This window comes from Hydra vulgaris, chromosome 05 (genome assembly GCF_038396675.1).
Source record: "Hydra vulgaris chromosome 05, alternate assembly HydraT2T_AEP".
Classification (NCBI taxonomy): Eukaryota; Metazoa; Cnidaria; class Hydrozoa; order Anthoathecata; family Hydridae; genus Hydra; species Hydra vulgaris.
Window position 1 is genome coordinate 1,015,675 of NC_088924.1, and position 72,089 is coordinate 1,087,763.

General features: G+C 28.4%; 4 protein-coding genes and 2 long non-coding RNA genes across 9 annotated transcripts; 3 read left to right on the plus strand and 3 right to left on the minus strand.

The window, feature by feature from the left end:
- Positions 1 to 1,256: 1,256 nt before the first annotated feature.
- On the minus strand, positions 1,257 to 4,430 carry LOC136080435 (uncharacterized). Of its 2 annotated transcripts, XR_010638460.1 has the most exons (3): positions 3,645 to 4,412; positions 3,346 to 3,482; positions 1,257 to 1,374 (listed from the first exon to the last, which is right to left on the minus strand). It is a non-coding gene; the product is annotated as an uncharacterized LOC136080435 (long non-coding RNA). The 2 variants fall into 2 exon arrangements; XR_010638459.1 differs by lacking the exon at positions 3,346 to 3,482 and having other exon boundaries at positions 3,645 to 4,430.
- A 408-nt stretch (positions 4,431 to 4,838) lies between these two features.
- On the minus strand, positions 4,839 to 9,765 carry LOC136080436 (uncharacterized). 3 transcript variants are annotated; one of them, XR_010638463.1, is made up of 7 exons: positions 9,686 to 9,765; positions 9,212 to 9,470; positions 6,370 to 8,966; positions 6,046 to 6,126; positions 5,737 to 5,817; positions 5,486 to 5,563; positions 4,839 to 5,292 (listed from the first exon to the last, which is right to left on the minus strand). It is a non-coding gene; the product is annotated as an uncharacterized LOC136080436 (long non-coding RNA). The 3 variants fall into 3 exon arrangements; XR_010638462.1 differs by having other exon boundaries at positions 4,848 to 5,292; positions 6,370 to 6,970; positions 8,817 to 9,470; XR_010638461.1 differs by having other exon boundaries at positions 6,370 to 9,470.
- Positions 9,766 to 29,336: 19,571 nt separating this feature from the next.
- On the minus strand, positions 29,337 to 31,887 carry LOC136080437 (somatostatin receptor type 5-like). Its single transcript, XM_065797064.1, has 2 exons — positions 31,365 to 31,887; positions 29,337 to 30,738 (listed from the first exon to the last, which is right to left on the minus strand). The coding sequence occupies exon 2, from the start codon at positions 30,578 to 30,580 to the stop codon at positions 29,399 to 29,401; it is 1,182 nt and encodes a 393-aa protein (XP_065653136.1). The 5' UTR covers positions 30,581 to 30,738; positions 31,365 to 31,887; the 3' UTR covers positions 29,337 to 29,398.
- Positions 31,888 to 51,752: 19,865 nt separating this feature from the next.
- Positions 51,753 to 52,802, plus strand: LOC136080085 (histone-lysine N-methyltransferase SETMAR-like; the record flags this gene model as incomplete). The annotated part of the gene is made up of 1 exon (XM_065796693.1): positions 51,753 to 52,802. A coding segment is annotated over one exon (1,050 nt), but the record flags the coding sequence as incomplete, so codon positions are not given.
- A 6,171-nt stretch (positions 52,803 to 58,973) lies between these two features.
- Positions 58,974 to 66,508, plus strand: LOC136080086 (E3 SUMO-protein ligase KIAA1586-like). The gene is made up of 3 exons (XM_065796694.1): positions 58,974 to 60,708; positions 62,323 to 62,593; positions 66,295 to 66,508. The coding sequence occupies exons 1-3, from the start codon at positions 58,974 to 58,976 to the stop codon at positions 66,506 to 66,508; spliced, it is 2,220 nt and encodes a 739-aa protein (XP_065652766.1).
- A 1,003-nt stretch (positions 66,509 to 67,511) lies between these two features.
- Positions 67,512 to 70,266, plus strand: LOC136080087 (golgin subfamily A member 6-like protein 6). The gene is given in 3 exon segments (XM_065796695.1): positions 67,512 to 67,971; positions 69,273 to 69,959; positions 69,962 to 70,266. Coding segments are annotated over 3 exon segments (1,452 nt in total).
- Positions 70,267 to 72,089: the final 1,823 nt, after the last annotated feature.

The following is a 72,089-nucleotide window of genomic DNA, read 5'->3' on the forward strand; positions in this document are numbered from 1 at the left end:
AAACATCTACAACATCATAAGCGGAAATCTAAAATTAACAAACGATAGAATTGACCAGGTACTTAAAGAAGTAACTAAATCTAAAGAAAGGTGCGAAATGCTAGAAAAAGAGAACTGAAAATTAAAAGCTGAATTAAAAAAAAATTAATGAAAAAATAAAAAATTTAGAGCATATTAATAAAGATATTGAAGAAAGTTTAAATGCCACGCAGGAAATTCAAGAAAAAAAAGTAAGTGAACTGGAAAAAAATGATAAAAAGTAAAATTAATAAAGCCATTGATGATGGAGGTCAAAAAAAATTAGGACAGTTAAAGGACTGACTAAGAAGAAATAATCTTCGGATTTATAGAGTTAATGAAAACAAACTTAAAAATTAAAATAATACAGAAAGCAAAGTTCAAAATTTGTTCGAAAATAATCTACGTCTTAACAATAACAACATAGAAAGAGTGCACAGAACAGAAAAAAATGAAGAAAACAAAACCAGAACCATGGTTGTCAAATTATTTCACAAAAGACAAAGTTAGGGTGTTACAGGCAACAAATAAAATTAAAGGATCGGGAATCTATATGAAAGAAGATTTTTCCAGCGAAACATGTGAATTAAGAAAAAATTTACTAACCAAGATGAAAGAACACAGAAAGAATAGTAAGTATTCTGTTATTATTTACGATAAACTTTTTGTGAAAAATTTTAGGAGAAAGCAAACCAGCGCTTAATCACATTTTCTACTTTTAACTTTTAAAATAAATTTTATTAAACTTAATAAAATAACTAGATTATTATTCATTATTATTATTATTATTATTTTTTATTTGATACATTTCCCTGTGTTAAAGCCGATGTCGGGCCGAGCTCGGCTGCCGACATCGGACCGCCATCGTTTTTGTCCGTACGGATCGATATCGGTCCGACATCGGCTAGCCCCCCAAACTATCGCGATGCATAGGCTGGCCGATATTAAGCCGACGCCACACCGCTTATATCATTGGCTAGCCGATCTCGCCCCGACGCGTTTCTGTAAGGAAACGAAGGATGACTGTCTAATGTCAGCAGCTGATCTAGGCCCGAGGATTAAATAAAACAACAAATGCTCGACCAGACGATGAACTATCGTAAACAAATCTTTACACATAAACATAAATCGGAATAATATCAGTAAACAAAATCAGTTTAATGTAAGAGTTAATATATCATGTAAGATAACTACGGAAAAAAGGATAAACCAACTGAAGTATATTTAAAGCACAAATATAAAATAAAATTATATATTCTATTTAAATAAATAAATCTGGATCAGTTGAATCATCAAATAAATTTGATCGGGTGAACTTCCAACATTTTTTGTTTACTGACAATTCACTGTGTGCATCTAAAAAATGGTATAAAATTAAATTTTCACATATCAATAATATATGTAAATGTATTGTAGATATGCGTTATAGTAAAATAATATAATTTACAAAGTAGATTTCAACTTAGAAACGTAGAAATCAAAGTCGTCTCTACTTTCGATTAAAGAGAACAAAGCAATTATTTTATATTTCTAATATAAAAATTAATACATTTCCAATTAAATAAAAAGTTAATTGGGATTTTTGGATCAGGATGAGAATCGTTCAAAATATATCTTTGGCATTGTTTAATTTATTGCGTTCAGCCCCTATAAAAATTAATATATATCTATGTATATATATATCTATGTATATATATATCTATGTATATATATATCTATGTATATATATATATATATATATATATATATATATATATATATATATATATATATATATATATATATATATATATATATATATATATATATATATATATATACACTAGTGGCCATTGAATTAAAGTCACTTGATGATTTTGCTGTAAAATGAAATATGTATAAAAAAGTAAGAACAACGTCATGCCGTTCGGTTTGTTTATATATGACGTCATTATTATTTATGTTATGCATATACACGTGTTTGGCTTAGTATTTAATTAAATTTCATGATTTCTTGCTGAAAAACTATAATGTTGTTATTGCTTATTTTAGTGTGATAATGGGGAAAAAGCCAGATATTAATGATTTTGTCAAGGGGCAATTTGTAACATTGAATGCTGAGCGTTATTCTCAGCGTGATATTGCAAAGAAACTGAAGATTTCTAGAGGTGCCGTTGAAAATGTTTTAAGATCTGGAGGTGTTTCACGACGTTCCAACTGCAAGGGAGTACAAAAAACAAATCATCGTGATGATCGTTATTTGAAGAGCATTGTTGTGTCTAATTTGCATACTTTTTTTGCACGCGTTGCAAGCCTAGCTAGTGACAGGGGTATTCAAGTGAGTGCTAGGACTGTTAGGAGACGTCTGTCAAATGACTTTGGTCTTGTAGCTCGCAGACCAGCGAAGAAACCTCTAATCACGAAACAACAACTCCTCCAGCGACTGAAGTTTTGCCGTGCGATGAAAGACAAGTCAAGGGAGTGGTGGGAGAGAGTCATGTTCATAGATGAAAGTACCTTTCAGCATCTACGAGGCCCTGGATACAATTATGTCAGACGTCCTGCCTCTCAGCGATTCAATCCCAAATACACTATCAAAACTGTCAAACATCCACCAAGCGTCATGATCTGGGGTGGCATCACAGCAAGTGGTCGGTGTGGACTGCACATCTTCGATAAAGGGGAAAAGGTCAATGTCAAAAAGTACTTGGAGGTTCTTGAAAGTAAGCTTCAAATCCACATGAACATCTCAGGAGCAACAATTATGCAACAAGACTCAGCCCCTTGTCACACCGCAAAGATTGTCCAAAAGTGGTTTTCAAACAACAACATTGAACTTTTTTCCAATTGGCCATCAAGTTCACCTGATCTAAATGTGATTGAAAATTGTTGGCAAATTATGAAAAGGAAAGTTGCTGCACATCGTCCTACATCAGAAAAAGACCTGAAAGAGGTTTTGAAGCGTGTGTGGACAACAGAAATAACACCTGAATACTGTAGAACACTTGTTCATAGCATGCCTGATCGCATTAATGCTGTGTCTAAAAATAAAGGATATCCTGTGAATTACTGACTTTTATTCATCGTTTGAGCTAGAACTTTATTCAGTTTATTGTAAGGTTAAAATTGCATTTGATAATATGCCTGCTAGACCTTGTTGCTAGAGTAAACTGTGTGTTTTCCAAAAATTTGCTGCTGGCATTATTTCAATGGCCACTAGTGTATATATATATATATATATATATATATATATATATATATATATATATATATATATATATATGTATATATATATATATATATATATATATATATATATATATATATTACAAACTGTATATTCATTACCAATTTTATTACTTTTAGAAAAAATGCAAGCTTTTAAAATGTTTTGGATCAGGTTGCATCTTTTTTTCCATGGATTTGTGTTTTGAATTATCACATTCAAGACACCTAAATAAGTTGACTTTATGCAGCTTTAATGGCTAAATGATCAAGAATTTATAAAAAATATTGGAAATATTATAACCAAGGATTCTTAAATACAAATACATAAATACATAGGGATATTGTTGTATATAGCATTTTAAAAAATAGTAATGATTTCAAATAAACAATTGAAACAACATTTCACAAAATAATTATACCTTTTGGATCTTTAGAAACTCGCCTTGCAGCCCTGCCTCTTCTCTTTCATTCAAATCCTTAAGTTTTTTTACATTTAAATTAATAACTATTTATAAATAAAAAAATTAGCATATATCCTATTAAAAAAAAATAGTTTAAAAACATTATTACTTCATTAACAAATATTGTTTTACTTAAAAATATAATAATTACAATTGTTTTGAATTATCATGTTCAAAAGCACCTAAATAAATTGGCCTAATGCATCCTTAATTGCTAAATGCACCCATCAAGAATTTACATAAAATATTGGAAATATTCATACCAAGGATTCCTGCATAACTACATAGGGACATTAGTATATAAAGCATTTTAAAAAATAGTTATGACTTTAAATAACAATTAAAACAACATTTCACAAAATGCTTATATGTTTACGATCTTTAGAATTTCGCCTTGCAGTCCTGTCTCTTTCCTTTTATATTTCAAATCCTAAACTTAGGTATTTTTATTAATAACTATTTATAAATAGAAAATTAACATATTACCTATTATAAGAAATAATTTTAAATATTATTACTTTAGTATCATAAAATATTATTACTTAAGTATGAATATCTCCATTGTTTTCTGTTATAAAATATTATTACTTAAGTATGAATATTTCCATTGTTTTCTGTTATAAAATATTATTACTTAAGTATGAATATTTCCATTGTTTTCTGTTATAAAATATTATTACTTAAGTATGAATATTTCCATTGTTTTCTGTTATAAAATATTATTACTTAAGTATGAATATTTCCATTGTTTTCTGTTATAAAATATTATTACTTAAGTATGAATATTTCCATCGTTTTCTGTTATAAAATATTATTACTTAAGTATGAATATTTCCATTGTTTTCTGTTATAAAATATTATTACTTAAGTATGAATATTTCCATTGTTTTCTGTTATAAAATATTATTACTTAAGTATGAATATTTCCATTGTTTTCTGTTATAAAATATTATTACTTAAGTATGAATATTTCCATTGTTTTCTGTTATAAAATATTATTACTTAAGTATGAATATTTCCATTGTTTTCTGTTATAAAATATTATTACTTAAGTATGAATATTTCCATTGTTTTCTGTTATAAAATATTATTACTTAAGTATGAATATTTCCATTGTTTTCTGTTATAAAATATTATTACTTAAGTATGAATATATCCATTGTTTTTTGTTATAAAATATTATTACTTAAGTATGAATATTTCCATTGTTTTCTGTTATAAAATATTATTACTTAAGTATGAATATTTCCATTGTTTTCTGTAATAAAAATCAATTTTAAAACTTATTACTTAAGTAATAACATTTTAAAATTGTTTTTTATAATAGGTAATATGTTAATTTTTTATTTATAAATAGTGACATATTTAAGCAACTGAAATCAGTTTGATGTAAGTTGAAAGTTAAACTTAAGTTAAATTTCGATTTATAAACGTTACCATGTAAGATACGAAAAAAGGATTAGGCAATTAAAATATACACATATAAATCAAAATTAAATATAATTTTAAAATAAATTAATTTGAATCTGTTGAATCATCAAATAAATAAGATTGGCTAAACATCCGATGTTTTCTGGGCATTGGTCTTCGTATTCATGTGCAACATCTAAAAAATAGTATAAAGTTAAATTTTGACATACGAATCATAGCGTAGTTAGGTTACTGATGAACAACTTTTATTAAGGATGACATTGTTATTGATGGTGCAATTAATGAAGCGTATGCACCTCCAGCCGATACAGATTTCCAGCCGGAAGAGTATACCTTATCATATTTTTACTAATTAAATAAAAAGTTACTTTGGCATTTTGGATCAGGATGTGCACTGTTACAATCATTTGTATCCATAGCATTAAATTTCTTGTATTCAACAGTCCCTATAAAAATTTATACATATATTATATATATATATATATATATATATATATATATATATATATATATATATATATATATATATATAAATAGAGAGAGAGAGAGAGAGAGAGAGAGAGAGAGAAAGAGAAAAAGAGAGAAGTCTGAGAGAATCACAACTTAAATAAAAATATACTTTGACATTTTGGATCAGAATATGCACTGTCATAAGCATTTGCATCCTTGGCATTGCTTAACACCTTGCATTTAATAGACCCTATGAAAATTATATATATGTATATATATATATATATATATATATATATATATATATATATATATATATATATACATATATATATATATATATTTATATATATATATATATATATATATATATATATATATATATATATATATATATATATATATATATATATATATATATATATGTATATATATATATATATAAATCAAAAATATTATTTATCTAAAAAAGACTTACTTTTTAAACGTTTTGGATCAGGTTGCATAGCCTCTTTTTTATCCATGGTTGTGTGTTTTGATCCACCACATTTTAAAGTACCTAAATAAATTGTTTTTATATATCTTTAAATGCCATTCCATCACAATTTATAGAAAACATTGGAAAAACTCTAACCAAGAATTCATTCAAACATACATAAATACAAAGACAGTTGCAGATGAAGAGTTTTCAGGGCTTGGGGCAATTTTTAAAGACCCCCTTTGTTACATATAGCTTCTTTTTATTTAAAGTATTGGTTTTAAATTAACAATTGTAAAAACAATTTATCAAAAATACTTATACTTTTGGGATCCTTAGAATTTCGCCTAGCAGCCCTGCCAACATTCTTATCGTTAGCATTATGCAAAAATCGTATGATGCGCAACTCAACAGCATTTCAAGTTTCACTTGGAAATTTAGCCAAAACACAGTCCTTAAGAAATTTCTCCAACTTAACTGGAAATTTTATTTTTCCATTTTACCGTTGTGAAATTAAAGCTAATTTTTGCAAAATGACAGCTTGACTATATCGAACAGCTTGCACTGTGTCAGAATCAATGCCTGCATCATTGCAAAGAACATTAAGCTCATTGAGCACTGCATGAGTACTGTTTGCTCGCACTTTTTTTGGACCAACTGAAGCTGATGCGGACACTTTACCTTTCAAAGGTTTACAAAAATTTGAAATGTTAGGAGGTGAAATTTGTGATTGGTTTTTATCAACATGTTGTTTAGAAGAAATTGGGGTAGATATAGGCATTGGAACTAATGGTGGAGAACAAAGTGGCGGTAGTGGCTCACTAATTTTAACCTTCAGTGGTTTAAGAAACAGTGCTGTAAAGGCATCAGAGTCAGTTCCACTGGTTAGGTTTTCCAACGGCTGCAAAGGTGTGCGTTTATTACTCTAAATAAATTATTAACAGAATTTATTATTACATTTTTTTTAAAAGAAATTTAAAAAATCAGATTTTATAAATATCTGAACTTTATGTACTTCATTAATTTCTGTGCACCAAACTTTTTAACTTTAACTACATGTTTTAAACTGTTTATAGTTTGGTGACAGCTGTCTTCATTTGGAACAACTTGCAGAAGACATGCATATATATATATATATATATATATATATATATATATATATATATATATATATATATATATATATATATATATATATATACATATATATATATACACACACACATATACAGGGTGTTAGTCAGGAATATATTTTATACCTGTATTTTGGGAATATTTATTGTCATTGCTCATAAAATATTGAAATTTTTTATTGATATTGTCCCATTACTAACTAATTACTAATTAATTTTAAACTAATTAGAAATTCAATGGTATAAGGGGTATTTAACATCCTGGTTAACACTCTGACGGGCTTGTTAACACCCAGATTATATTTGTTAATACAATTATTCTCAAATATGTGTTTGTTGCAACAACAACAAAAAACAGTTATTGTCAAAAACAGAAAAAATAAATTTATTATTAATAAATATTAGAGGAAAATACATAATAAGAAATATACCATAATTTAATGTTACATATTAAGACATAGTTTGAATTACAATATGGGATAAATTTTTGCTTATACGGATAACAAATACACTTATTTACAGGAGCTAAATTGTTCACATGTGTTGTAGATTTAAAATAAATACCGATACCAAAAGAAGAAGATTCATAAGGTCCAATTGTTTACAGATTTTTATGTCACTTTAGAATATAACCAGAAACTAAAATAGTTGGGCGACTCAAAGCATTTGTAATCAAAATAATTTCTTGTGATGTAATACAACAATTGTCCGGCGGTTTAGAAAGAAAGAGGCATTGCTCTTTCAGTTATAGAATGACTACGGATATTTCTCATATTACTTAAAAGATGAGAAAATATGCTAGACGTAGCTTTAGTTTTACGTTTTAAAATTGATAAACAATTTTCAATACGAAATGTAGAAAAGTAGTCAAGAGACTGTTGATATAAATTAACAAAATATGTTAAATGTAACAAAACATGAAAATTATATGACATACACTTTGGTGTAAACAATTCTGGACATTTTGTAACAAAATGAGTGATGCACCCTTTAGCGCAATCATTAAATCTGTTGGAACAAAGACAATGCACAGCATAATGTAACAACGAAAAATGTTCATAATAATCTGGCAGCAAAATCTTTTTCAACAAAAATGGCCCTAAATATAATTAAAAAAAACGATATTCTGTAGCTTTTTAATGACACAGTTCTGATAAAGGTCTGATTTTACGATTAAATTCGATAGGAATAGATTTAGAAGAGTTCGTCATAATTTCTAATACTCGCAACATTTGGTTTAAGCTTGATTTACAAGGAAGACATGGATACTGAGAAACTGATGTAAAATAGAAAAAACATAACGTTTTACAAACGCCAAGGCACACCAGATGCTGGTATTGTAATGTAAACTAATACCTGATATTGCAGCTTAAGGTGATAAAATAATTTGAATATTTTCTTTCATATCACAATAACTAAAATCATTACGCATATCACAATTATTTTTTAAATATAAAGTTCGATGTTCAACAGTTTCACCCTCAACTTTACAATATGAACATCCAAGTTTCGCAGTATGGTACTTGATACTTTGGAGCATTGCTCTTGCAGGTGCATCACAAGCAAAAACTATACTATTGATAACAAACGTTACATTTTTATATACAAAACCTTGAGACTTTAATATTGACAACTCACCATACAAATCTGTTATCAGAGTAGACAAATCAGGTTTTACTGTACCACAATAAACGGATACTGGTAATGCAAATTTGCTTTTAAACTGTGGAATATACAAGATTATTGGCCATGCACAAAGCCCAGAGCTTTTAAAAAGTGGCAAACCATCTACATTGAAAATGAAATCTATAGTTGATGAAACATTAGAAATACCTTTGTCAATACAGTACTTCAAATTTTCAACAATTGAAAAATAAAAAAAATTTCCTTAAGCTAATTTTAAATCTCTATTTTTAAAATGTGATTTTTTTGTCAATAAATAGAGTTTGGAACATCAGGCACTCTAAATTTGATCAACAATTTTAAAAGATATAACATTGCACGATGACTAAATATTAAAAGAATTAAAAAACCTAAGCAAATAATCTGCAATTGTTAAGATATTTTCTTTGAAGTCTTTTTTGGGCTCTGAAGCCTGATTATCACTGGAGTCTTTATACATATTTTGCTCAAAATCTTCTGATTCTGAATGCATGCAATCTTCTTCATTTAAATATAAATCACTATCTGAATAATTTAAATTATTTTAATTGTTATCAAAACAAATATCAGATATAGAAAAATCGATAGGGAACAGGTTATCACTGTCATCTTGTGTACTACGATTTTTGTCTAAAAAAAAATTAAATTACACTATAAATAAACAGTATAAAGTAAACAGACAAACTACATATTTTTATATAATCAACCTCAAATGATATCAAACTTTGTTATAACGATATAAAACTTTAATTTTTTGTATATTTATACTAAAGTTTCATATTATTTATATATAAATGATTTGTATTTTTATTGATATTATTAAATAATTATTTAATATTATTTACCAAGAATTGTTGTAAAAAAGGATGACAATTCCGAATTTGACCTTTGCCTATCAGAACGATTTGATGCCATCAATAAAATATAGAGCTAGTTTATATAAATATAAAAAGTACAAATTAAGAAATATAATAACTTATGTTATAATTAAAATATTTTATTTATATATATAATAATTAAATATTATTATAATATATTATATAATAATTTACTAGCATGTGCTATAAAACAGACTATCGAAGTAAAAAAAAGTGGTTTTACTAATTTATTACTGCTCTGTTCTTTAAGAGTATTAAGCAGGATTAGTATTTAATACTGTTAAATTTTAATGGTATTTAATACTATTAAATACCATTAAAATTTAAGAGTATTAAATAATAATATCAATATACTTAGATTTATTTTGACAATAATTCTACATATTAATAGTACTAATAAAATCAAGATTATTATTAACACTCTTTAACTTTAATCATTAAAATCTAAGTGTTATAAATAATCTTGATTTATATACCATCAAGTTAATGGTATATAAACTTTGATTTAAATATCTATTTATATATAAAGAAAAAAAAAATTATTATATATATATACTAACTGATATTATCAAATAAAATTATTTTACAAAGTAAAAGTATCAACTTTTCTATGCATTTAAAAATATTGTTATTTCAGAATTTTTCCATTAAGAACTTTGCCATTCATTGAGGTACTAGCAGTAAGCAACCTGTAATACATACGGTTTATTAGAAATTAAATCATAACAATAAAAACACATTAATAACTTGGTATGAAAAATTAAATACAAATTTATCTATAAATAACATCTTAAGTTTGACTCCCGATCAGCAATGTCATTGCTTATAGTTAACGACATAAAAACTGCATTAACATCAGTTAAGTTCTTTTTAAAATATGTCATAACACAGCAGGTACCAGTAAAGGAAAGTCAAGTAAAGCCTGCAATTACCTAAAAAAAGAAATAAATAAAAATTTACAATTTTTAATTACAAAAGTATTATTTGCATTTTATTGTTAGGAGAATTAGGATAAAATTACAGAAAATATAAAGAACTAAAAAAATAGCTATAACAGCCTATTTCTATCAACACAAAACACAGTAACAATACCGAATAGCATAAGATATTTGTAAGCACACATTATTGTGTCTCCAGAATAATTTAAAAAAAAAATATTATGTAAAGGATAGACTATACAAAGTAATGACACCACAACTTGATAAGATATTTTATTAACTAAAATACTTGAACTAAAAGGATTTCACTTGTTACAATATTTAAACAATCAAGGGACAATTATAGTTATTAATTTGTTATCAATTATATCAGAAAATAGCAACCAACTTGTAAGATATTTCTTATAAATGGTCATTATCAATTGTGATATTAAGAAATATGTAATAAGTTTTATTAATTCTCCCTCTAATCTAAGAGAAAGAGGGAGAGAAAGAAAATGTTTTCAAAGCAGAATGTTAAAAAAAGTAAAAAAACACACAATAGATAATAGTAACTGGTTTATTATGTTACCAGTAAACAAAATTATTTTTACCTTGATTAAAAGATAAACTCCCAGCATTTCTTAATTAAGTTCCGGCTTCTCTCTGACTGTTGACTAATGATTAATAGAGTAAACTTAACATCATATTAAATTTACAAAATTAAAACCATGTTTCAACAGTAAGCAAACTAATCAAGTAATGACAAAGGCAACTTCCAACTCTAATTAATGGTTGCTTGCAGCCTTGTTGGAAGCGAAGATGTTTAAAAAAAAAACTATAATAAAAAACTATATAAAAAAAAAGAACATTTATGTTTGAAATTATAGAAAAACATTAAAATCATTTATTTTATTAACTGTTTGTTTATAAATTGTTGTTATAAATTGTTATTAATCTAAATATTATTATAAATATATATACAATAAATCACTCAATATATTACTATAAATATATAAATAATATTACTATAAATAGAAAAATTCATACTTTGCTTTGTTCTCAAATGTCTAAAGTAAAATGGAATTAACAGACATTAACACTGCTTGACACTGAATTCTCTGCTTGCTGAGCAGCATTTCTTGCATTTCAACAACGATTAATTTTTTCCTACCTAGATCTATCTCTTTTATTTGACAACAACTATTTTTATGTTGCCTATTACCATTTCAATTTCACTACTATCATTAAACATATTACCAATAATATTACTATTGTTACAACTGAATAATAAATAAACATAAAACAATCATAAAAATTGCGATCTTTTCTAATCAAAGACTATTTTTCAACTTAAAATTTATTATAAACCATAGGATCTACGTTAGCTGATATTCTCAATAAAACTTTTAAATGACCTTGTTGGTAAATAACTTCCCTGGAAGCAGGTGAACCATCTCCAATGAGTACAACAGCAACTTCACTAACTATAGTTTGCAACTGAAACATTAAATCATGTAAGCAAAGTTGATTGTGATGTTATTGCATTCTAAAAGTAACTGCTGCTAGTGGGTCAGAGATATACAGTTGATAATGTTGGCGGAATATCTTGATCTGGTCTAAGATTACCTGCACAATGAAAAACTTGACACACATTTTAAAACATGGTGGGCTATGATTTATTAGTTAAACCACATCAGTAAATAAAGCAAAATAAAGACAGGCATAATAAATTCTAATATATTTTAAAAAATTGATATTAGAATTATATATAACTTTCTGTAAATCTTGCAGAAATAGTGAAAATGGAAGCAAAACTACCTTTCTATTATGGCAACATAAAAAATGTGTTTCATCAAGAAAATTCTAAGCGCAGTAATGCTGACAGATCTGGATCATTTCATAATCTAGAATAGTATCACTTCTTGCTATACAATATATTCTGATTGTCTAGCAGCATTTTGTACATTTTGAGAAAGATTAATCTCGCCTAGGCTATCTCTTTCATTTATGTGATAATTACTTTCAACTCATCTAACCATGACGTTCTAATTTAGGTATAAAATAATTTCTTCTTACCAAGCAGCATTTCTTATATTTTGATGACAACTAATATCAGCTTGCCTAGTTCTAATCATTTCACTAAATTATCAATTATTTTTAAGTTGATAGTATTTCTTCTAATAACTTATTTAAGCCTAATATCAACCATCCAAAAAAAAAAGAGAAAAGAAATTAAATAAAAATATCAAAATATTAATAGTCTAAAGTGGTAAACATATCTAGAAAGTGGTAAACATATCTACAAAAAGATAAATAATATAAAAAAGATGAACTTGGTTTCTCATCTATAAAACAATTTTATTTAACTATTTAAAAGAAAAAAAATCAAAATGCCTAATGTTAAGCTATGTATTTTAAAAAAAGAATCTAATGCAATTACTTCAGAATATATATGATATATAAACCTCTACAATTTAACTCATTAGCTTTACCATTGGATCAAAAATTAATAAACATAAATTAAAACAATTGATTACAATTATTATTCAAAATAAAAACCTAAAATTTAATTTAGGATTTATTAATATCCATATTTTTTTGGCAATTTCAGTTAGTATATTTTTATCTAAAGTAAAAAAAAAGATAACACCATTTAAAAACAAATTTAAAAATCTAAATAAATATTCAGACACCTTAAAAAGAAGGACAACACAACATTCTTTTAATAACTTCCAACATAATTTTTTTTATTTTCTACTGCTTTTCTCTATTTTCTATTTTACTATTTTCTATACCTTATATTTTAATCTAAAAGAAAATATACATATAGATACAGAGAAATATAAAATATACTGAAATATTTGGAAATTTATGTAAATACACTTACATGTCCACAATTAACAGTCTTATTTTATTTAAAGAAAAAGAAACAGGCTATAAAAATTAGAAAAATACAAACAATCAACAACAAACATTTATTTTTAATTTTATAGTAAAATTAAACAATGAACAACATCAATTCCTGTTGAAACTAAAAATTTATCAGCTCTAATTGGCTTGCAGACCTTGCTTGAAAGATCGCATGGAGTACTGATCTGCGTGTAGAAAAGCAGTAAAAAACTACTTCTATTAAATTAGTGTATTAATATTTTGATGCTGCCATTTTTAAAATTTAATAGAAATTTTTTTATTTGTATTTTATTGTATTATTGAAATAAAAAACAGAACCAAATCAGCTGTACGTCGGCTAAATGTCTGTTAGCCTATTAGTCGGCGAACAGACATATAACCGACATTCAGCCGATATCGTTTTGTTGAAAACAGTGTAGCCGATGTTGAACAGATGTTACTAACTCGGCCCGAGCTAGGCCCAATGTCGGCCTTAACTCAGGGTTATCTTTAAAATGAGTCAAAATACCATTTTCCAAAACACTGAATTTTAATCAATTTTAAATAAAGAAAAAATATTAAATAAAGATTCTGATCCTGATATAAACTATTATAAAGAACAAATTAGAAATTTTAATCCAATTTTCTATTATATAGAATCTGAAAACCTTATAGAGGGTTTGGATTTTAATTTGTTCTCACTTTTGCACTTTTTTTTGTTTTTTGTTTTTTGTTATTCACCTCCTCAAGGCTGAGAAGGCCACTACAGATAAGGAGGCTACTTAATAGTGGTTATAACCCTCTCTCAACTCTACAACTCCGAAACACGAACCTTGACGAACAAGGCCGCTGCGCGGAGAAATAAGTTGAGGGCGGTACTAACAGGGACGTGGTGGGGATCGAACTCGGAACCTCTCGCTTTAAAAGCGAGCGCTTTACCACTACACCACTACCGCATACTACTTAAACATAAGAAGCTTACAAAAAATTTTTGAATTATTCAAGCAGTTTTTGTATTAAAAAAATGGAACTTAAAGTTATTTGTCTTAGCGAAACTTGGTGTCACGATGTTAATATTGAGAATGATTCAAATGAGTTTCAAAATTATAAAGCAATTCATTAGTTTAGGAACTCTGAGAATTCAGGTGGGGGATTATGTATTTTTATAAACGCAGTGGCTACAGTAACGGCTGCTGGATCTCTAACGCCACCAGCTAGAGTACCGGCTGGTACCTGGTTTTCTTTAAAATAATGATCAAGTTTAAATAAAAAGGTTTTTTTACTCTTCAAAATAAACATTAAATATATTGAAAGTCATATAATGAAAGTAGATTTTTTAATTTGCTTCTAATATACGGTCAAAGTTTTGTATTAATCACTCCATCACCGCTAGCTGAAATTGCTCTAGCTAAAATTGCCAAATCAATTAAAAAGCTAATTAGATCAAAAGTATTTTGAATGTATTTTGGTTACTTTGTGAGGTTATCTCATTTCTAAAACAAGGCTTTTAATGTAATCTAGTTGATGATGATGATGGTGATGATGATGATATCAGTTTTTCAGACAAATAACTAGAAGGGTTGTCTTATTTTATCTTTGAACTCATTAATCATTTATGTATTAAAAGTTGTTCAAAGTTTGATTGATATTTATTTTATGTATTTTTTTAGATATGTTTTGTGCATGTTTTTTTTGTTAAAAGCTTTTGAATGAAATCTATAACTTCTTTCAAAAAAAATCTATAATTTTGATATGGTTAATTACTGACCTATTTCATTATTATTTAATGTATTGAAATTATTTGTGTGCTATATATTATTGAAATTGATGGATATGAAAAGATACATTTTTTGATACTTATATTTATAAATTGCAATATCGATTTGATAAACATTTAATACCTATGATAACCATTTAACTACCTATGTTTGTAGCTGGCTTAAAATCTTAAACCTCATTTAAACCATAAACTCCAATTCAAGTCAATTAAAAATATCCACTAAACACAATTATTTAATAAAGTAATCCCTCAAGGATCTATCCATGAGTCTTTGCTTTTTGTGGCATACAATAATAAATTAAACACATGCATTTATAATGTTTAATTATTTTTTGAGAAAATTAAATTTTGCAATAGTTATATATTTTTTGCTTATTGCGCTCTTATCAGTGGAAACTTTTTAGACATGAAAGAATATTTATTGGTTTCAGTACATGCATCCAATATCCTATAGCCTGCTGCCACATAGGAGTGCCTCAACATCGACTGAGGGTTTGTTAGCAATAATCCTTTCCAACAAGCTGATAAATAGTATTTATACCAGGGTTGCAAAAAAACAGGTTTTTTTAAAAAAAACCAAAAACCATAGGTTTTTTTAAAAAAATTAGGTTTTTATTAAATAATACCGTATTTAGTTATCCTTTGAAATTAAAAAAAAGTTTAATGCATTTTATTTGAGTAAACTATATTCTTTATCAATATTACTGCAATATTTCCTCAAAACATCAATACATCATTGTTTAATGTTCTATATATAAATACAAGCTTTGCTGCTTTTTCTACCCCCAATTGGCTTCTTAACTTAGTATGAACAAGGGCAAAAGTTGAAAAAATTCTTTCGATTCCAGCACTAGGAGCTGGTGCATTTAATAAACCTTAATTATCCATTATGTTACAATCGACAATTTTTAGAGATTTCCACCATTCTATTGGTGATACATTTTTTAAAACAAATTCACTATACAAATAGCTTTTATCAAATGGAGCAGATTTGGCTTTTAGTTTGAACTGGTAACAAATTCTTAAACTCTTTATCTGCGAAAGTCATGGCAGCTTCATTTTCATTTTCAGAAAGATTACATCCAAAATATCTAGGATCTCTTGTGTTTGCCAGGAAATGAGTATCACTAATAGTCTGAAGGTATCTAGATTCAATTTGTTTTATTTCGTTTGTTAAAAATGATAAACTGTTTATCAAATCTTTAAAAATTTCAACTGTGTCACTTATTTTTGTTTGATCTCTTTGCAACTTATCTAGAGCTACTGCAATTGGTTTTAATATTTTTAATAAATCTTCTGTATATCACTATTTATCTGTATATCACTTACTTTTTTACCAGTCATGGGATCTAAGTCTTTATTTTTTTTCAAACATTGTGAAAATGATGCTCTAGTTGTTGACATATTTTTCAAGTGAATCACATACAGAATTCCATTTAATTTATAAATTGCTCCAGCTTTATGATTATTTCTTATATATTTTATTATTTGTGTATCATTTGCTCACATTTTCAATGTTAAGATCATTTGCTAAAAGATTCAGCATATGAGCAGCACACCCATAAGTTATGATAATGTCTCTTTCAGATGACAGTACTTGTCTCATTGATTTCATATTAGCTGCATTGTCAGTCACAAAGCTTTTTACTGTGCATCCAAATTTACATCTTACAGAATCTATTGCTTCTCTTGCTAATTGTGTAAGATATTCACCAGTATGTGAAAGACTAGAAGTGTTGATTGTTTCTACTAAAATGTTAATTTTATCTGTAATTACAGAGATACTAACTATAGGTTCATTACTCCAGCCATCTAAATACATGGCTACAATTTTCCCATTCAATACACTACATTTTTCAATTTCTTCTGCATAAACCCTATCTAATATTTCTCCTCCAATTTGAGTTCTATTAGGTAGAGTGTATCCTGGATAAAGCATATTGATAAATTTTTTATTTTTTATATATAAATTCTTTGTGTTCAACTGTTCTGAAGCTAGAGTTTGTACTGTATATAAATCTACCAAGTTGCTTTATTTGATTTACCAAGATCAAATAAATCTTTCTCTTTGAGGCTTGTTTGTGTGAAAAACTTATCAATTTTCAAATATTTATCAGCTGATGTTGAATTGGGCTGAGACCTTTTCAATTGTTGTTGTGATGTTGTTGAGATCGTGAGTTTAAAATGAAATTGCAGTTTATTGAATTATTCAAAGTTAATATGTCTATACGTGATAATTTAAATATATGTTTAAAAAGAGAAAGTTTAAAATTTAAAATGGCAATACAGTAATTTAACTACCTTCAAGAAGTTGTTGATCTTCCATTGACTCCATAATTTCATGGGGTTGTGATTGCTTGAACTTTTTTATATGTTCATGCATCCTTTGAATTTTACCTTCCATTTCTTGGGTGTAGAGCATTACAAACTGCTCTACACCCTTTTCTTTCTGGAACAGTCACTTGTGTATATTTTAACTAAATCATATCACATTTGTGCCCAGTTTTTGAGACATTTTTTGTGGTATCAATAAATTATGTTAGAACTACTTATAGTTTTGCTAAACATTTAAATATATATATATATATATATATATATATATATATATATATATATATATATATATATATATATATATATATATATATATATACACACACACACTCACACACACATATATATATATACATATACATATATCGTTAAGAAAACTTCCTGATGAAATAAATTCATCAGGAAGCAATGCTTCTTGATGAACCTAATGAAGGAGAAAAAGCCTGTGGAAGAAAACAGATAAGTGTTGTTACTAATTTATTACTGCTCTGTTCTATAAGAACACTGAGGACTCTATTGTATGAAAAAACAGAAACAAAAATCATGAATTAAAAAAAAATTTCTATATTGAAGATTGTTTTTTTTTTTTATATTTGTTAACATAACCCTGTTTTAGTTTTCTGTTGTAAGTTCAAATCTTTTTTAGAAAAATATTAATTTGGTTTAAACCAACATTTTTTTAATTGGTTTAAACCAATGGTTTAAACCATTTGGTTAAAACCATGCAACCCTGACTACAACATCTTATTATTACATTGAATTGCTTGAGGCCAGTTATAGAGGAAATAAACAAGCAATGACCTACCTCAGGTACAAAAAACATGAAGTTTCTTCATGAAAATGCTAGATCTCAAGCCACAAAAGCAGTGAAAACTTTCCACGATCAAACGGATTCAATATAATTTGCCACCCACCTTACTCGCCAGACTTAGCTCCATCAGATTTTTGGCTATTTGACCGCATCAAGACAATCATACCGGCTATTTGACCGCATCTTGACAATTGTACGGTGTTGAAAGTCACAAAAGACAAATTACGAAGATATTTTTAGGCATACCTATTGAAATCTAAAAAAAAATATTTGAGAAGTGGTTAGAAAGGATACAACTATGCATAAATAATAATGGCGAATATTAAAACATTTAATAAAATAAAATGAATAAAATACATCTATTCTTTAATATTTTTTGGGGGGTTGCGCAAACTTTCCTGATGCTCTAAGTAATTAATGACATGGGTGCTAATACAATGTAACTCCACATTTTATTGATTTCAGGTTTTAATGAATTGCTAGTATATAAAAGAATTTCTATCAGTTAGTATAAAAATGACATAGCATCAGCCGAGCACCAAGAGGCACTATGTCCATTTTCGTGTTTCCGAGGAAATAAAGTTTTAAGATTGTTAAGGCTTTCTGCCAGAAAATCCGACTAATTTTTCAAGTTCTTTTAAAAGTTGTACCATTCTTAAGAATAGATTTATTTGACGCATAGTCCATTAATTGTTGATTATTTATTGATAATAATCAGAAAAAACATAAAATGTGGTTTTTCTCTTCTCTTCTTTTCTCTTCCTCTTTGTTCTTGGCTGACCGAGGGAGATTATAAGTAATTATTTATGACATTTGCAGTGCACAGTAATGATCGCTTTGAGTTTAATAAATCTTGTAGCACAATTTCCCAGTTTTTGACTGGTAGATTTCTTGATTTGAGAGCTAGTGTTGCTGTTTTCAATATTATCCCATTAAAGAGCTCTGCCTGTCTGTAATGTCTGTAGGATTATGACGTTGTTCTACTAGTTGCAACACCTCGAGTATGTAGAAAATTATGAAGTTCCTCTGATACTAGAGAGCTGCTTCTGTCAGAATGAACATAAACAGGGGTGCCATACAAGGAGAACAAGTACTGGAAACACTTTAACTTCGAAGAAGAGGAAGTATCAGGACAAGGAAAAGCAAATGGAAATCGCAAGTATTCGTCAATAATTGTAAAGATTTAACAAACTTTAGTTGATGTTGGAAGTGGGCCTTTAAAATCTACATTAAGTCGTTTAAATGTTTGTGTTGCTTTATGAGATGAACATTAGGTGGTTTGTAAAATCGAAGTTTAAGTTTACAGCAGGTGATGGTTTACGACACTTTTGATTTCTTCTGAGGAGTATGGCAAATTCCGACTGCAGACAAAATGGTTCATTCTTGTGACACAGAGCATTATGGAGCTTTGCTGCCTTTAATTTGTTATTACATATATAGGGACATGTCGAATTTGTGTTTTTATTATTAAGTAATTTTTGATTTAATAGGACGAAGCATAAGGAACGTATTAAATAGTCTGTTACTGGGTTATATTTACGTGGTTGATATTGTATGTCGCAGCTGTAGCAACAAGTTCAGTACGCTAACGCGTAATTTTGTCGTTTTTAATTTTTTCAAAGATATTTTTCTATACGGATAATTTACACGTTTTAACTTTTGAAACGCTTTAATTTTTTTCTTGTTTTTTTTTATAGAAGTATATGATAGATAAATCGAATTATTAATATCTAAGGTTTTACTTGTCGTATGTAAATTATATAATAGAAAATATTAATATTAGTTAATCGTAATTCCCTAAGGGACATATGCATATAAAGTAGCAACTATATACACAAGTTATAAAACAACACAACTCCCCAAGTAAGATTATAAATAATTATTTATGACAGATCCTGCTACTAATAACAGTTTACAAAATAAAAAAGATACTTAAAGTCACTAGTAAGATGATTATTTTCGTTGTCATTTCGTAACATGCTTTAATGATTCGTTTTGAAAGCCTCGATCTGATACCTGCCAGAGTTGAGAGCAATTAGATAAACTTATTGCTGTTGAAGGGGACACTGAGGTTAGGAAGGTATTTTGTACTGAGAAAGATATACATGAAATAAAAGCCTGTTTCTTCTACACACAAATAAAAGCAGACATTGTTAAAGTAAAGAAAAGTAATAATAAAACAGAGTTGCTAACATTTGATTATCAGCAAAATATGCCCCTCCCTTACTTGATATTTAAATAAAATTTAAATAGAATATTTTATTTTTTAACTTACCTTTGATTTAAACGAATACCTTTTGATCTTGATTTCAACTGACGCCCACCATGATAACAACAATATGTTAGATAATAATATTTTAATTTTTTATTGATATAGCGCTTTAATCCTTTTTTGATTGCTAAATCAATGGTTCGACTGTCTCGAACATATAATGATCTAAAACAAGATAGTTCATGCTCTTTAATTGCCTGCTTAAGCTCGTTGAAACTATTAAATACACTAACAACATCAATTCTTGATACAAATATGATATGTTATAAAAAATATTTTTAGCCCTAACAATTTTCAATTGCGGATATCTGGAAAAATAATAAATAGTTACGTACTTAGCTAGAATTCAGACTTGCCGGTACTCTAGCAACTAGCGCTAGAAATCCATCAGCCGGTACGGTACCTACTGCCTTTTATAAATAACTTATTGCCTTATTAATGTAAATAAGATTTATGCTCAACCACAAGCAACAATGGGTCGTTGCGCATTGAAATTACAAACAAAGCCTTAAACTATATTATTATCTAAGTTATATACAGGCCACCAATTCGTGGGCAATTTTAACCTTAACTTTGTTGAGTATGACGCAAATAAATAAAATTTCTTTCTTGAGTATGACGCAAATAAATAAAAAAGTAAAAAACTTTTTCAACTATATTTTTTAAAGTGGTTATATTCCACTAATTAATAAACCCACTCGAATTACCAAGGAAAGTGCTACTGCAGTTGATCAAATAATCACTAATGAGTTCTTAAATACCAAAATTAAAACAGGGATATTTAAATCTGACATTTCTGACCACTTTCCAGTGTTTATAGTGTCACAAAAGTGCGATAGTATTAGTGCCCATGCCTCAAAAACGAAATGAACAACTAGAGTAATGAAACTAACTACGAAATTTGTCAAAACAAAAACACTGTTATACCTTTTTATGCCTTTGGAAAACAAAGGATATTCCAGAGTGGTCCGAAAAAAAACGGTTTTATGATAAATTTATCAAAAAAAGAAAACTTGAAAATGAAACCAAATATAAAAACTAAAGGCGTCTTTTTGAATCAATTTTAAAACGTTCTAAAAAATATTATAATTCTGAACAGTTAAGTAAACACAAAAATGAAACGCAAAAGATCTGGAACATAATTAAATAAGTAACTGAAAAAAAAAATCTTGATTAAAATAGCCTTCCAATCAATCTTAAAACAAATAATGAATTTATTACAGATAAACCTTTAATTGCAGAAGAATTTAATGAGTATTTTGTTAATGTAAGTTTTAACTTAGCATCAAAAATAGAATCCTCAGAAGTAAAATTCGAATCTTTTTTAAGTACTCCTAATGCAAATGTAATGGACAATAGTGAACATACGGAAAGAGAACTGTTGGATGCAATGTTTTTGTTAAAACCTATATAAAGTTTAGGATATGATGATATCAGTAGTCGCGTCATTACAAAATCAATAAAATATATAACTATTCCACTATTGCACATTTTTAATCTATCTTTAAAACAAGGCGTTTGTCCTGGAGAACTTAAAATTGCAAAAGTTGTTCTAATTTTCAAATCTGGTGATGTTTTAAACGTTGTAGACTATAGCCCGTTTCAATTCTTCCTTGTTTCTCAAAAATACTAGAAAGAGTTATGTACAGTAGACTTTATTCCTTTCTAAATAGAAATAATGTTATTTACAACAAACAATTCGGATTTAAGTCAAGACATTCCACTGACCATGCCATTACTCACCTTTACTCATGGCATACTTAAAGCATTTGATGAAAAAAAATATACTGTAGGAGTTTTCATAGATCTCAGCAAAACGTTTGACACAGTTGATCATAACATTCTTCCAGCTAAACTAAAACATAATGGCATAAAAAACTCAAACATTGATTGGTTTAAAAGTTACTTAACAAATAGAAAACGATATATATCGTATAACGAAGCAAAATCAAAATATATGACTGTCACATTCGGTGTTCCTCAAGGATCAATACTCGGACGACTACTCTTTCTTGTTTATATAAACAATTTACATAATTTTTCTAATATTTTTACTTCAATTTTATTTGTTGATGACACAAACTTGTTTTACGTTTATATCAACATCGACTTCTTATTTGAAACAGTCAATAAAGAACTAACAAGTTTAACTGAATGGTTCAAGTCGAATAAACTATCCTAAAATATAAGTAAAACCAAATATACTCTTTTTTATAGACTCCACGAAAAAAAAAATTAAAACTTTTTTAAAATCCATTAAAACTTCCGTATCTTTGTATTGATAATTCTAATATAAAAAGAGAGCACTCACGCGCGTTCTTAGGAGTATTTCTCGACGAGAATCTTCCATGACGCGAACACATAAGTATAATAAAATATAATGTAAGAAAATAAGATATCAAAAATTATTTGTTTATTATATAAAGTTAAAAAGTTTTTAAACCAAAACTTTTTAAAAAACATATACTTTTCTTTTATGCACAGCTACCTTAGTTATGGGAATATTGCTTGGTGCAGCACAAACGCAACCAAAATAAAAAAGTTACTCAGTAGACAAAAAAATGCTGTATGAATTATTTCAAACATAAATAGTTTAACTATTTACGTTTGAAAAAAGGCCTTCAAAAGGTTTATTTAATAAACTAAATACACTCAACGTTTATCAACTAAACAGTTATCAGATACTTACTTTTATGTACAAAATTGATAACATAATGACACCTGTAATATTTAATACCTTTTTAACATAATAAATCATTTTTACTCTACTAGATTTTCAAATCAGAACATTCAACCCAAAACCTACATTCAACCCAAAACCTATTATACATTCAACCCAAAACCTATTATACATTCAACCCAAAACCTATTATACGGCCACCAAATACTCTATTGCAAATAGAGGACCAAATTATGTAAAAAATTATGGAATTCTAAACTTAACATCGACATCATTACAACTACTTTTTTTCGTTCATTTAAAATAAAACTTAAACAAAAACTTTTGACCATTGACAATGAATTAAGTTATTTCTAAATATCTTAGATAATCTATTTTATTTATTTACTTAATTATTTTATTGTTTATGTTATTATATATTTTTTATACATACATGTTTTCTTTTTTTTTTTTTTTTTTAAATTCATTTTTATCTTATTTTATATTATTTTTTTGGTTGTTTTTTTTTTTTTAATTTTTTTTTTTTCCCTATGCGAACAAGCCGCCTGGTTTGCTTTTTTCTGTTCTTGCTATTATTAAGTTTTTCTTTTCTTGTTATCATTAAAACTGTGTAAAAATAACTCTTAAACCTATTAATATTCAAATCAACTCTTATACTTAATTTTTTTTTAGTCCATCTTGAGGTTTTCATTGTCTTTTATTAAGTTGTGCCATATTTTTTTGTTTTTGTGTTTTTGTTTTTAGGCTTTTGTTAATTAAATAAAAAGTATATATTTCAATTATTTTTGAACGGTATTATAAAAAATTTATCTAATAAAATAATTGCTTGTAATGTAAAAATACGATGTGAACTATGGGGTTTAGTGATAAGACTACTGTTGTCTTATTTTTGCCCCGGCCATGTAAATATTTATTTATACATATATCGTAAAAAATAAAAATAAAATTGGCTGCTTGGATACCGTCGCCACAAAAAATGGTAACCAAGACGGAAATAGAAGCGCTAATCAAGAGAATATCTGTTCTTGAAACAGCGATTGTTGTGAAAGATAATCAAATTGTGGAATTAGAGAAAAGAGTTAAAACGCTGGAGGACAAAACAAAAAATGCTGTGACTTCAACAGTGAACATTGGAAATGACTGGGTTAATGTGGTGTCGCGAAACGCAAAAAAACCGAAAGAACAACTAGTTGTGGTTAACGCAGCAATTAATGAGCAGAAGGAGCGAAAAAAACGCGAAAAGAACGTCATCATATATGGAATTAAAGAGTCGAGCAAAACTGAGGGCAAAGATAAAAATAAAGAAGACAAGAAAGCAATTGAGGACTTACTAAAAACAATAGGAAAAAAAAATGTTAAACCGATACATTTAAGGAGATTCAAATCAAAAAATGCTGCAAAACCAGGCCCGATTCTACTCGAATTATCCGAAGGCGAAAGAAATCCTCTTTTACTCGCGTCAAAAACGCTAAGAGAAAAGCAAGATTTTAAACAAGTCTATATATGCCCAGACTTGACAGTGGCCGAGAGACTACATGACTTTGAGTTGAGGAAGAAACGAAACGACTTAAATTCGTAGCTTGACGCCAACTCGCCCTTTCGATATGCGATTCGTGGAAACGAGATTGTGCGATTTAAAAAATAACCATAAAGTAAAAAAAATGAAAGCGAAAAAAAGCGATAATTTATCGTATTTATCCTGTATATATTTGAACGCCACTTCACTAAACAACAAGTTTGAGGAATTTAAAGTATTGTGTCACCTGAATGAACCAAACATAATCGGAGTAACGGAAACATGGTTTAGTGAAACTTCAATTACGTGTGTGGAAAATTTTTGCTTATATCGTAGCGACAGAAAAGAGTTTGTATTTACGTGAATAGCGAAATAACGTCTTATGAAGTAAATGAAAAATGGCTATTGACGACTGACTTAGAACAAATCTGGACTGTACTAGTTTTCGGGAACGACAAATATTTGGTAGGATGCATATACCGACCAAACGATGTGGTAGATATGGAAATGTTCAGAAATGTTTTCAGAACTGCAAGAGAATATGTGGACAAACGGGGTTTTAAAGATCTTCTAATAATGGGTGACTTTAATTTTCCGAAAATTGAATGGTCAGATGGAGCAGTTCATGCAATAAATTCCAGTGAACAATCGATAGAACATCATTTCTCGGAAATAATAAACGACGAATTTCTAATTCAGCACGTCGCAATACCTACTTTTCAACTAAACGAATCAATGTACGAGAATACATTGGATTTACTGTTCAGATTATTTCAAGTTGAGACAAATGCGGTATTAGGGAATATAAGCAAAGGACATCTTGTAATTTGCTTTAAGTATGCACTCAATCACCATGAGACAAAAACTGTGGCTAGCAATCGGAAATATATTTTAAAAAAAGTTGACTTCGCAGGAATTAAAATTTTTTTTACAAATACAGACTGGGTAAACATTTTTGATGCAATTAATGTCCAGGAGATGCACGACACGCTCATTTTTTATGTTAACGAAGCTTGTCAAAAATATATACCGTGTCACAGCTCGAAAAACAGGACTCGTAAAACAGGACTTGTGAAGAACAAAAGACGAATGAGACATTTAAACTGTTGCACAAATTTGAAAAACAAAAATATGGTAAACGAATACAAAGCATTGTGTAAAACAGTTAAAATTGAAACGAGAAAAGCCAGAAAAAAATACGAACGCGAACTGGTCTACAAATCGATTAGAAACAAGAAGATACTATTTAAATATGTGAACGATCAACAAAATGTGAAGAGCTCAATTAAAGTGATAAAAAACGTCGAAGGAAATGTTACAAATACGACTAGTGAGATTGTTGACATTTTAAACGAAAATTTTCAAAACTCTTTCACTAGAGAGGGCGACCAAGTATTACCAGAATTCGGATCGAGATGTGGGGGTAAATATTTAGATTTTGACGAGAGTGCAATTAATTACAGTGACGTAGTAACAAGATTAAGCAAATTATCCATTGAGAAATCATGTGGAGTTGATCAATTGAGTACTATCATTTTAAAAAATTGCGCTGAAGGACTAGCAATGCCAATCACATTGATATTTATGTCTTCGATTGATAAGAGCGAACTACCTAAGCAATGGAAATTTGCGAACATTACCCCAATCTTTAGGAACAAAGGCAGTAAGCTAGAAGCGAATAATTATCGACCAGTATCACTGACTTCTGTGCCGTATAAAATTCTGGAGAGCATAATAAAAGACTCACTTTTGGCACATTTTACGAACAATAAATTTTTATCGAAGTGTCAACATGGATTTGTTAAATCTAGATCATGCACGACAAATCTCATGGAAACTGTGGATTATTTAACAAAAAATATCGCAATGAATCGTCCGGTAGATGTGGTTTATTTAGACTTTGCGAAAGCTTTCGACACAGTGCCGCACAAAAGACTCGTTTTAAAATTAAAAGCGTATGGAATGCTAAAGTGGTTAGAGGAATTTTTAAAAGATAGAAAGCAACGCGTAGTCAACGGTGATACTGTTTCGAGCTGGCGCGATATCTACAGCGGAGTTCCGCAGGGATCGGTAATTGGCCCGATATTGTTTGTTTTGTTCATAAATGACCTGCCGGATAGAATACAAAATGTAGCCAAGCTCTATGCAGATGACACCAAAATAATGATCGATGTGAACTCAATAGAGAAAATAAACAGTCTTCAACGAGATATAAACAGTGCTTGGGACTGGTCTAAAGAATGGTTAGTGAAATTCAATAAAGAAAAATGCGAAATAATACATTATGGAAGTAACAATCCAAAACACGATTATTCTATGGATAATGTTGTCCTAGGGCAAACTACTATTCAAAAAGATCTAGGCATATTATTCTCAGCAAACATGAAATGAAGACAGCAGATTATATCTTGCAGCTCAAAGGCAAATAAAATGCTGGGAATGATTAAAAACACATTTGTGAAACTGGATGTGCAGACTCTTAAAGTCTTATACGTGACGTTTGTTCGCCCAATAATTGAATTCGCGGTTCCAGTGTGGTCCCCTTAGCTTAAAGGAGAAATAGAACTGCTCGAGAAAGTTCAACACAGGGCTACGAGACTCAATCCGACTCTGGCACAAATGAAATACGAGGAAAGACTGGAGACTCTTGGCCTCAGCCCATTATGTGAACGCAGACTTCGTGGAGATTTGATCCAGACTTATAAGTTATTAAATAAAATTGAAAATGTGGACTTTTTAAACGGTTTCAAGCCTAATGATTTTCAATTATCTAGAGAAAACGGTGTCAGGTTTGAACGCGAAAAAACAAAGTGCAACTTAAGACACTCATTCTTTACTAACAGAATAACAAAACCATGGAATAAACTACCTAAAGATGTAGTTAATGCAAAATCAGTAAACAGTTTTAAAGCACAAGTAGACAATTGGCTCCTTTTAAATAAAATTAATACTGATAATGCTGTCTAAGAGTGTACACTTACACACACTCGTCGTCGTCGGGCGGCTACAGCATCTACTACTTCTACTACTACTACATATTGGCATTGTAGCAATATTTATACGGCGAATTATATATATATATATATATATATATATATATATATATATATATATATATATATATATATATATATATATATAAAAGCATTATTTACGCGAAAATCTCCATCTTTAGACCTCCCGCCTTCTCCTCTGTGGCACCTTGTACATTTTAATCCCCCCCCCCCCTCCTTCCCTTTCCTTCCGTACATATGCTTAATGGTCTTACTCTCCTCTTCCCAACTATAGTTACTATTATAGTGAGTTTAATCAGCTGCGAACATCGAAAATTAGTCAGCAATGTCAACATCTCAAGCTTGTGTTGAGAGATTGTTTTCTGATTTCACTTTACTACTGTCACCTTACCATGCTTCTATGAACTCAGTTTTGGTGAAAACCATTTTATTTTTACGAATGAACAAGATCTTCAAATGATTGATTGAAGTAAATAATATACAATGTTCTAACATAAAAGAAAGTTTAGAAAATGATAATTTATATATTGTCATACGATAAAATTAGCAAATAACATAAAAATTATACAAAATTAACAAAAATTAAATTTTAATTTAGTTTTTTTTTAAGGTGACGATTAACGTAATTTAACGTGTTATATATATATATATATATATATATATATATATATATATATATATATTACATATATATATATATATATATATATATACATATATATACACAATGTATATATATATATATATATATATATATATATATATATATACATATATATATATATGTTGTATATATATATATATATATATATATATATATATATATTATATATATATATATACATATATATATATATATATGTTGTATATATATATACACAATGTATATATATATATATATATATATATATATATATATATACATATACTTATATACATATATATATATATGCATATATATATATATATATATACATACTTAACAAATATATATATATATATATATATATATATATATATATATATATATATATATATATATATATATATACTTAACAAATATATATATATATATATATATATATATATATATATATATATATATATATATATATATATATATAAAGAATATTACATAATAAACATTATAAAAAAACTAAATGTTATATTATAACTAAATGCAACAACATAAATTGCAGACAACATAGCAACAAATAGTAACAACATAAATTCCAGACAACAAAGCAACAAGAAAATAAGATGATTACTTTCTGCATGATCTTTTCAAAATTTTAAAATTTATTTTTTATTTTTACAAGAACATTGTAGAATTACTTGTTCATTGACGAAATAAGTATATTAAATCAAAAAAAAGTCTTGAAGGTAGTCAATAAATACTTTTATTACTAATTTTAAAGATCATTAAAATATATTTATAGAATTGTTTAATTTTTTTTCTTCACATTATGATACCATGTTTTGAAAACACTTTATGATTACTTGTTTTTGGTTATTTTTTTTATTGGTAGTTGGAAAAAGTAATTTTTTGACGCCTTTTTTAATTTCATCATTTAATGTGCCATATATAACTGGATTAATAGAGCTGTTTGCGATCATAAAAAAATTTGCTGTTACAAAAATGTAGTTTATAAACTCTTTTTTAGTTACATTTGGAGAAATTGTTGAAACTACAAATACTGTATGTTGTGGTAAAACGCATATAAAGTAAACGATTACCAATACAACAATCATTTTGAGAATTTTATTTAACTGTTTTTTCCGTCGAATAATGTCCCTGCAGTTTGCTCTCTTTTTTCGTTCTCTTTTAAGTACTTTCAATTCTGTGTTGGTATAGACCGCTATAATATCGCTTAAAAAACGAACTTGAAGTTTTTTATTACAAGTAACTTTTGTGTGAACCGTACTGTTTGCGCTGCTAAAGGACAAGTTTTGAAATTGTATATGGTAAATAATAAGAATGTAGGTCAACACAATAAATATTAGCGGAATAACAAATTGAATGGCAAATATAGTGAACCAGTAAACACGTGATAGGTGAATGTTAGGCCAGTGCTCATTACAATACATAGTTGATGCATTTACAACAAACATTAATGGCATGCTCAATAAGAAAGCAAATATCCATATACCAATTATCCATCGAACAACAGAAGATGCTTTTCTTTTGATTGCGGTCATCGGTTGCTTAATCGCAATATACCTGTCTCTAGTAATAACGACTAGTGTATATATTGAGGCGTTTACGGTGCATGAGTTTACAGGGTATAAAATTTGACATAAAACAGTTCCAAGACCCCATACCCACTGGGTATGAATTTGATAAGCTTCCATAGGCAAGTATACAAGTAAAACAATTAAATCGGATACAGCTAAGTTTAATGTAAGAATATGAATTATTTTCTTGTTTTTCTTTCGATGAATAACTAAACATACTAAAAGATTTCCAAAAAAACCAATTAGAAATGTTATCACGTATGCAAAGTAAATTAGTGTTGTAAACCATTTTGATAGATCTGCGTTTGACCCTAGATGAGCTTTTGTCAAATTAAAAACCAAACTACTGTTCACAAAAATAGCCTTTGGAATTGAAGAATTTTCAGTTTTGTTTTTATTTAATAAAATCATTTCAAATAACAATTAGTATTAAACAGGTTGTAACAATTAATAAATAAGTCGTAACTACAAGATACACCGTAACAACGAGCTGCAATACAAATGGATTACATTGGACTAATTGTATTGAAAATGGATACATCAAAGTTCAACAGCTTATAATTAGGAGTCTAAAAAAAAAATATTTTTTAAAATGCTTTTTTTAATATTATCTCATTAATGTTTTTGTAATGTATTATCTCATTAATGTTTTCATTAATGTCTTTGAAATTATCTCCTTAAACCAAGTGTTTAAAAATCAAAAATTATTTGTGAATGAAATTGTTAATAATAACTACCAAATAAATATTAAGATAATAAAACAAATATTAATAATTACCAATGGGCACTTGAAAAAAATTTTTTGAGCTTAACACTCTAAATTTGCAATTTCCTTTTTATAAAATTTGTTTTGGTAAGTTTGATATCTAATATTACTTTCTTTAAATACTATTTTATAAAAACTTTTATATAAGTTTATTCATTTTAAATAAAAATTAAACTCTCTCACCCTTTTTTAAATTTTTGGTTTGAGAATTACATATGTTAAAAAAGTCTTTTTCTCAACACGTCATTTTGGGTTTTAAAGAATAATTTAACAGCTTGCGTGTGGAATGGGTGGAATTGGGTGTTGAATCTAAAATTACTTACTTGATTGCACAGTAACGTTATGAGCTTTTAGTGTTATATTATTTGTTATTACATTGAAGTTTATAACTTTAGTTCAATAAATATTTTTTTTTTTTTATGTTCATACCTGGATTTGCTTTTTTCTATTTGAGAAAGGAAAGCCATTGAGTTTTCAATAAGTGAAAGTTATTAAGAAGCAATTCTACAATCTTTTGTAAGCACTTTGTTTTAAATAGTGTTGAATCATAAAATGGTTAATCGGAAACACACACAAGAAGAATTATAATTTACTAGAAGCAATTGTGAATTCTTTTTATTAATTTTCAAAACGAATTTTAAAGAATCTGATAGCTAAATAAAAATAAATGCTTGTAGAAGTAAACTTCCAAAAAATCTGTTTGCGAAAAAATGAAACAAAAGCTTCGATAAACTGCATTAAACTGAAATAATTCGATTAGGATATACATGCACCCTAGGTCTTTGTGAAGTAAATTATGAAGTTTTTTATTCAATAAAAAGAATGCTCAATGCCATTCAAAGATTTAGCAATAAGAAAATGTTGTCTGAAGAATACAGAGGTTGCAAAGGTAGCCAGAATGTAGCAAATTTGAAAGGAAAAAAACAGTATTAAACCATAGCATTTTAGTTTTGTTGAAAAATAACTTTTAAATTTATCAAGTAGAGGCTCGTCAAATAAAGATTTTTTCCTTAAACATTGCGCTGTTTGTTTTTCATTTTAATGATATTTTCCTATAAAAACTTCGACAATTCACTTTCTCATAGAAGTAAAATCACACGTTCAAAGTTTGTTGAATAAATTTTACGAATATGTTTCTTTGCGAAAACATAAAATGTTATAAGAATTATTTATTGCTTTTAGTAAATATTTTTAAAATGTTTTTAAAAATATTTACAAAAATGTTTTTAAAAATAATTTCAATAATGTTTTCAAAAATATTTACCATAATGTTTTTAAAAATATTTACAAAAATGTTTTTAAAAGAATACACAAAAATGTAAACCATTTTTTAAAAACAAACTTTGGTGAATGTTTGTTATAAAAATATTTACAAAAATATCTTTAAATCGGACGCTAAATAACAATTATTAGGTTGTTAATGTTGTTGTTGTTGTTGTTGTTGATTTTTTTGAAAAAAAATATTACTAATGAAATGGCTGAATAAACATAACATAAAAATAAAAACACAAAGTGTTAAACACTCTGAAACCATGTGTTTCAATTTTATGTTTTAAACAACACCCTGAAACCATATGTTTCAAAATAATATCATATATAATTTACTATATATTATTATAAATATTTATTATAAAGTGTTGAAAATGTTAAACACTTATAAAACAAAATCAAAACATTTATATTTTGGTTTCTATATTTTATGAACAAAAAACTAAAATAAACGGTTGTCGAACTAAAAGTTTTTAAAAATTAGTTAATTAATGAAACACCAAGCGAATAGAAAAAATAACAAACATATAAAAAATAAATATAATAATTGAATGTAAAAAAAAAGAAAGAGCTTAAATTTTTTGATAAAACAATAAATTGAAAAATATTATATAAAAAAAAAATTATGTTTAATAGTTATAATCAAGGTTTACTATTCAATACTTTTGGGGTTTTAAATTTTACATATAGTTTTTACACAATAATATTTTTCAACAAAAGTTATTTAGGCGAATGATGTCTACTTTTGTTGGTATTTTTGTTTTCTGGCATAAATCAGCGCAGTTTTTTCAAAACGTTCTCATGTGAGATAAGCATGAAAATACACATGATTAGGATTTAGAGCTTACCTGAACCAAGCAAAAAAGGAACACCAAAATGTTCTAGGAATACTAAAGTTTCATGACTATATTACATGCAGCCATGCTACATCATTGCTAATATATTTAATGTTGTTTTTTATTGAAAAGTATCGGACTATAATGAACAACATTTTAAATTTTAATTAGGTGTAGATAAGTGTTTCGATAAGTGTTTCGATAAGTGTTTCGAATGATATAGACAAGGATCATCTTTTTAAAATTAGGCATTAGATTTAAATGGGATTGGGATTGAATTCTATTTTATTTTTATTGAAACATAAATGCGACGTACATACTAGAAGGCATACATAGGGTGTACATACTTTAAGTAGCCGTACACATTAATTAAAGTTTTTTACCCAAACAAATAGTTATATATTAGCACGTAAAATTTTTTACAAGAGTGTATTATAAATATATATAAATAAGTTTAGACGTCACCATTAATCCATTTTTTTTTTTAATTTTATGGTTCAAATTAAGTTTAATTGCAGATACAAAATTAATAACAAATATTGTACACTAGGGTTATGACTTTTTTTCAACCCCACACTCCTGTACTGTAGTTTGATGAAATTTTACCTAAAAAGCACAAAATAAACTATTATTTGCATATCTTTTAAAAAAAGTTTACCCCGCCATTAAAAAATCAATTTTGACATAAGTTCTACTATGTATTCAAATGTATTTAGAATGTCATAGTCAATAAATTTTTAATCCAACAATGACTCAGACCGTTGACCTTGCTCTTGCTTGTTGTATTGAAGGAATAGAAGGTGCAATTTGTTTTTATTTTTGCTTCATGAATACATTTCCTTTATTACTTTGATTGCGCGCTCTGCGCATTGATTACTTCTGGGGATCTGTAGTATGGATGGCTCTTGCTTTCAGTAATTTTTCAAAGAGCCTAAAGCCTTTTTGTATAGATTCAGTACTTCAGCCAAGTTATTAAAGTTGTTTTTGTTGTACAGTTGGTATGTAAACCAATGGTCTGCCCAGCCAAACGAAATAATTTGACATACTCTCTGTAGAACTGCCCTTGTTGAAGGAATTAAAATGAAGGCCAGGATTTCTAGTACTCTGGAACTCCACCTCGCATTGCTGATTTTAGGTAATTTCTGAAACCTGATCAATGAAAAATGTCCCTTTTTATCAAAAAATTGGAACACTCGAGTAAGATTAAATAAAAATTTCATATCATCTCTCCAGTCTGATGTTTCAAGAACTACTTCTATTCCGTTATCAAACTGTGTTTTCAGTTGTTTGTATTCCTTCAACAGTTGAAATATAAATGGATATTCGATGTTCGGCAATTGTGTTTTACTTCCAAGTTCTTCATCCATCACCAAACGGAGGATTTTATCTAATGCATAGTGTTGACAACTGATAAACTGAGGTTTGTTGATTTGTTTATCTTTGAACATTCGTTGTAATATTTCAACTACACCATTCTATTTCCAGTGTTAACGCTGGTGGTAACTGCAACAATCATCTGTATTGAATTCCATTGGTGAAATTCATCGAGGATTTTAGAAAGCAATAGTTTTCCCCCAGCCATCAACCAAGTTCAGGACATCCAATATGATTGCTCTTTTTTCATTTTTAAGGACGACCACTTGATAATCGATTCCGTTGATGTGCTTGCCATCAAAGTGTAAGGACCAACTTTCCACATGCAACTTTTAAATTATTTCTTTTTTCAGCTTTTATGCCTCTTTGATTGTTGACTTGTAAATAGCTAATTGATATGGAGTTGGGATGTCAATGCCTTCACGAGCCAATTGCTTGCATATGTTAGCAGCTTTGTGTGTTGATACTCTTGTGTAGGTTACCAAGTTGACTGGAATTTTGGTTTTATGATGTTTTCTGCTTGGTCTAGTAGTCTCATCTTCTTCTTCATCGTTTTCATAGTTACTGTCGTCAGTATCACTCAGAATTACAAGTCAGAATCACAAGTCAGAATTACTAAAATCAGGGTAGTAAGTTGATGAGTTGGATAACCTATTAGAAAGTTTTTGTCTTTTAGAGGGATGGATTTCTTTACTGGCCGCTTGGCCTATAGAGTATACCACGATTCCTTTGCTTTCCACTTGGAGATGGTACAATTGCTTGTCATCGGAAGATAACCATATTCCATCTACTTTAGTTATATCAAAAATTTCATCAAGGGGTTCGTAGGTTTCCCGCTTGACACATTCATCATAACATTTTAGTATTTTATCAAGCTTTGCTCGTATAACTTGATCAGATACATGAGGAAAATTCGGTTTTTTCTTCCACGATTTGGTGGCTTCTTTGGAAATTTCCACTATTCGCTCCTTTTTTCCTTTGATTTTTGGTCCTAGAAAATGGTAGCTTCCGATATATTAATTTTGGAGAGGCATTCTGCACTTTTCTTCTAGTGAATATTCATCCAAAGGGACCATTCTTTTTCTTTTATGAGAGTCTTCAAATTTTACCAGATTATTGGTTCAGACATCCCTGTTCTTCTGTACCTAACCATAACCCTAACCCTATATTCTTCTGAATGCTACTATTGCTAAGCTTATACGTCATGTGTTGCTTCTTTGTTCTTTCCATGTGTTGCTTCTTTGTTCTTTCCATGTGTTGCTTCTGTAATAACTATAAAATTAGATAAGCAGCTATATATACACAGTTTAAATTGTTTTAAAATATTCTAAATTCCTCCAGAATGTTCTAAAGTCGTCTAAAATATTTTGGAATTTTCCAAAATTTTCTTAAGCTCTAAACATTTTTAATCTATACAAATTTTAAATAATTTTTTAGCAAAACTACACGAACTAGTAGTAGCAGTAACAAGATTAAATAAATGACGATTAGAAATTTTAATTGAGGGTGACCTATTTTTACAACCTAGAGGAATTAAACATTTTTTCAATGTTTTCTTACAAAAGTTCATCAATTTATGACACAGGAAGTTTTTTTTTTTTTTTTTAAATTCAAAAAACCACAACCCTACTGTACACAGATAACAATATGAAATAACATGTTTCTGTGAGGGAAAATGAATTTTCAAAATACTCAGGCTTATATTAGATCAGAGTTTAATTAAACTAAAAGTTCCTCAAAAATTGTTAGGGCGTTTAAGAATTATAGCTAAATTAACCTCCTCTTTTTTTATCAAAATATTTTTACTACACAAATGGTTTGGAGCTCAGGGTTTCTAGCTTCCAATAATAGTTTTCTTTAGTATAAGTATGCCAAAATACGGTGTTTACAACATTCCTATGAGTTACCTTGACTAACGTAAAAAAAAAACACTTATGACTATTGTAAATATAATGACCATACATGGTCATACATTAGTACACATATTTCTTACTTTGAAAGCACAATATCAAAAAGTATTTGTAATTAAATTATAAAAAAATATCGCAATATTTACTAAATAAGCATCATTTAAAACTAATTTCAGTTTTATACAAAGTTTCTTCAACAAACCAATCTTCGCCTTGGTTAAAACTTCCAAAGGTAAACTAGAAACACTTGATCGATAACAGACACAAGCTTTAACAAAAATATATTTGTAAATTAAAAACAAACTTGCAAAACCATTTTTTGATATAATGAATATTATCACGTTAGACAAGTTAAAAATATAAAGTATTTTATGTCTCATATAGAAAAGTAAACTTCAACAATGCCCCTCAATTTTTTATGATCTTTATGAAATAAAACCTAATTTTAAATATGCTTCATGCACAACAGGCTCTTTATATGAACCTTTATGGAAAACTAAACAGGAATGATTTAAAATTACGTATCGCGCTCGTGATTTATGGAATAAAATCTTGGCTAAATCATTTAATTATTTTTTTAAGTCAAAACTTTAAGTAGCTTTCAAAAACCAATTTAAAAAAAAAATTTAATTAAAAAAAAACTAACTTTAAATTTTAGAGTATACAAATCTTATAAACGGTCTCTTTTAAATTACATACTTTTTTATTTGATTACAACTTTGATTGCAACTTTGAGATTTTTTTCTTTTTTTACCTAAAAATCTTCTTTTATATTGTGATTATTTTTGTTCTTGTTTTAAATTATTGAAATTTAATATTGCAAAAACATGAATGCCACAGCGGTTCGTGTTCAGATTACCTAATAGTTCTGCAAGTTTCACGCTTTTTTTTTCAAACACTTTTACAATATTCTTAAATGAACACTTTTTTATATTTTACTTTTATACTTTACAATAAAAAGCCCAAATAAATTCCGATTATTTATATTTGTTTTAAAAAACACGTCAATCTTTTAAAAAAGGTATTATAAGCTTTATTACTATTTATAAAGATCTAAAGTTTGGGGAACACATTAAACATTTATCTAATAAAGCAAAATATAAATGCTTTGCTCATTCACGAATTAGAAAATTTTTTAACCCGTGATGAAACTACCCTATTTTTTAACGCCTTTATCATGTTTAATGTTTCATAATGTCTTCTAATTTGGATGTTTTTTTTATTAGTACATAAGAACTCATAAAAATATCTTTGTTCATTCTACTAAAGGTTTGATTTGTAACCGGATAAATTGGCAATTAATTATCATAATTCGAGGATCCATTTAGGAAGTTTGCGACACCTTATTATAAATGTTTTTCAACTAATTATTTGCCAAAGGGGTTGTCCATAAATTACGTCACGCTTTAAAGGGGTTGTGGTTTTACGACGTCTCATACAAAACTTGCTATTTAAGTGTTACGATTTTGTGAGGAGGGGGAGGGGAAGGTCAAAAACGGTGAAAAGTTACGTGATGTAATTTACGGACAACCCCAAACCCGAAAATTTAAATTAAAATCTATTTACCATAAAAATTTTGAATGAAAACTATGCAAAATAATGTTTTTCTCTCCGCAATAATCATGCGAATTTGCAAGCCGTTTTAGAAAATAAAGCAAAAAAATTAAGTGCTAACCAATGAAGAACTGTCTGATGTAGAACTCTCAGAAGAAATTAGACTTTTATTTAAAAATTTAGAGTTAAATATTCAAAGCATAATCGTAATTTTAAAAGATTAAATAAACAAGAAATGCCCTGGTTAGAGGGTGAGTTGTTTTAGAATCAAAATACTAAACTTAATTCAACTTCAAAAACTGGACAACCAGAAAAAGAATGGATAGAGTGTTCATTAAGAACAAAAAGGAGGAAAATTTCAAGGTAGTTTCTAATTTTGAGTTATTATTTTTGTTTTTAAAAGCCACCGGTAAAAACATAAGTTTTAATACACATATATATATATATATATATATATATATATATATATATATATATATATATATATATATATATATATATATATTTATATATATATATATATATATATATATATATATATATATATATATATATATATACATATATATATATATACATATATATATATATACATATATATATATATATATATATATATATATATATATATATATATATATATATATATATATATATATACATATATACACATATATATATATATAAAACAGGGCAGGTGAGAAACCTTGTGTCTGGTGCAGTTGTGGTGGAGCAGGAAAACTCTTATATAAAATAAGAGGTTAGAGGAGCTCTTAAACCTTAAATGGTAATGCCACAATAAAAATACTCAATCCTGTTCTAGAACTCTATTTTCTATTATAATAATGTAAAGAGGTCATCAGACACAGTTTTTTGTTGTTGAAAATTTACGTCCACAGTCCCACACTTTTGTGGTTTAGGCAGTTTTCCATAGTATCATTTTTTTACATTATTATAACGGAAATAGTTTATCAAATAATGATGTTATTTTAGTTTGGCTAAAACTCATACAACTGAAGAATTAGCAGAAGCTGCTGTTGTATGTGTAAAATCAAGCCCTGGAAAATCTGATTTGGGAGAAAATATTAAAATCTTTTCTAAAGATCTATCAGGCCAAACTTACCAATCTGATAATTATCAGCCAACTATGATGTCTGAAGATCAAGCTTTATCACTTAAAATTCAATGTGATTTGAGTGATTTACAATACCAGATTATTCGAAACTCATCTCTGATGCAAAATGCTGACATTTATCCCCCATAAAAAGCAATTATAAAATCAAAAGCAGATTGTTATTCAGAGGGTTTGCATATTACGAAAACGTCTGCAAAGTGTAGTTTGCAGAACATGGTTAACAATACCTTGCTTTTAATTTTGAAACTTATTTCTGAGCAGCTTCAAAATTTAGATTAAACAGTTACACACCGAGTATTTAATTTGAAATGCGGCATAAATGTTTTCTTTCACAAAGTATTTATAATCAAAGGTTTCATGATACTGATCTTACAACTGGAGTGCAGAATGAAAAGTCAGTATTTTAAACTGCAATATTTCCTTTAAAATTAAAAATTGGGGATTCAAACATCTGGAATAATCCTAAACCATCCAGCCCTCATCTTTGTAGATCTCTTGAGCTACAACACCTAAAGGAAACAAATGAAATCATTGCAGCAGAAGAAATAAATCTTAGAAAACAAATCGAAAATCTGCAAGACTATATTTTAGATCTAGATCTTCTCAGTAATAAAAAGCACTGTTCCGTAAAAATTAAAATTGTTGTTGACTTGACTATTGTTGGATGTTGGATGGCAAGTCAGTAAATGCTATCATGTTTTCGAATTCATCACAATCGTGCAATGTTTGTTTTACAAAACCAAGTGAAATGTACAATCTAGTAAAAAGTCAGAATGTTTACTCTAAATAAAAAACCTCTTACTATGGGACTATCTACTTTACATTGTTGGATTAGACTTTTTGAGTATGTACTACACTAAGGATATAAAATGAAAGTTAAAAAATATCAGGCAAGATCAAATGAATATAATCTTTCTGTTATTGAGCAAAAAATGAAATTCAGAAGCAGTTTAGAAGCGAGCTCAGCCTTGTTGTTGATTTGCCAAAGCAAAATATGGTTCCTCAAACACAGGTAACACAGCCAGAAGAGCATTTGACAATGCAGATACTTTTGCAGACATTACAGGAGTTGATGTTAAGATAATTGTTAGATTAAGAAATATAATGAAAGCTGTGTGCAGTGGATACCACCTTGATTTGGGGGCTTTCAAAAAATATTGTTTAGCTACTTCTGAAATAATAATTGAAAATTATAACTGGTACATAATGCCACCTACAGTACACAAGCTATTAGAGCATGATTATCAAATTTCTGATTGCTTTGAACTCCCAGTAGGTATATATTCAGAAGAGGCACAGGAAGCACAAAATAAATACATTCGAAATGCAAGACTAAACCATACATGTAAAATTTCAAGAAAAAATGCAATGGAAAACCAATATCATTATCTGCTGTTACGTAGTGATCCAATAGTATCATTATTCATCTTCAAAATAACTAAATCTATTGGTCCTCAAATCTATTGGTCCTGTTAACTTAGATTCTGAAGTTTTAAACCTTTTGCTTGATGAACAATAAATATTTTCTAAATAATAATTTGTACTATATTACTAAACATTGCAAACATTGGTTTATACATATATATATATATATATATATATATATATATATATATATATATATATATATATATATATATATATATATATATATATATATATATATATATATATATATATATATATATATATATATATATATATATATATATATATGTATATATATATATATATATATATATATATATATAAACTTTAAAAGATCTCAAGTTATAAAAATGCTGAAATGAGGTCTTGCATTTGTTGTTTTCACCCCCCGGGCCTTTTTTAATGTCATTTTCTGAAACAATTGATATAAAACTAAAATGGAGCAAATTCGAGCAGCTAAAAAATGATTTGTTTTATACCCAATAAAATAATACATTCATAATAATGTGGTTGAAATTTAGGAGAGGTGAGAAGTGGACATTTTAAGCTTTATCACTTTTTGTGAACGTGAAAACACATATTTTAAAAATTTTACTTCTTTCTTCAAAAACCCAAAATCGAAAGCTAAATAATCAAGTTATTACTTTTTTTTGATTAAAACAATATTAACAATAATATTAGAAAATGAAATTTAAAAAAAGTTGACAAATGTTGTATGACAATATAAAAATTATCTTATTTAAAAAAAAATACAAAATTCGTGAATTATTCTGGGAACTTTTATTTTATTTTTTAAGCGCGATAGATCACTCCCAAAACTTATAAAGGGCGTATTAAAAATTCTTCAAAATATTTCTTTCAGCAATTGGGTATATATACTTTCTAAATTGCAAAAAATATAAATATATAGGAATACTTTTGAAAAGCAACTTTTGGCCTCATTTTCATGATTTGGATTCATAGTGCAACGGTTTACAAACAGCGTTAAAGAAAAAAAGCTATTTGTTTTGTACTTTTGTAGCTAATTTTTAATTTAGTTTTTTAATTTATTTCGTTACGTTCTTTATCCTTTTATGTATAAATAGACAGAAAAGTACAAAACTAATTACTAAACCTTAAAAAACTTGAAAAACTCAACTATTCCCAGAAACATTGATTTTCACAGAGTATAATGCAGTAGCATATAATGAGGTAATTTCCTTCTTCATTAATGTCGCTTTGATGACTAGGCGGGTACCAAATTTCAAGCTTTCAGTTTAATCTGAGTAATATAACCACTTTGTCACGGAAACTTATAAATAAATAAAGATATTCATTTATTCATATTGAGTTTCTTTTTAAACTCCTATTCCAACGAACTCCTATTCTCTTCTCAAACTTCTATTTCGAAGTTGAGTGTCCTTCACGTCCGCTGACTCGGATTTAAGGATAGATACAGAGAAATCTACATTTATCAACTGACTTAAATAGCAATAGATGCAGTGTGTGAATACGTATCAACTGAGAGTTTATCCTTGGAAAGATATTCTTGCCAGAAAGAATATTTTTTTGTGTTTACGGACATTAAAGATACCTTCTGAACAGGACATTTACAAGCAGCCGTGGTGCAGTGGTCAGAGCGCTTGCTTTAAAAGCAATAAATCCAGGGAAGCTAACTCTGAGCATATTTTGCACCATCAATAAAGAAAAAAGCATAAACTTCCCAATTAAATGATTTTCCGCGGTGCTCTGCGACAAGACCGTTATGTCTTTGTGGGGTACTTAAAACAAAATTATATATTAAAAAAGAGAGCTAACCAACTTAGAAACGCGTTTTTTGCAGATTTCAATTAGTCAGTTATCATTAGTCTACCTTACTGAAACTAAATAAGACAAATATTGCAAACAACTTTTCATGAGAGACACACAACTTGTAACGGGTGATGCGGAAGTTATCGGACAAATCCTAATTTCATTATTTGAGCATAAAATTAGTTTTAGTGGTTTTATGCGTAGGCATAAACGTTCTATAAAAGATAAACTTTATTACTTGAAACACAATTATTTAAAATGAGGTTAAATGCAGCTGAACTAGAATCTTTTCGAAAGCGACTAAAAATGTTTTTTGTAAATAAACCTAATCATTAAAAATTAAAAACAAAAAAAATCGTAAATCATTTTGAAAAGGAAGGATTTGCTCGAAGTACAATATATGATAACCTGAAACTGTTCAATCGTTTTCTGGTCGTCCGACATCCTGGAATAGAGAAAAGAAAGCCGAATTAACGAGACTTGTCAACAATCGAAAAGGGGTCAGTCAGAGAAAAATAGGTATTAAATTCGGTGTAAATCAATCGACAATTGGTCGTCAGTTAAAAAAAATGAATATTAAATATAAAAAACGTGAAAAGACTCCAAAATACACTATAGAACAACAAATAAAGGCAAAGAAAAGAAGCAGGAAACTAGTTACCAACTCTATAACACAAAATCGCTTCTAGTCATCGATGACGAAAAATACTTTTGTTTTGCAGGGGACAACATGCCTGGAAATTCTGGATACTACACAAACAACAAAAAGTCATGCCCAGAAAGTGTTCGTTTTATAGGAAAAGAGAAATTTCCAAAAAAATTATTAATGTGGATAGCCATATCTGACCGTGGTATGTCCGAGCCATTGTTTCGCACTTCCAAGGCTGTAGTGATCAATTCATCAATCTATATAAATGAATGTTTAGAAAAACGACCTTTTCCATTTATTCACAAGTGTCATGGAGACTTTAACTATTTATTTTGGCCAGATTTAGCAAGTTCTCAATATTCTAAAGATTCTCTAAATTGGATGGCCCAATATGTCTATTACGTTGATAAAGAATCCAATCCCCCAAACGTGCCTCAAGCACGACCAATTTAAAATTTTTGGGGACATTTGGCACAAAAGGTTTACGTGGGAGATTGGCAATTCAACAGAGCAAGTTTTGATTGATCGCATTAAACTAAAACTACAAGAAATTGATTTAAACTTTTTACAGTCGCATATGAAAGGCGTCAGAGCAAAATTGAGATCAATTGCAGATGGTGGTGTTTTTTCATATAAAAAAAATAATATATTTTTATTAAAAGATAAATGGTTTATTTAAAAAAAATCTAATAGTAGTTTCTTTTTTTATTTATAAATAAGTTATTGACATTTTTATTTTGTCCGATAACTTCCGCATCACCCGTTAACTAAATTAAAAACAGTTTGGCGCATCAAAAATAGAAGTTTTGAAACCTTAAGCAAGAAAATAATTTAAACGTCAATAAAAGCTTATTTCATTTTGCTTCATTTTGCATATTAAACCATGTTGTTCTAAAAAATTAAGTTCTCTACTTTCTTGGCAAATCATTGAGTTTTTTCTCAATTTTTTTATTAACTCCTCGTCTCTGTTTATCTGTTAGCATCAAATCTTGTAATCAATTTTTTAGTCACTTCCTGATGATAGATTTTCTTGATATTTTGCATACATACTCTTGCTTGATGACAATACAAGATTTAATAGATAGTTTTGCAATAAGTCAATTAATTTAGTTAATTTTAAGTAAGGTTATTTTTTATATAGAAATAAGAATAATAGTTTTATAAAATAAGTATATTATTTATTTCCTACTTTTATTTCCTACGTTTATTTCTACTTACTTTTATTTCTGTGTCCTACGTTTATTTTTTATATGGAAATAAGAATAAGAATTTTTAAAATATTATTTGTTTCTTACAAATAATGTTTTAAGACCGTTTAACTTATTTGGATAAGATATTGACTTTATGAACGGAATGTCTGAGGTTCGAGACCCGCCTCACCCTGAATTCGTTTATTTACACAGGCATACAGCCGGAGGTTAATAAAATAAAATAGTAATATCAGAAAAAATTGATCGCAAAATTTGTGTTTTTATAACATATAAAAGCCCTGGGTTTTGAAAGTTGGTTCTTTATTTTACTTGATACTTTCTTGGCAAATTATTGAAAACAATTACAAACATTTTACAAAACGACTTTTTATTTTTGGTTTATTTTTTCACAACTATATATTGATTACACTTTTGTTACCCTAAATTTATAAAAATATACACTTCTGTGAAAGTCTAATATCAGTCTTATGATCTCGAATATTTTTCACAAAATAAACAAAAACATTCTCATACGCGTATATGTAAATTGTTATCGTTAACTTTTTTTTTACTTTCTATTTTTTTGGGCTAATATTGTGTATTACTAATAATAATATGTATTATTAATAACAATAAACTTTAATTTTTATGTTTTAATAATAGTATCGTTTTTTGTTTTTTTTATTTAAAATACATTTTCATTTTTCATTTTTACTTTACTTTTCTGTTAAAATTTAGTACTAAAAACAAAAAAAATTCCGTGTAGTTTTCTATGCTAAAAACGAATATTTTTGAATTCAGTTTAGAAAAATTATTATTGTCTGGAAGGGTAATTCGGGCGTGTTTCAAAACTAATTTGTTGTATAAATTGAGGCCGCAATAAGATACAGAACTTTTTTTTTTTTCTTTTTATCTTTTGTGATACGTTAAATTTACCCGTTATAAAAGTTGCTCTAAGGCAATGATGTATCATATAAACTAGATGTCTAACTTGGGGGATTTTTTTAGACAAAAAATGAAGCCGCTTTTTTTTTGTTTACAACAATAGTCCGCCATTTGTAAAAAGGACGAAAGCTAAAGCCGATGAGTGGAATAAAAGTTGAAAATGTAAGTCAAAAGTTCCCAATAAATTGAAGTTAATTCAAGAACAAGTTTTAATAGGTATAAAATACTTATAAAAGACTTTTTTATTAGCGTCAGATCTGGTAACTAATATTAACGTGATGGGACATTTTTTTAAAGCACAATAATTATTTATGTATTGAACTCGTTGTTTTTTTAGTCTTATTATTTTCTAAATAATGAAGTGGTATTGCAGCTCGTATTTGTGTTTCAACAACTTTAGATCTAAAAAAAATGAGGGAAACCATATAAAAGTTTATCGATTACCGAGATGTGAAAATATTCAGAAACTCTTCATAAAGCTTTTTAAAACTTCTGAAATGAATTGGCAAAAATGACATATATGTTTTGCCCATTGGAGTAGGAACACTAGAGATAACACCGACCAATTACCAGATATTATTTTTCCTCCAGATCAGTTAGAAAAGCTTAAAAATAAAGTCATAAATTCAAAAAAAAAGCTATATTAACGCAACTTCGACAACAAATTAAGCAATGAAATTGTTAGTATTTAAAAATGCTGCAAGAAGATATAAAACTGCTTTATTAATAGTCCAAAATATAAACAGTTTTAAAAATAGACGAACCATGGTAGTTTGTACTAAACAAACAATTAAAAAAACTAGAGAATGTTCAAAAACTGAGTTGAAAAAAGCAACTTGAAAAATCCTTAAAAACAATTGAATTATTGCAAACTGTTATCAAAGAAAAAGATAATTTCATAACCAAATTTAAAAATAAAATACTTGAGCAAAGTGTAAAAATTCAAGAGTTAGAAGTTGAAGTTATGCATCTCAATGGTAGCATAGTTAATCGCAGAACAAAACAATTCGCCTATGAAAATATTAAATCTAATAAACAAATATTTCAATATTTATGTGGGGTACCAAAGGAAAATTTTGATATGCTTTTTGAATGTGTTCAACCTTATTTGCATCTTATACCATACTCAGATTGTCCAAAAACAGGTGAAAGAACAGTTAATAATGAAACACAGTTCTTTAGTGTTCTGACTGTGTGTCGTCATGGACTAGATATAAAATTTATGTCATTTTTGCTTGAAAAGTCTTATACAACTGTACATAGAACTCTACATGCCCCTCATGGAATGGGCCTTTTTTTTCAGTGAAATTTATCCAGGCTCTATTTCAGACTCTGAAATTACAGAGAAGTCGGATATACTATCACTTATACGAGAAGATCACGAAGTGATGTCCGATAAAGGATTTGCAGTAACAGAACTTTGCTTTTCCAAAAGTATATACTTAAATCGACCAAAACAAAAAGAAGGGCACCAATTTTCAGAATATGAAATAAAATAAAACTTTAATATTGCTTCCACCCGTATTTATGTTGAACGTTGTATTGGGTGAGTACGTAATTGGAAAATCTTAAACAATGTCTGGCCTTTAAATCAAATGGATTTACTAGGATCAACTTGGCAAATGTTGTCCCATATTACAAATATAACATTAACTCCTATAGGACTAAAGAATAAATTATATAATTGATAAAAAATATTTAAAAAATAAGAAATATAATTATAAGTAAAAATATATTATGTTTGAATTGTAAAGTCAATATCCTCTTCAAAGTTTTATAAAACAATTGATTTTGTGTATTTCTTGACAATATTTCGAACCGGTTTCAGGTTTTCAAAGTTTAGTTCTTTAGCGAGCAATTTTTCTCTGAGCAAACAAAATTCTTTGTTTTTATAATAGTTCCATTCTAAACATTTTGAATCTGATAAAATATTGTCACAAATGTCTAATAATATATTAATTAGTAGAATATTTCAACTTGTTTCTCCGCGCAGCGGTCTTGTTCGTAAAGGTTCGTGTTTCGGAATTATAGAGTTGAGAGAGGGTTATGACCACTATTAAGTAGCCTCCTCATCTGTAGTGGCCTTCTCGGCCTTGAGGAGGTGATTAAGAAAAAAAAAAATTATTTCAATTAAAAAAAATATCCCACTCTTAGACTCTGGATAATAAGATAATAAAATACAAAATTCAGCATCAGCGCAAAGCATTTGCAATTAGCATTGTATAAAATAATGTGAAAATTGATCTAGTGATTGAAGGAGTCTATCATAGTTCTCTGCTCTTGTTTTAACCTCTATAACGAAGCCACCAGCAGCAAGAGCATCTGGGCTTGCTCCGTAGCGTATTTTTGTAGGGTGTGTAAAAAAACCATACTTAATTTTTTTGATTAAGAAACTTTTTTAAAATAAGAAATAGCAGTTTTTTCAAACTTAACTCCTCTTTTAATATTTTTAATGGCTCAAAGTTTGTCATCTTCCCTTTTACCAGTTTTTACAGTACTCCAGCATTCCATTAATTTATTTTTTCCTGAAGTTCAAGAAAAAGAGGCAATCGAGTTCCAGTATTTTTAATTCTATGTAACTGATACCACTCTTCAGTATTTTGCGTTATATCTATATAATTGGCTACTTGTGGTTTTGATGAGTTTAAAAGTCTTGTCTATATAAACGTTTGCTTTTGGGTTAATTAGTAATTGTTTCTTTATACTGTTCTTAATATTTAGTGTATTATTATCTTTTTTAGTATAAGTACACTTTATTACTTCAATAGGTAAAATATCTTGTGTCAAAATTTCTTTAGAGCTTGCAATACTAATTTGTATATTTGAAGCAGAATTGTCGAAATTTGTTATTATCGTGTTAATTCTTTGTAACTTTATCGTAAGATAATATTGTTTTATCAAATAAAATTGCTTTGGTATAATCATGATCAGCAAGGCAAAGTGCTTGTTTTTTTTTCAAAGATAAAAGTTAAATGCTCTCCTAAAGAAGATTTTCTACCACTATCATATTTAGAATGAACTGAACAAAAATGTTCAGTTACAGGTTTCTGATTTGCGAGCTTTTCCTTTAGTACACAAGATATGTTAGAAACATCACGTTCAAAATATGAAGCGTGAGGGTCAGCAGCAGAACATACAATAGTGCTATTTTTTATTTTTGCTGATTATACTTTAATGTCTTTAAGAGCCACCATAGGAATAGAATCTTTCGCAATTCTTTTGTGCCATTTTTGAAGTGTTTGTGTACAAGTAGGCTTAAGTATTTTTTCTTTTGTAGATGTGTAATGTTGTAAAAACAAAAGTAAACATAAAACGTGGCAACATAAACCACTTTAAATGGCACATGGACAATGTGGTTTAAATGGCACTCCATTAACGAATAAAATAACAGCAGGTCTGCCATTTTGTTCATATGATTTTTTCACCATTGCTTTTACAAAAGTGTTACTCAAATTAGTTTGAAAATCTTTAATATTTACTATTTTTTGGTTTGAAGCATACGTGAAGCTTTTTCTTGTTGGCCAATTCTTCTCTCGTTTTTATTCAACAAATATTTTTTAAATATCTTTTGGTTTACAAATAGCATTTTAGAGTCTTCTATTTCCCATTTTGCAGAATTTGGTTGTATTATAAAAGGATCTAAATTGCATTCAAATTTGAAATTTTGATCAACCCTGCTCTTAATTTTGTTGAGCAAATTCGGATAGCGATTAAACTTTTTAATTCGATTTAGAAGTACATCCTTTGTGCCTAAAGTTGGCAGTTGCAGTTTTTTTAACCACGTAGTAGCTTCTTCTAATGTGAACTGATCAATATTACAAGCCTTTTCCATTATATAAGAAAGTTATTACCAATTATTCGATATATATTGTTTATATAGTTGTTTGGACATTAGCTGCGCTTGAAAAAAAAAAAAAGTAAATATTAGTTTACAGGTCTGACGCGATTTGAAAAAAGGCTAATGAGCCTATCTTTATTAAATGTATTTTTATTCATAATAATGCTTCAAAAGTGTCTGACGTTTTACTTTTCTATTCAAAACTTTATTCTCTTTTTAATGAAAAATAAATTAAGTAATCATAAATTATTATTTTACAAGTATTTTAATTTCCGTCTAACACTTTTACATAAATAGCATTTAAATTTAAAATACTTCTTTTATATAATTTCTTCATTTAAGAAAAGAAAAGTTGAAAATATTTGTTTGCAAATTTATTCCGCCATTTGTAAAAAGGGCAAAATGCGGCTTTACTTTTTGGATCGAAGTTAGACATCTAGTTATATAATATATCATTGCTCTAGGCTTATATTTATTAGGCAAGATGGCTAACTCAACCAAAAATTTAAAAATGGGCGGAAAAGAAACTGTTTTTATATTTTGGATTTTAAAAGATAAAATCCGTTTTTGGTTATTTTGGTTATTGCTAATGGATTGTGTCTTTCAGGTGTATTTTTTTTAGGGATATGTTTTTGCCATGCGTATTTATTTTGTGATTTGTTAGAGTGGCTAGTAGTTTTAAAATTTTATAAAATTAGAGACGACACTCTGGGATAAGTTTTTACAACCATATCACAGAGCATCGTGGAAGAGGATTTAACTAAGAAGTCATGCCTCCTCTTTACCATGTTCCCTAGAGGGCTAGAACCGACATCGAACTTTGGCTCTCTTGGTTCTTAACCAGAACTGCGTCATGGCTGCACTAACGCACTTTACGGAAGTACATTTTATCATTGTTTTGAGTGAAACAAAATATATTCAGTTTTTATGCGTTTAATATTAACTTATAAGCGTTTAACTAAGTTTTCAATTTTTCAGCTTAAATTTAATCGGAAAGATCAATGATAGATCGAGATGAATGAAACATATAAGTTTCATCGGCAAACAATGTCAAATATTGTGGAGGTTTAAGCAAGATTGTCAATATAAATAACGAATATCATAAATAATAATAATATAAATAATAAAAATAACGATAATATAAATAATAGGCGCTCGAATTGATCCCTTGGGAAACTACATATTATTTGTATTAGTTTTTATTATTGTTCTCTTTGACCGTCACTCATTTTTGTCCATGAATGCTTGTAAATCATATAATATTTTTGTCCACTATCTAAATAACTTATAAACAATATTATATTTTTGTGCACAATCTAAATAACTAGTAAACCATATAATATTTTTTATTACGGTATCGAAAGCTTTTTTACGTAAAGACTTCCCGTTACAAACTTTTTTTTATCAAATGATGCACTAATGTTGTTCAGGTTTAAGATGTTCAACTAAATGATCTTATTCTAAATTGTATTGATCAAAAGATTTTATAGTCTGTTAAGTATTTGTAAAGTATGTTGTAGATTATTTTTTAGGAGTTTAAAAAATACTAAAAAAATTGAAATATAAATAACTTTTTTATATCGCTAAGCAATGACGTGTCTCTAGTTTTAAATATAGGTAAAATCTTTGCTATTTTTATCTGTCTGGAACAACTCCTGTTCTAATTGACAAGTTAAAAATATTAAAAAGTGGACTCGTATTGTATTTAAGGTTTTAAATAAAGCTTTCTTTTAAAACAGATTTTACTACACTTTAATTTAATAATATTTTAATATAACGCTTTAATAAAATAAAATATTCTTTACAATTTAAATTTTATAAATTGTAGATAGTATACATGTTTGATTTTTTTTTTAATATTGGGAGTTTTTTTTATCGGCGTAGAGGGAAACTAAAATACAATATAATACGTATTTTCTTTTCTCAATGTCTCATATAGCGAGAAGCCAATTAAATGTGAATTTCTTAAGTACAAAGTTGAGAAATTCGCGCTAAATTCATTAAGAAAGCGTGCTTAACAGAAAACAATATGTTCAATGTTAAAACTTAGATTCAAACAAAGCACTCTTACGTGTAGAGTTTTTCCGAGTTCCACCGAGTTCTTTATAAAAACCTTTACTTTTCTTATTTTACATTAATAATTTATTTTTAAGATCAAATCTATTTCATTTTATTTGCAGGTGACTCCAATTTTTTTAACGTCATAAAAATAATGAAACTCTTTTTAAAGTAGAAAACGGGTAATTTAATAAATACTATAAAGGTTTCATTGACTTACAACTACAAACCTAATCCATTAAATCCTACGCTTTAACATTTCAGTTTTGCTTTATCATTTCAATTTGTTGCTTTATCATTTTGTTTGCATTATCTTTATATGCTTAGTAACTTCTAATAGACTTATATGTAAATCTTAAATATTAATTTATGAAGTATGATATTAAACAATCCTGCAAACTTTGCAAAAAAAATCTAAAAACCATAGAGTCGTCCAATGTGACTGCTTCTTTTCTCGGATTCACACAAAGTGCAATCTAATCAATAAGCATACATAAAACATTATCTCCAATGACTCTTTAGAATGGTATTGCTTTGACTGTATTTCCAAAAATATACCATTTAGTACCCTTTCCGATCAAGAACTTAAGCTTACACTTTCATGCAAGAATCTTCCACAAAAGTTATTAAAATCTCTTGAATCTCCTGCTCGCCTAAAAAGTCTATATAGAGATATAAGTAATGTATTAGGTTGCTGCAAAAATAATCTCGTTTTTCATATTTTATATTTTTGGATGAATTTTTGAATAAATTTATTATTGGCAGATGTCATGCTATATGTTATTTAAAAGCGCGTTTTTCGCTTGATCTAGTTATCGTATTGGTTTTATTTTATAATAATTTAGTCATTTTTTACAGGACGTCAAATCTATCATGGACAAGAGACAAATTCGCACGATTTTTCTGTTCCAGTTCAAGATGGGCCGAAAAGCTGCCGAGACAGCTCGCGATATCAACACTGCATTTGGCCCAGAAACCACTAACGAACGTATGGCACAGTGGTGGTTCAAAAAATTCCGCAGCGGTGAGGAGAGCCTTGAAGATGAAGAGGGTCGCGGACGCCCGTCTGAGATTGATGACGATCAATTGAGAGCCTTAATCGAAGCCGACCCGCGCAAAACCATACGAGAGGTTGCGGAGGAACTCAACGTTCATAACTCAACAGTTGATCGCCACTTGAAGCAAATAGGAAAGTCAAAAAAGCTTAGCAAATGGGTGCCGCACGAACTGAACGAAAATCAAAAAAATCGTCGTTTTGAGGTATTGTCTGCTCTTCTTCAGCGCAACAAAAACGATCCGTTTCTCGACCGGATCGTGACGTGTGATGAGAAATGGATCCTCTACGACAACCGACGACGTTCCGCGCAGTGGTTGGACCGCGATGAGGCCCCACAGCACTTCCCGAAGCCGAATCTCCACCAAAAGAAGGTTATGGTGACTGTTTGGTGGTCTGCAGCCGGTCTCATCCATCACAGCTTCCTGAATCCTGGCGAGACGATTACGGTAGAGAAGTACTGCCAGCAAATTGACGAAATGCATCAAAAGCTCCGATGTATGTGCCCGAGATTGGTCAATATGAAGGGACCAATTCTCCTCCACGACAACGCCCGGCCGCACGTCGCACAACCGAACCTGCAGAAGTTGAACGCATTGGGCTACGAAACTCTGCCTCATCCACCATACTCACCGGACATCTCGCCCACCGACCACTTTTTCAAGCATCTTGACAACTTCCTCCACGAGAAATGCTTCAAAAGCCGAGACGATGTCAAAACGACCTTTGATGACTTCATCGCTTCCAGGACTTCGGAGTTTTATGCTACCGGCATAAATAAACTTGTTTCTCGTTGGCAAAAATGTGTTGATTGTATTGGTTCTTATTTCGATTAATAAAGTTTATTCTATGCTGAGTTATGTTTGTTCAAAGTTAACTTTTGAAAAACGAGACTATTTTTGCAGCAACCTAATATATAATCTAACTATTAATTGTAAATATCTTGATGTTGCTGAATTCAATAGTTCTTTAAACCCTGATACTGATATATATCTTCATCTCAATAATTCTTCCTTACCACGACATATCGACAATCTCTGTAGCCTCCGTAGGCACTCTTAACACTTCCCCTATAGCGATAGGAATTACTGAATTAGATTTTTATATAAAAGACTCAAATATTACTGATATTACCATAAATGGATTTAATATGGAACATTGACCTACTGAGTCAAAAAAAGGTGAGGCTTTTCTTTATCTATGCCTCAAAATTTCTTGAACCAATTTTTGTTGAAGCTATCAACCCCCATACAACCAATACTTTTATTGGATGCATATATCGTCACTTAACTTTAAATCCAAAAGAATTTATTGCAAACCATTCAACACCTTTACTTGAGAAACTAAGTTATGAAAATAAAAACATTATATTAATGGGTGATTTCAGCATAGATTTAATTAATTATAGAGAATCTCCTATTGTTTCAGAGTATCTCCAAACATTATGTTCTTGCTCGGTTCTCCCAACCATTACACTTCTAACACGAATAACTTCAAAAACCAAAATTTATTATGGATAATATTTTAATAAACTCCTATTCTCCTGAAACAATCTCTGGCAATTTAACAGCTTTTATATCAGACCACATGGTCCACTTCTTCTGTATTCCTGGTATTACACTAAAAAAAAAGAGTATAAAAATCTCTAGAAGATGCTTCAAAAACTTTGATACTAACACCTTTATACAAGATATATCTAGTATAAATTGGGAGGTGCAAATATAAACGACGATGTAAATAAAACAATAATAAGTTTTTTAAATACATTTGAAAAAGTTCTAGACAGACATGCTCCATACAAAGTTTTAACAAAAAAACAAATTGAACTTAAATCTAAACCATAAATAAACGCTGGTATTCTTAAATCCATCTCAACGAAAAACGTCATTTATAAAAAATTTGTTAAATTAAACAATACTAATACAATAAGTCTACTCTTTGATAAATTTAGGTTATATAGAAATAAAATAAGTAACTTACTTAAACAATCCAAAAAAATGTATTATATTTCCTTTTTCAACAACAACCTAAACAGCATTAAGAGAACTTGGAAAGGAATAAAAGAAATTATCAACATCAGATCTACTATATACAATAACTCTTTCAACCTCAAAATAAATGATAAAGTCATCTCTGATCCAACCACAGTTGATAATATTTTTAACAATTACTTTGCTAGTATCGTAGAGAATCTAATAAACAAAAAAATTATCCCTAAATATGTTTTTAGAGACTTTCTAAAAAATCCTAATGAAAATTCTTTTTCCTCTGAGTCAGTGACTGAAGTGAGGTATCGAGTCTCATAATGAAAATTCAAAATAAAAAAAGTCTGGGCCCAAACAGCCCTCCCACTTTTATTCTTAAGCTTATTCCAAACATAATCTCAAAGCTACTATCTATAATTAGGAAAAACTCATTTAGAAATGGAACTTTTCCAGATCTCTTTAAGATAGCTAATGTGACATTAATATATAAAAAAGGTTCTCTACTGGATTACTCTAATTATCGCCCAAGCTCTCTTGTCTCAAATATAAGCAAACTATTTAAAAAAAGCTATGCACAATAGGCTCTACAACTTTCTATAGAAATTCAAGTGTTTTTATAAAAATCTGTATGGGTTTAGAAACAATCATTCAACAACTCATGCACTAATTGATATAACTGAAAAAATTAGAACAGCTTTGGACAATAAATTATTTGCATGTGGTGTTTTTGTTGATCTCCAGAAAGCCTTTAATACAGTTGATTATTCCATTCTAATCAGAAAGTTGAAGTACTACAGTATTAGAGGCACAACACTCCAATGGTTTTCTACTTATCTTCAAAATAGAACACAGTTTGTTTCTATTAATGGAATAGAATCTGAATTAATAAAATCAACAAATGGTGTCCCACAAGGCTCTGTATTAGTATCATTGCCTTTCTTTCTCTTTATTAATGATCTTAATACCCCTCTGAAGTTTTCCACTACATACCACTTTGCTGATGACACCAATGTGCTTTTAATAAACAAATCACTTAAAAAGATAAACAAAAATATAAACCACGGCTTAGCGAATCTACTCCAGTGGCTTCTATCCAATAAATTATTACTTAATGCCCAAAAAACTGAAAATATTATCTTTAAATCAAGTCAAAAAAAAATTAAAAAGCACCTGAATTTCAGATTAAGTGGTCAAAAAATAAATACTGTGAATTTTATCAAGTATCTTGGTATCAAAATTGATTCTAATTTAAGTTTTGCATCCCATCTTCAAGACTTATCACTGAAACTAAGCAGATCCAGCACAATCTATCCACTCTTAAAAGATTATCTCACCTCCAAAATAAAGCCCTAAAAATAATCTATTTTTAGCATTTTAACTCTGACCCAAATATCCTTTACTACATATCAAAGATAATTAAGTTAAAAGACCTTATTCAACACTCCAACTGTTTGTTTGTTTGGAAACAGCAACACAAAACCTTACTTCCTCTATTTAATGATTTTTTTACTTTTTAGCTGATCGAAGTTGGTAACGAGTATTTTTAAAAAAAAAATACTCGTTACCAACTTCGATCAGCTAAAAGCTTCAAATTATCTATACCTAAACATTAGAACTGTTTGTTATGGACATGAATCGATTAAATATCAGAGCATATGCACATGAAATCCCCTCACAGTTAAAATCTCTCCCGACATTTTCCAAATTCAAAAACAGTCTATTATTTTTTATTAAACAAGTATTCTTAATAATTTCTATACTACTCTACTGCTAACTATCTACTATCCATCTTAACCTTATTCGCTTCAATGCTAGTCTATAATTACTAATACTTCTTTTCTACTTTCTTCATTTCGATGATTTATTACTACTTATATTTACTCCTTCTTGACTTTTCTCAAATTAATATCACTATTCTATTTCCAACTTTCACTATTATAAATATTGCTATTTTTTATTATTGTTATTATTATTATTGTTGCTATTGTTGTTATTACTAATAATATTATTTTTATTATTATTAATAGAATTGCTATTTTTATTGTAAGTATTATTATTATTTTGATTGTTATTACTAATAACTGGAGTTTTTATTATTATTGTCTACTACTATTACTGATACTTATATTCCAATATTATTTACAATGTTGTTACTGTATAGTATTACAATCTACTTTTCTTTTATTGCTATATTTTAATTAGGTATATAAAAGTCTTTTATTCTTGATAGATGTATAAAAGTAATTTGAATTTTGTCCTAAATTTATCAAACTTCTTACTTAATTATTATTCCATAAAGTTTTGGGTTTTTTAGTTTGGTGTTTTAGTTTCTTATTATGGTGTTTACTTAAAATTAGTATTTGTACTATATGTAAATATTCCATGAAATGTAAAAAATCTATTTCAGAGTACATTTGATTTGATTTGATTTATAAAACAAACTTTGAATGTTCATAAAACTAAATAATCTTTATTCCACAAACCAAACAAAAAAAAATACATTTCATTTTACTATATAATCTTGTAACAAAAAAAAAATCAAAAGACAAACATCCATAACTTTTTTTTAAATGAGTTTTAATGAAAACTTACGATGAAAACTTCAAATAAAGTATAAAGAAAATAAAATTAGCCTAGACTTAAAATTAGCACAAACTATAGCATGACTGAAATTTAAAGTCCTAAATAAGTTTATACTGTTCTTTTATATATTGTTGCTTAACCAGCAGCAACAATGTGAGTACAAGTGTTAATCACATTATATATTGTTGCTTAACCTGCAGCAACAATGTGAGTACAAGTGTTAATCACATTATATATTGTTGCTTAACCTGCAGCAACAATGTGAGTACAAGTGTTAATCACATTATATATTGTTGCTTAACCTGCAGCAACAATGTGAGTACAAGTGTTAATCACATTATATATTGTTGCTTAACCTGCAGCAACAATGTGAGTACAAGTGTTAATCACATTATATATTGTTGCTTAACCTGCAGCAACAATGTGAGTACAAGTGTTAATCACATTATATATTGTTGCTTAACCTGCAGCAACAATGTGAGTACAAGTGTTAATCACATTAGGCTTTTAATATTTTATAGAAAATAAAAACATACTTTTAAAGTTGTACTTGGAGCTGGTAGAACTGAGTCTTGTGAACCTTGTTTACGTTTGTGAGCCTCTTTTAAGTTTGCAAGCCTCGTTAACGTTTGTAAAGCTCTGTTAAGTTTGTGAGATGTCTTTTCCCCAATGTGGAAAATTTTTTGAAGCTCCTCAAGTTGTGGAAAAACAAGTAATACCATTTATCTCCAGAAATTATACTAATTTTCCTTAGTCCTCAATTACAGTATAAGTAAAAATAAAAAAACTCATTTTTTTTATTTTTACTTATACTTTTATATTTCATAATTTTTATTTTCAAAGAATACTCCTAGGTACTCTTAGACAGGTGAATAGCAGCTAAAGTGGTTTAATCATTTTTAATTTCAAAGTAAAAATCTTAACAGTCCTCAACTGCACTATCCTCACAACTGTGCTATCCTCACAACTTAAAATAAAATCTGCATAAAATCTAGAGCAAGAGGTATCAAATTATTTTTTTCATGGAGTAGGTCTCTTAGCATAGTCTGCAATCCATCAAATCCTCTTTGTCATCTAGTCTTTTAATTGTACGGTAAAAATGTACGGTAACAATGTATGGTCTTCCAATTTGCTTTCGGGTGATCTAGTTTTATTAAGTAAAACTTCTGCAAAAAGAATTTTTGGCATTGATATTATTTAAAGGACTTTATTACAAAGCAGCCCACTCTTTTTATCTTTTAAATCTTCTCTTTTCATATTATTTAAATCATTGGGAAAAAATTTTTAATAACTTATGTGGCAACAATTTTAAATAAAATATGAAAGTATTTTGAAAGTTGGAGTATTGTAAACTTAAATTATATGATCTATGAAATAATATAACCTCTATGGCTGAGCAAGAAATAAATAACCAGTATATATATATATATATATATATATATATATATATATATATATATATATATATATATATATATATATATATATATATATATATATATATATAAATATATATATATATACAGTGCTCGAAGTGAGGCGGGATGGGGCGGGATGGGGCGGGATGCCATCCCGTTACCTTTTTAAATTTTGAAAACCATCCCACTCCTTTATTAATGCATATTTTGGGGTGGGATGCCATCCCGGTACATAAAAAATAAATGGAAATTTTATTTTTTACTTTTCTCCTATAAATAAACTTGTAAAAACAATTATAAAGTTTGCGGCAATATGCGAATTTAAATGAACTAAAGTCTCAGCTGTTATTTAAAAATTTGCGGTAGAAAGTTTAAAAACTAAATCGATAATTATAAAACATTGCGTCTTTTCTTTTGTATTTTAAATAAAAAGTTACCAAGCAACAAAAAGCGACATTTTTTTCATTAAAGTATCATTAGAGTTTTTTTTTGGTAAAATAAAATATAGTACACAGTAGATTTACTCAACATTAAATGTTATGATTTAAAAAAAATTTACTTATTATAAATATAGATAAATGGCTAGCAAGCGGAAGGAAAAGAAAGTTAAGCAGTGATAGTTCTAAAAATAGTTTGGAAAATGACACAGAAATAAATAAAGAAGTGACAGATTTTTCGAGTATTGAAACTTGCCAATCCTTTCCTCAATGTGATGGTATTTTTCCAGATTACTGGTCTGATTTACAGTGGAAGGAGAAATTAAAAACATTTGACTGGTTGACAGTTTCATTAATAGGTCTTGGTTGTTCTGTTTGTAAGTCAGCAAATAATTTAGGTGCCGAAAAATCTTAAGGAATAAAATTTGCTAGCGAGTGGACGCTTGGCAACGTTAAGGAGTATGGCGAAACAAAAGAAAAAAAACAACATTCAATGAGGAAAAAACTTTCAAGCCATAAACTATCAGTTGCACAAGAAAAGGCTTGTAAAATTATTTCTCAATCCAAAAAAAAACTTCATAGAGATGTTTAGTTCAAAAATGCAGATCAATCAGCACGAAACTACCTACCGCATATTTCGCACTGTTTATCACATTGCAAAAATGAATCGTCCATTTTCTGATTTGAAGGAACTAATATTAATACAGGTAGAAAATGGTTTAGACATGGGACGTATTTTACAATCTGATCACGCATGCGCTGATATTGTTTATCACATTTCAAATGAAATACGCACTAAGCTTGTAAAATATAATCTTCATAACGATAATAAAGTAGGGTTTATGATAGACGAATCTACCACGATGAGCAAAAAGTCTGCTCTATCAATCTGCTTGAGAGTGAACATTCCAGAAATAAATATTGTCAATAGTATTTATTTTGATCTTATCGAATTAACAAATACAGAAGTCTCGTCTATTGCAAACTCTTTTATATGTGCTTTACACGATTTTGGTTTTGACAACAACTTTTTATTAAGTAATTGGGTGTCTTTTGCATGTGATGGTGCTTCTAATATGCTTGGCAAAAAGGCAGGCGTGGCCCAGTTACTTTTGAATCAGTTTCCTAATTTGATTTTATGGCATTGTAGCAATCACCGATTAGAGTTAGTAGTAAATGATGTTGTGCACGATATCTTACCAATTTGTCACATGAAAAGCTTTTTTGATAAATTATATTCTATTTACAGTGCATCTCCTAAAAACAAAAAAGAACTGGAAACTGTTGCTATGGCTTTAAGTGTAAAACTAAATTCCATTGGACGAATTCTAGGCAATAGATGGGTGTCGTCTAGCGCTCGATCTGTGATGGCTGTTTGGAATAATTATGCAGCATTGTATCAACATTTTCATGAATCTTCATTGGATTTAAGGCGTAATGGAGGAGATAAAGCCCAATATGCAGGTCTTAAAAATAAATTATGTGATATCAATTTCATACTCAACATGGGACTAATGCTAGATGCTTTAATAGAACTAGAACATCTTTCTAAAAAATTACAAGATAGGCAAACTTCTTTACCTGATGCACATCAGCTTATCACCATAAAATACCATATATTTCAATCAATGAGAAATAATTCAGGTGAATATTATTTGCAAACGCAGCTTGCAGCAGAAAAGTTTGAATTTAAAGGCGTCAAACTACAGATCGGAAAAGTTTCTAAAATTAATCAAAATGAATTTTTTAGTAAACTAAGTGAAAATCTTGATTCTAGAATGTTTACAACTAGAGCTGCGCATAAATCTTTACAAGACAAAGAAAATGATCTAAACAAAGAAAAATACGATAATTTAATAAAAAATTTACAAATTTTGGATAAGCCACAATGGTTTGAAGACCAAGATCCATGCTTTGGAGATAACGATATTAGACAATTAGCAAAAACTTTAAATATTTGTGAAATTATGGCAGTCCAAGGGTTTCGTGAATACATTTCCACTGGTGACTGTAATAAAACCCCTAATGATCTTCAGCCTCTGAGAACTGGCATAAATACCTTGATTGTTTCAACAGCTGAATGTGAGCGTTCTTTTTCTACTATGAATATAATCTTATCTTCCTTGCGAAACTCTTTATTAATAAAAACTGTGTCGAGTTTAATGTTCATTTCATTAGTAGGTCAACCAATTACGCATTTCGATCCAAAGGATTATCTCATTAAGTGGTTTGGGAATTATGAAGCGCCGGCATTAAAGTCTATAAATGAAAGTGAAACTGAAAGTGAAAGTGAAAATGAAAGTAAAGATATTCCAAAATGTTTCTCTTTCATTTCCACCGAATTTTTTTTCATTTAAAAATTGGCAAATACAAAAAACTAAGACTTGTTTAAAAATAAAATGTTTAAATATACCATCGTCTTTTGATTGCTAAATGACGTTTGATGTGAAACTCAACTCAATATTTTACGGTGACAGTCTCTTAAGAATATAACAGACCTCAAGTTGTTTTTTTAATATAGGTTTTTTACTATAGGGATACTCTAGGGATTTAAAATTCCTTTATTTAATCAACACGTATATATATATATATATATATATATATATAGATATATATATATATATATATATATATATATATATATATATATATATATATATATATATATATAAATATATATATATAAATATATATATAAATATATATATATATATATATATATATATATATATATATATATATATATATATATAAATATATATATAAATATATATATATATATATATATATATATATATATATATATATATATATATATATATATATATATACATATATATATATATATATATATATATATACATATATATATATACAGTGGCGAATCCAGCATTTTTTAATCTTTAAAATAGCTAACTTCCAGACATGGAGCTAACTCTAAACATTTATATGTTTATACTTATATAAAATAATGAGGGTTTTCAAAAAATTGCGATGATTGGAGGCTGGGAACAAAAAAGCCCCAAAATTTTTGCAACACCTGCCCCAAACGTGAGAGCAACAAAATGATGAAATATTTTTTTGTACTATTCTCAACTAGACTTATATTCATGAATAATTTTTAAGTTTCATTGTATTATCTCTAAGCGTTCAAAAATTATGACCATGTAAAATTACAACCCCCTCAAACTGAGGGGGAATCCAATCATTGCAAATTTTTGCAAACCCTTATTATTTGACATAAGTATAAACATATAAATGTTTGGAGTTAGCTCTATGTCTGAAAGTTAGCTCAAAAATCAAAAAATGCTGGATTCGCCACTGATATATATATATATATGTATATATATATATATATATATATATATATATATATATATATATATATATATATATATATATATATATATATATATATATATATACATATATATATATATACATATATATATATATATATATATATATATATATATATATATATATATATATGGGTTGGTTTTTTGCTGCGATGATGCATTTATCTTAATATATATAAAGGGCAATGTGTGTGTGTTTGTTTGTTTGTTCTCTATAGAAATCCAAACCGCCGGACCGATCTCGATGAAATTTGGCATGGGGGTAGTCCTCGTGGGGGAAAAGGTTCTTAGCTGGGTTTTGACTCCGTACCCCGACCCCCGGGGTCAGGGGGGACCATTTTTTGGGCCCATTTTTGGGCCCATTTTTGTGTACAGATATCAGGTAAGCCAGTTTAAATATTGGCCCGGGCAACGCCAGGTAACTCCAGCTAGTATATAATATTTTATGATTTGCACTTACCATTCAGGGGGCATTCTGCTTTTTTTCGACAGTTGCATTTTGGATCATTATTTTCAATTCTAAGGAAGATTATTTATTTGTTGTGGTTTTTTATAATTTTTTCTATATTTTCAGTGCAACCCAGCAAAGTTTATATAGGATTAACGGAAGGTGAGTGGAAAACCAGATACAAAAACCGCAAATCATCATTCAACAATATTAAATACAAAAATTCGATCGCCCTTTCAAACTATGTCTGGGATTTAAAAAACAATTTTAATGAAACCCCTATGCAAACATGGTCTATTCTTAAATCAGTACCCCCTTACTCAAATATATCCAAAAGATGCCCACTATGTCTGTATGAGAAATTTACTATTATATCATATCCAAAACCTGAAGAACTGTTAAATAAGAGAACCGAAATTATATCAAAGTGCCGCCACGAAAATAAATTCTTATTAAAAAATCACAAAGCTCGCTACAAACCTGACTAACAACTATAAATAAAAATAACTATACTAATCTGCTCCATATATCTCAAGGCTAACTAATAAATTACTCACATACACAGCTTTTGTAATATATTTCATAATATTATGTATATTTTTATATCAATTTTAATTCTTATTTTCTTATTTTTATTTTATTATTTTTTAATACACAAATAATACACATTAACACATAAAAAATATTTTAAACAACATTAAACATATAACTATTTCACAATTATTAGCCAACTAAAAACAAATTAATATTATTATTGACCTAACTACTAATAAATTTCCGTCCCGCAACGATCTAAAATACAAATATAAACCGTAACGTCCACTAAACAAATCGTAGCAAAATTAAACTTTTACTATTTGCCTGATGATTGTGATAACACATGAAACTCAGAGTTGCAATATTAAATTATACAATAAACATTAGCATTTGGCTAATTCCTGGTACTGCGGGTAACAGTAACATATATAATATATATATATATATATATATATATATATATATATATATATATATATATATATATATATATATATACTAGCATGAGTTACCCGGCGTTGCCCGGGCCAATATTTAAACTGGCTTACCTGATATCTGTACACAAAAATGGGCCCAAAAAATGGGCCCCCTGACCCCGGGGTTAGGGGGGCCTATTTTTGGGCCCCCTGACCCCGGGGGCTGGGGTACGGGGTCAAAACCCAGCTAAGAACCTTCTCCCCCTCAAGGACTACCCCCATGCCAAATTTCATCGAGATCGGTCCGGCGGTTTGGATTTCTATAGAGAACAAACAAACAAACACACACACACACATTGCCCTTTATATATATAGAAGATATATATATATATAACACCTGTTCCATAAAATTTGAGCTTTACTTAGTGATAATTAATTAGTAAGTTTGATAAAATAATTAGTATTTAGTATCAAATTAAAGTTCTATCTTTCCTCTATCAATTAGTATATACAATTACGTACAATTTTTATATAGTATTTTAATTAGTATATACAGTACGTACAATTTTTATCAAAAAAGCATTAAAATGGAAAACACGTTGTTTGGAGCCATTTCAAGACGAAAGCATACTCAAAAACTACAATTTATAGATATATGAACAGTTGTGATCAAAATAAACCATTATATCCGATAGTTGGAAATGGAAGTGGGTCAACTTTTAATACTAAAAACAGCCCCATCTAATTAAGAAAAATGATTAACCATCGGTTAAAAGGTATGTTACTTTTAAAGACTGCTAGAAAGCTTAGTTATAGAAAAATACCATTAGACAAACATTAAAGTGCTTTAGTGCTTTTATACATATATATATATATATATATATATATATATATATATATATATATATATATATATATATATATATATATATATATATATATATATATACATATATTTATATATATATATATATATATATATATATATATATATATTATAAATATATATATATATATATATATTTATATATATAAACAAAAAAAAAGCCAGGCAGAACTCCTAAACAAAGACTTTGAGATCGCCGAAAATTTGGTCGACTTTAGTTAAAATAATGTGACCAAACTTGTCCTAAAACCAATGTTGGGTAGAGCCCTACAACCCATGTTGGGTAAAGCGCAATAACCAATGTTGGATAGAGCCCAACAACCAATGTTGGGTAGAGCGGGGCATAATGTGACAGTGGCACATAACTTGATAGTTATGCCTAAAGTCTTATATCTCAGCAAAAAATTACTTTTCAAAAATCTTTTTGGATAAAACATTTTAATTAATTATATTATATTAAAAATAATTGAAAAAGATAATTAATTATAGAAATATTTCATTTTAAATAATTTAGTTTATATTTTCAGGCAGCAATTTTTTATCTTCTTTTAAAATCTGGTTTTAAAAAAATATCTGTGAGTTTTTTGAGTAGTATTAACTTCAGTAAAATGACTTTGGTGGGGCATATTGGGACAACATACTATTTATATAAACAACTATGTTAACATTTCGTGATGCTGCTTACAGTTTGATGGTTTTATTTTGAATCAAAAATATTATTTTCATTATTTAGAAAAGTAATATTTGAAACAAACTCAAATAAATTGTTATAATTGTAACTTAACTTCGATTATTAATAGTGTTTAATGTAAACAACTATTAATAATCGAAATTAAGAAATTGTTTTTTTTTTTTTACTTTTTCTTATATCGATGAATTTTAGGAAATTTATAAGAACAGTTTTAACTATGATTAGTTTATCTGCAACTAGTATTTGTTTCTTAATTTTCCCTATACGCACCGCTCTACCCTAATTCATTTTGAAATGTTATGTAGTTGTTAAGGGTATACTACTGGTACGTTAATTAAAAAAATCATGAAATTGATGGGCTGCTAAGAGAAATAACGGATAATAAAGGTATGCTAATAACGTTGAAAAATGAAAACATACAGCTTTGGCCAAAAGTTTGGAACACCATTGCATTTTTGAAGGAAACGACACATTTTGTGTTATAACATAGCAGCATATATTTCATATAACTACCATAACAATACAAAATTAATCTACAGTCAGTAGGTCATTAAAAATCCACAGTTAGTATTTTTATATTGTCCTCGACTCTTCAGAACAGCTTCTATACGCTTGGGCATCGAGGTCACCAAATTCTCACAATACTGCTGACTCACTTCTGTCACCCATACACGCTTTATTATAACCTCTATTAATAGATCATTTTCTGACGTCGGTGCTTGCTCAGCAACATTTTATTTAATTAAGGTCCACATATAACTATTGCAAGGGTCTATAGAATCAAAAAACCGGAACCGGAAAAATAGGCATTGTTAATCTCAATCAATTGTAATAAAACTTCTAAACTATGCACAGTGGGCCAGGTGGTGGAAAAAAGTATGAAAATAACATTCTCAAAAACGATATTGTTATATATCATTTTAAAGCTTGAACATCCGGTTTTAAAATGTATATATTTCTACATAACTATCATGTCGTTTGCATTTTAAGCTGTTAATCAAGAATTTTTTTGTTTTTTTTTTTTAATTTTTTTTTAATTTTTTTAATTTAATAATATTTTTTGTGTTACTAATAAGCATAAAATTGTTATTAATTTTTAAAACTTCATTTTTTTATTGCATAATTAAATAAAACTTATCTATCAAATGAGCTATTGCAAACTTATTTTGCACGTATCAAATAAATTGATTTCTAATGACGGCGTATATAAAACACTTTTTTTAGTAAAAATTTCATTTAATTAATGAAACACTTTTGCGGTTCAGGGTGCTCCAAAAATTTGAGACTTGAAATATCTTGCCCAATATGTCCATTATTGATATAAATTTTACCTATTGTCGACGGATGTCAGCTGCGTCTCTATACGTGATTATTACGTTTCATCTTTGGGGGAGGGGGCCAACATTCTGGCTTTTTTTGGTGTTCCCAGGCTCCAATCATCACAATTTTCAAGCAAAACATCTTTTTTATTATTATATAAAATGAACATATAAGTACTTGGAGCTTGTTTCATATCTAACCGGATATGTCCAAATGTCTCATGAATTATATATTTTTTGCATTTGTAGGCTGAAAATGAAATATTTTGATATCTATGCATTTATTATGCATAAGCCTAATAATCTACAAATATCTGACTCTGGTACAGTGGATAAACCTTTTGATGCTATGAATTTGGATTGCAACAAGCAACAATTAGGAACTATAACAACGTTTCTACGAGATAAGTGGCGCAAGTCATATAGCAGTATGGCTCGATTTGAAGAAAAGAATAAAAAATGACTACGAAGCCATGTTCCTGTAGATTTAAATGTAACACTAATACATATTGGAAGACCAATTAAGGCAAGCTTTGATGACTATTCTACTAATACCAAAAAATATAAATTTGTGCACTTCACTTAAATGTATTCTGCTTCTGCGTTACAATTTGCTTCAGAAATTAAACGGAGAAAAGAAAATCCAATTGAAAAAACCTCAAAAAAAGATTGCAGAATGTCTAAAGATGAAGTTCTTTGTCTTCTTTTAGATGCTAAATTGACGAAAACATCCAACCAAGTTATTCGAAATCAAGCAGTTGAAAAGGGAGTTAATATATATCCTCCATATAATAATGTTTGGGATGCAAAGTTGCTATGTTATCCTATAGATATATCTGTCTCAGACTTTTCAGCTGAAATAAAACTGCAAGCTTTGGTGGATCATACAGCAAATAAAATATGCAATGCACAGTATGATGTCCTGAGTATTGAAGACACTACAGATAGACTTTCTCTGAGATACAAAATAGGCTTTGATGGTGCCACAGAACAGTCCATATATAAACAAATATCACAAGAAACAGTAACTAGAAATTTAAACAATGAGCAGGCACTTTTTATTACTTGCCTTGTGTCATTGGACTTGTGTGACTTTTCAAATGGAAAACAGTACCCAGCTTGGCGAAATCCACGATCATCATCAACAATGTACTGTAGATCTCTGCGTTTTAAATTTGAAAAAGAAACAGCAGCAGTTTCTAAATCAGAAGAAGATCTCATTAGGCTTGAGATTTCAAACTTACAAGATACTGAAGTTGATATAAATAATAAAAAAATCAAAATACATCATATAATACTAATTACTATGATTGATGGAAAAGTTCACACTGCTCTTTCAGTTGTTACAAACTCTAGTCAATGCTGTACTATATGTAGGGCAAGTCCCAAAGCAATGAATGATATTGAAAAAAATGTTTTGAAAAAGGGTATGGCAAGCAGTTATTTATTTGGTTTATGATCCTTCAATGCTTGGATACGTTTTTTTGAAAGTTTATTACATATTGTATAAAAATGACTTGAAAAAGTGGCAGGCAAGATCAGTAGAAAATAAATCTAAAGTAAAGGCTCTGAAACAACAAATTCAAAATAGATTTAAAGATGAAATAGGCTTGATAGTTGATGTTCCAAAATCTGGTGGTAGTGGAACATCAAATGATGGAAATGCGGCTCGAAGAGGATCTCAAAATGCGGAAAATTTTGCTGAAATTTTAAATATTGATGTTGAACTGATTCTAAATTTGCATATTATATTAGCAACAATTTCATGTCGTTTAGATATTGATACTGATAAATTTGAGGCTTTCTGTTTAAAAACAGTTCGACTTTATGTTCATCATTATCTTTGGTACAATATGCCACAATCTATCCACAAAATTTTATTTCATGGTTCTGAAATTATTAAAAAAACTTTAGCATTATCCATTGGTATGTATTCTTAAGAAGCAATAAAGCACGCAATAAAGACTAGCAAAACTATCATGAACATTTTGCAAGAAAATCATCTCGTGTGAAAACTAAGCAAGATTTGTTAAACCGACTACTGTGTACAACTGATCCATTTTTTCCATCTCTGAGAAAGACAGCAGGAAGTCACACCAAAACAAAAAACTTACCAGTTATTGACTTATTTATTTATTAATATTGGTTATTGGAGTTATTGATTTATTGAGGTCATCCACAGATGATATTAGTTTATAAATGTGTTTTTTGTATCTTTATAATTTTAGAAATGTGTGTACCTATGTGAAAGTGTGACTGTAAGTTAAAACAAATAGTTATGCTCAATCATATTAGAATCATTAAATCAATTTGCATAACAAGTATGGAACTAAGCATAAATATGTGCTGCTATGCAACTGTGGTTGCCATGGCAACCACAAAAAAATTATGCTTATTCAAATTATAATCATCCAATTACTTTATATACCAAATTTTGAGGCCTATAGATTAAAGGAAAAAAAGTTATGATTTTTTTCCAAAAATATGGGATTCTGGCCCACTGTGCTATGTAAAAAAACCCAACGCACCAACAAGAACTGAAATATTTATAAACAAGGACTATTTTCTAAACACCTTAATTATAGGTGAAAATCGTTTTAAAGAAATGAGAACTTAAAAGAATAACGGTGAATATTCTGTTGTTATTTAAAATTAATTATTCGTTTAAGAGTTTAAAAATCACAAAAGAACAAATAAATAAAAAGATAAAATCAAGTTTTTAATTATAGTGTGTAACTCCATCCATCACGTAGGAGTGTATATATTTTTATCCAAAACTATTAGACCTTTAAGCTTTTTGATAACCTCAGAACTAAAGACGTGGACTATGAGTCATTTTTATTTTTTAATAATAAATAAAGCAAATAAAAATATATAACAACATTTTATAGACCATTAAATAAACTTAAAAACCACGTTAAAAAATTATACGAAACTATTAAAAAATGTTTATTTAAAAGTTTTTTTAAAGTTACGGATGACTAAATGTTGAAGTCATTAATTAAGCAATTAAATCTGTACGCAATATTTTTAAAAAACTACAAAAAGGAAATAAGATATAAATAAACTATTGAAAAATTAAAACAGCGATAAGAAAAAAATTACAATAAAGCTTTTTAAAATGCAGAAACATATGGCGCGTGGTTAGGAAAACAATTGAAGAGGAAAGTAGAAGAGAGAAGAAGAAAACAGTAGAAAAAGAGAGAAGAAAAAGAGTGAAGACAAAGAGAGAAGAAAAAAAGAGAAGAAAAAGAGAGAAGAAAAAGAGAGAAAAAGAAGAGAGAAGAAGAAGAGAGAAGAAGAAGAGAGAAGAAGAAGAGAAAAGAGGAAGAGAGAAGAAGAAGAGAGAAGAAGAAGAGAGAAGAAGAAGAGAAAAGAGGAAGAGAGAAGAAGAAGAGAGAAGAAGAAGAGAGAAGAAGAAGAGAGAAGAAGAAGAGAGAAGAAGAAGAGAGAAGAAGAAGAGAGAAGAAGAAGAGAAAAGAGGAAGAGAGAAGAAGAAGAGAAAAAAGGAAGAGAGAAGAAGAAGAGAAAAGAGGAAGAGAGAAGAAGAAGAGAGAAGAAGAAGAGAGAAGAAGAAGAGAGGAGAAGAAGAGAGAAGAAGAAGAGAAAAGAGGAAGAGAGAAGAAGAAGAGAAAAGAGGAAGAGAGAAGAAGAAGAGAAAAGAGGAAGAGAGAAGAAGAAGAGAAAAGAGGAAGAGAGAAGAAGAAGAGAGAAGAAGAAGAGAGAAGAAGAAGAGAGAAGAAGAAGAGAGGAGAAGAAGAGAGAAGAAGAAGAGAAAAGAGGAAGAGAGAAGAAGAAGAAGAAGAAGAAGAAAAAGAAGAAGAAGAAGAAGAAGAAGAAGAGAGAAGAAGAAGAAGAAAAAGAAGAAGAAGAAGAAAAAGAAAAAGAAGAAGAAAAAGAAGAAGAAGAGAGAAGAGAGAAGAAGAAGAGGAAAGAGGAAGAGAGAAGATGAAGAGAGAAGAAGAAGAAGAAGAAGAAGAAGAAGAAGAAGAAGAAGAAGAAGAAGAAGAAGAAGAAGAAGAAGAAGAAGAAGAAGAAGAAGAAGAAGAAGAAGAAGAAGAAGAAGAAGAAGAAGAAGAAGAAGAAGAAGAAGAAGAAGAAGAAGAAGAAGAAGAAGAAGAAGAGAGAAGAGAGAAGAAGAAGAGGAAAGAGGAAGAGAGAAGAAAAAGAAAGAAAAAATATTCTGCAAATCTGCAGAGAAAATCAACTATTTTTATATAAACGTAAAAAAAAAACCTGAAAACTTTCTGAAATTTGGGAACTATAATTCGCAAAAAAAATTATTTTAATCATCCGCTAAAAAACTTTTCTGACCAATAAGTGCTTAAAAACTGACCAATTAATGCTAGAAAAAATAATTACTACATAAAAGCAATTATGAAGAGCTATAATCAAATTACAGACTAATTTTAACACTGTTTTTCCAAAATACTAGATCGTATATTGTATCACAGACTGTGTTCCCTGAAAAAACTATAATCTTTTTTTATAAACAGATCCGTTAAAAAGAATTATTACCCGGAACCAGTTTATCCTTGCCAACCAGTTTTGAACAGCTTTCGAAACAATAACTAAACACTTGGAAATTTTTTAAATCTTCCAAATGCCTTTGATAAAGTCAAAAATAAAAAAAATAAAAAAGTTTTTTTATACAAATCTTTTTTACATACTACGCAATTGTTGAGTGGTGTGGGTACAGTCCAACTTAACGGTTACCGAGTCTGGAAAATCATACCACCGTATAATTTTCACACAATTTATTAACAATCTATGGTGTCACATAGGGATCATTACTTAATATATGTAATCGACATTTACTTGTCCACAAAAGTGGATTATATTTTATATGTCACAAGAAATATGAATTTTGGGTTTAAAAATTTTTTTTGTAGACACGGAAGAAATTTTTATGGTTTGTTGCTAATTAACTTTCATTGAACATTGAGGCCAATAATACAAGTTAATGACTGTTTTTTATTTCTTATACTGTAAGTTAACATCCATATTTTCAAGAACCGCATCTGGATTAATAAAACTTATGCAGCGCATTTACTGATAAGGACAGATTCTATGAAATTAATACTGAAAACACTTTTACAACAAAATTTCTTGCTTTTTTACGAAGTTCGAATTAGAATCATATAGATTGGAAATTAGGCTATAAACCCTTTAAGTATATTTGGTTGAGAAAGCCTAAAGTATATCTTTTATATATTTACAATATATGTTTGACATGCTACAGCATGTTTATATTAACGTTGTTTGACTAAAGATTTTAATATTTATGTTGCAACGAATTTTATTTACATTTTCACAAATGAAAAAAGAAAACTCCTTCAAACTATTAAGATGGGAAATATCTTCCATAAAACTGCTTTCTATTTCTTAGGCTTGAATTTCATCCGGTTCTTGATCTTTCAACCAAAAAAATGAGAATCTTAAAGAAACAGTTTTCACAGTCTTAATTTTAATTAATAAGCAGTTTTGTGTTACATTATAAGGTTGCTGCGTTCTTCGAGTGTAGTTATAAGGTTACATTATAAGGTTACTGCGTTCTTCGAGTGTAGTTATAAGGTTACATTATAAGGTTACTGCGTTCTTCGAGTGTAGTTAAGCCGAGTATTTTTAGTTTTTGATCTTAACTAAAATGCATAATTGTTAATATCGCACGTTGTTGGACATGTTTGAGTAGAGGAATTTATAAATAAAAAAATCTAGATGTGGTTTAATGTACAGCTGCTACAATTTTTTTACATAGTTAGAGAGCTCTGACACCGAAATAAGTTCTTGAGACATTCGATTGCCAACCCAAGCTCTTGCTTCTACTTATACTTTGAGGTTGTTAGATAGGTTGTTAGTATTGAAGTTGTTATATAGGTTGTTAGTATTGAGGTTGTTAGATAGGTTGTTAGTATTGAGGTTGTTAGATATTAGTACTTCAAGGTCATCCTTAATGCATGTTGGAATTAGGTTGCGTCTGTTACCGTCGATGTCAACCATTATATTATTAAATAGTTTTTGCAGTAACCAACATGCATTACTTT

What these genes read in the sequence shown, in the direction of transcription:
- LOC136080437 (XM_065797064.1), bottom strand. Translation starts at nt 30,580, where the DNA reads ATGATTTTATTAAATAAAAACAAAACTGAAAATTCTTCAATTCCAAAG.
- LOC136080086 (XM_065796694.1), top strand. Translation starts at nt 58,974, where the DNA reads ATGTTTAGTTCAAAAATGCAGATCAATCAGCACGAAACTACCTACCGC. An exon ending in AAGTAAAGATATTCCAAAAT is followed by an intron (nt 60,709 to 62,322) that starts GTTTCTCTTTCA and finishes CTATATTTTCAG; the next exon opens with TGCAACCCAGCAAAGTTTAT. An exon ending in TATCCAAAACCTGAAGAACT is followed by an intron (nt 62,594 to 66,294) that starts GTTAAATAAGAG and finishes TTGCATTTGTAG; the next exon opens with GCTGAAAATGAAATATTTTG.